At 34.3% G+C, this 69,347-nt stretch overlaps 12 protein-coding genes across 12 annotated transcripts in view; 5 read left to right on the top strand and 7 right to left on the bottom strand.

Annotated features, from left to right (window-relative positions):
• LOC115709837 (disease resistance protein RPV1) overlaps positions 1-5,756 on the bottom strand; it is a 7,161-nt gene extending 1,405 nt beyond the window's left edge. The window contains exons 1-4 of the mRNA XM_030638074.2: positions 5,038-5,756; positions 1,838-2,954; positions 1,127-1,537; positions 1-995 (exon numbers count right to left, since the gene is read on the bottom strand). The exon at positions 1-995 is cut by the window's left edge and continues 619 nt beyond it. Coding sequence (XP_030493934.2) covers positions 1-995; positions 1,127-1,537; positions 1,838-2,954; positions 5,038-5,528 — 3,014 coding nt within the window. The 5' untranslated portion in view covers positions 5,529-5,756. The remainder of the gene's footprint in view (positions 996-1,126; positions 1,538-1,837; positions 2,955-5,037) is intronic.
• An 18,301-nt stretch (positions 5,757-24,057) lies between these two features.
• LOC115711449 (rust resistance kinase Lr10) lies at positions 24,058-31,744 on the top strand. The gene is made up of 4 exons (XM_030639793.2): positions 24,058-24,977; positions 25,096-25,149; positions 25,308-25,337; positions 30,532-31,744. Exons 1-4 carry the CDS (start codon positions 24,128-24,130, stop codon positions 31,662-31,664), a joined length of 2,067 nt encoding a protein of 688 aa, XP_030495653.2. The 5' UTR covers positions 24,058-24,127; the 3' UTR covers positions 31,665-31,744.
• Positions 31,745-36,332: 4,588 nt separating this feature from the next.
• On the bottom strand, positions 36,333-38,001 carry LOC115703597 (uncharacterized). The gene is made up of 3 exons (XM_061111672.1): positions 37,637-38,001; positions 37,461-37,529; positions 36,333-36,918 (listed from the first exon to the last, which is right to left on the bottom strand). Exons 1-3 carry the CDS (start codon positions 37,871-37,873, stop codon positions 36,856-36,858), a joined length of 369 nt encoding a protein of 122 aa, XP_060967655.1. The 5' UTR covers positions 37,874-38,001; the 3' UTR covers positions 36,333-36,855.
• Positions 38,002-38,293: 292 nt separating this feature from the next.
• On the top strand, positions 38,294-39,846 carry LOC133035924 (uncharacterized). Its single transcript, XM_061112367.1, has 2 exons — positions 38,294-38,752; positions 39,214-39,846. The coding sequence occupies exons 1-2, from the start codon at positions 38,726-38,728 to the stop codon at positions 39,844-39,846; spliced, it is 660 nt and encodes a 219-aa protein (XP_060968350.1). The 5' UTR covers positions 38,294-38,725.
• A 200-nt stretch (positions 39,847-40,046) lies between these two features.
• LOC133035925 (uncharacterized) lies at positions 40,047-41,506 on the top strand. Its single transcript, XM_061112368.1, has 4 exons — positions 40,047-40,386; positions 40,504-40,617; positions 40,709-41,072; positions 41,206-41,506. Exons 1-4 carry the CDS (start codon positions 40,047-40,049, stop codon positions 41,504-41,506), a joined length of 1,119 nt encoding a protein of 372 aa, XP_060968351.1.
• Positions 41,507-42,294: 788 nt separating this feature from the next.
• On the bottom strand, positions 42,295-43,058 carry LOC133035630 (uncharacterized). Its single transcript, XM_061111668.1, has 2 exons — positions 42,736-43,058; positions 42,295-42,635 (listed from the first exon to the last, which is right to left on the bottom strand). Exons 1-2 carry the CDS (start codon positions 43,029-43,031, stop codon positions 42,440-42,442), a joined length of 492 nt encoding a protein of 163 aa, XP_060967651.1. The 5' UTR covers positions 43,032-43,058; the 3' UTR covers positions 42,295-42,439.
• A 22-nt stretch (positions 43,059-43,080) lies between these two features.
• LOC133035631 (uncharacterized) lies at positions 43,081-44,197 on the bottom strand. The gene is made up of 2 exons (XM_061111669.1): positions 43,599-44,197; positions 43,081-43,504 (listed from the first exon to the last, which is right to left on the bottom strand). Exons 1-2 carry the CDS (start codon positions 43,895-43,897, stop codon positions 43,363-43,365), a joined length of 441 nt encoding a protein of 146 aa, XP_060967652.1. The 5' UTR covers positions 43,898-44,197; the 3' UTR covers positions 43,081-43,362.
• Positions 44,198-47,691: 3,494 nt separating this feature from the next.
• Positions 47,692-49,162, bottom strand: LOC133035632 (uncharacterized). The gene is made up of 3 exons (XM_061111670.1): positions 48,578-49,162; positions 48,402-48,470; positions 47,692-47,857 (listed from the first exon to the last, which is right to left on the bottom strand). Exons 1-3 carry the CDS (start codon positions 48,812-48,814, stop codon positions 47,795-47,797), a joined length of 369 nt encoding a protein of 122 aa, XP_060967653.1. The 5' UTR covers positions 48,815-49,162; the 3' UTR covers positions 47,692-47,794.
• Positions 49,163-49,274: 112 nt separating this feature from the next.
• On the top strand, positions 49,275-51,983 carry LOC133035926 (uncharacterized). Its single transcript, XM_061112369.1, has 4 exons — positions 49,275-49,691; positions 50,153-50,731; positions 50,769-51,327; positions 51,445-51,983. Exons 1-4 carry the CDS (start codon positions 49,665-49,667, stop codon positions 51,981-51,983), a joined length of 1,704 nt encoding a protein of 567 aa, XP_060968352.1. The 5' UTR covers positions 49,275-49,664.
• Positions 51,984-53,235: 1,252 nt separating this feature from the next.
• On the bottom strand, positions 53,236-55,452 carry LOC133035633 (uncharacterized). Its single transcript, XM_061111671.1, has 4 exons — positions 54,538-55,452; positions 54,311-54,443; positions 53,677-54,167; positions 53,236-53,576 (listed from the first exon to the last, which is right to left on the bottom strand). The coding sequence occupies exons 1-4, from the start codon at positions 54,834-54,836 to the stop codon at positions 53,381-53,383; spliced, it is 1,119 nt and encodes a 372-aa protein (XP_060967654.1). The 5' UTR covers positions 54,837-55,452; the 3' UTR covers positions 53,236-53,380.
• A 2,968-nt stretch (positions 55,453-58,420) lies between these two features.
• On the bottom strand, positions 58,421-59,891 carry LOC133035430 (uncharacterized). Its single transcript, XM_061111292.1, has 3 exons — positions 59,515-59,891; positions 59,339-59,407; positions 58,421-58,794 (listed from the first exon to the last, which is right to left on the bottom strand). The coding sequence occupies exons 1-3, from the start codon at positions 59,749-59,751 to the stop codon at positions 58,732-58,734; spliced, it is 369 nt and encodes a 122-aa protein (XP_060967275.1). The 5' UTR covers positions 59,752-59,891; the 3' UTR covers positions 58,421-58,731.
• Positions 59,892-64,176: 4,285 nt separating this feature from the next.
• On the top strand, positions 64,177-66,222 carry LOC133035634 (uncharacterized). The gene is made up of 2 exons (XM_061111673.1): positions 64,177-65,234; positions 65,329-66,222. The coding sequence occupies exons 1-2, from the start codon at positions 64,479-64,481 to the stop codon at positions 66,001-66,003; spliced, it is 1,431 nt and encodes a 476-aa protein (XP_060967656.1). The 5' UTR covers positions 64,177-64,478; the 3' UTR covers positions 66,004-66,222.
• Positions 66,223-69,347: the final 3,125 nt, after the last annotated feature.

The following is a 69,347-nucleotide window of genomic DNA, read 5'->3' on the forward strand; positions in this document are numbered from 1 at the left end:
TTCCCAATTGAAGCTGGAAGCTTGAGGAGCTCCCTACAATCGGTAAGTCGTATCATTGTAAGGTTGTCCAACTTACCTATTGACTCTGGTAGTTCCTTGATTTTAGCATCAACTATAGTCAAAGTAGTAAGAGACATCATGTTGCCTAAGGATTCTGGTAGTGATCTAAGAGATCTACATTTCCTCAAGATTAACTTCTTTAGTGATTTCATGGCTTCAATTTGATCAGGAAGTTCTTTGATTGATGTCTCTTGTATTTCAAGCTCAACAAGAGAATTTAGTCTTCCTATTGAATTAGGTAATGTACTTAAGAATTGGCCTTTCCCCAATGATAACCGCTTCAAATTTGGTAATGTACCAATACAAATAGGAAGTTCTTTGATTGGACTTGCATAAATTAGAAGCTCTCTTAGCATCTTGAGTTTGCCAATAGAATCAGAAAGTACGGACAACGAATTACACCACATGACACTTAGAATCTCAAGGTTTTCTAAAGATCCAATGGAATCTGGCAATTCATCTATCCCAGATGAATAGAGGGATAAATCTCTCAAAGAACGTAAACATCCTATGCACTGAGGTAATCTTTTTAAATTCCTGCAATGATTCAAGTTGAGCTTTTCAAGTTGAGTTAGGCAGAAGATAGATTCTGGCAGTCTTTCTATTGCAGTCTCATCTACTAGAAGTTCCTTCAATGATTTCAGGCTACTTAAGTCTTCAGGCAATTCTTTCAGTTTTGAGCAACCAGAGAGGATAAGATTTTGAAGCTGCTTTAAGCCCGAGACATCGGTTGGGAGATTAATAAGTTTTGTACAGCCTTTCAAGTTTAGGTGAATCAATGTGCTCATGTTCCCAATATATTCATCAATCTTAGTCAAGCTAACACAATGTTCAAGAATAAGTTTTTCCAACTTCTTATTCTTGGATAAATTGGGAATAGCAACCAAGTTAGAACAACCACTTAGGTTCAATACCCTTACATTGTCAGCCCAAACCTGATAGATAGAAAATTATTAAGGAAAATCTATTAGATGATACATAGAAAATCTATATAGCATTAGAAAATTAAAGGGTGAAAATAAAGGTGAGATAACTGTAACAAAAACATGTAAAGGGAGTTGCATACGTTTTTGGTGTACCATGCCCAAACTGTTTTGATTTTGCTATCTGAAAGGTCAAGAACGGAAAGTCCCAGCGCACAAAATCCAGATGGAAGATTTTTCAAAGGACACTCTTTCCACTGTAGCCATTTCAAACTCACAGGGAATTTAAGCTCTCCCTCAAGGTTAACATAATTTGTTTGGAGTAGTCTAAGATTGACCATTGTTTCAAAGGATTTAGTAAGAATTCTGACTTCTCTCTTCCTTTCAACTTGACATTCTTGGTAGTCTTTATATGTTTCTTTTAAGTAAGTAAATGCATTTAAAAAAGAGGGGTTACTTCGGAAGTTTCTCCACGATATCATTCCACCAGATACATCCTTCACTGTGCTCTTCCTCTCGAAGTCTAAGACAATTCCTTGTGTATGTTTTCTATGCTGTTGTTAAACATGCAAAAGTAATGCATTAGAATTTGGACGTGAAACAAATGCAATGGAATAACCAAAGACTAATATGCAAATAAATTACGTGTAAATTAGAGTACTACAAAGGGACTCCGTGCTGCCGAATACCTCACCACATGATAAGGTGTTTGTGTGTCAAACCATGAAATTCATTATTTATTTCTACATATTTCAATTTAAAAACTGGTAATTACCACTCATAAAGTGTTACCTCATGTACTGTTGAGCGGGACAAATTGCAACAGTGTAAGATAATATTTATCGTAAGTGTACCTTATCATCAAGTAAAACTGTCATGATCTCTTCACGATTCCAAAGTCTACTACGCATGCAAGGATCAAGAAGATTTTCATGCTTAACAATGTGTCGTCCCATGTCTCTAAGCTGGTCATGCACCCACAAAGTATTCTCTGGAGTAATTTTGATGAGTGATTTTGCAGTGAGTTTGGAGATTGCTATGTCAGCATCAAAACCACACCCCTTCAATATGTCAATTGCATAATCTCTATCCATACCCATATTCACAAATAGACAAGAAATATCTAAGAATATACACTTCTCTTCCTCGTCTAGTGCATTGTAACTTATCTTCAAGACACCCTGAATATTGTTAGGAAGAATCTCCTTCAACTTCCTAGCAGCATCACTCCACTCCTTAGTTGTCCTCTTATCAAACAACATAGAACCAATTACTTCCAATGCCAATGGTAAATAGCCAGTTAAAGAAACGATTTGATTAGACAAATCCTCAAAATTATTTCGTGGCTTCTTTCTTCCTTGTGAGTGATAGCTAAAGAGTTCCAATGCCGAAGGCTGATCCAAGACTTTGACCTCATACTCCAAATCCACAACACTTTTTAGCACTGTTGTATCTCTTGTGGTAATTATAATCCGACTCCCATTATAGAACACATCTCTTTTGGAAATTAGAGTTTGCAGGTGCATAATATTATCAACATCATCCAAAACTACAAGAGCCCGCTTCTCATTAAGAAACATTTTGATTGCAGCTTGACCTTCCCTAATGTCACTTACATGAGGATTTTTGCGGCCAGAAAGATCGTCGATGAGCTTGTTTTGTAGAGATATTTGGCCAGCAACATCTGTTGGAACTTCTCTCACATTTGATATGAAACTATGTAAGCTAAAGGCGCCAACAAGTTTATTAAAAAGAGCTTTGGCTAAAGTTGTCTTCCCAATCCCTCCCATACCATGCATTCCCAAAACTCGGACGCCATTGGATTTAACTTGTAAAAGTTTCACGAGTTCTTCAATGCAGGAATCAAGTCCAACAATGTATGGAGCCAAACCCATCGGTGTTTTGCTGATTGCTCGCAATACAACTTCAACTATAGCTTGAATTTTTGGTCCAACTTCTTCTGGTTTCTCACTGTCAATGACAATTAAATAATATAGTGTGCCATGTAGATTAATTACTCTGTACAAAATCAGGGTGATATCATAACATAATTTCATTAGTCTTGATGACGTCCATGAAGTTTTGTTTAAGTGTTTTTTTTTCTTGCAAAAGGTTTCGTTTTAAAATAGATAAAAGCCTTGCAAAATGAAAAGGTCAATCTTCGTTTATACATTACACACTCAATATTAAAAATACTGGATGGAAACAAAATAAAGAGTATTAAAAAACTAAAGAATAATGAGCCAGTACTTTTTATTTTATTGTTTCATTATGGGAAGAGCAATCAAACTCATCAGCACATGCAAAACCCCCCCAAAAAAAAATATAGACAGTAATAATTTAATATTAAATCCCATTACAACTTAAATTTAATAATGTACAATTTTTTTATTAATTTTGTTATAGTCAATTTTCTGTCTTTTTGTGTTGCCTAAGCCTAAGCCTTTACCACAATATTTTGGATAAGTTAATTATACAATTGCTATTTAGATACGTCAGACCTTACTACAAATCTGACGTATCTAAATAGCAATTGTTATAATTTTCTTATCCAAAATACTGTGGTAAAGGCTTAGGCTGATCCTTTGAGTTTGATTTAGTATTGCAACACAAAAAGACAGAAATTGACAGTATAAAGCTTTGATATTTCTTAATTTTATATTTTTTATTAATTAAATAACTACAAAAATGGACAGTATAAAGCTTTGATAAATAATTAAATATATATATTTACTTAATATCTTTAACTTTAGAATTGTTGCATATAAATGCACATTATAACTATTCTCTTTCTTCAAACAATGTCCTAAAGCTAAGCAACAAAAAATCAATAGTATATTTTTATATATATTGATCCATATACTCTAAACCCCTAACTGTGTGAGACTCTTTTGAATTAAATGGATGCATGTATATAGTTATGGTCATTTATATATAATTGTGGTAAAATAAGTTTTGTTTTTTTTTTTAGGAAAAGCATGAATGTATTAACTTAAATTAGCTGTATAGGAGCACTTAGCATCAGTTCAAACACGAACTCCTATCAAATTAGTAATAAACTTAAAAAATCGTTTTTGTCCATACTAATTACAATATGTTCCTTAAAAATGGTATTCCATACTAAGCGTTTTTTAGAAACAAAAATAAAAAGTATCTATAACTAATATTTTTTGAATTTTCTCTCTATAAATAATTCTCATTCTAAAGAGCAAAAAATAAGTAGCCTACTATAATAATTAATACATATACTTATCTAATCAAATTATATTCTAAATGCAACTACTATTCTTATTTTTATTAATTTCTTGAGATTTTGGTTAATATTAGTGTGTTTTAAATTTGATATTTTAATTATTTATTGTTAACATTTAACTTAGTGTTTGTAGTTAAAAAAAAAAAATCAGAAAAGACATATAGTTGAGATAAATTAAATAATTTTTATACAAGTTTGCATGAATGTTTAGTTTGCACAATGGAGCTTTCAAGCCAAAATTCAATCATGCCGTGGTCAATTTTTACAAAGGAATAATTACATAAAACGCTAATTTTTTTAAAATAATTATATATATTTGTTTTATATTTTTATAGTTTTCATAAAAACAATGAGAAAATATAAAAATAACATAAAAATAACATTTAAATAACATCAATAAATAACATGCACATAACAAATAATCAACAACAAATTAATAAGAGTACACCATAAAAAGATATTAATTTTTATAACTAAATTAAAAAAAAAATCGTAAAAAATCGTAAAAATATTTAAAATTTAGTGAAAATGTATTTTTAATTTCTTTTTTTTATTATTATTATTTTTGTGTAATAAGTGAAATTATCCCTTTTCAAAATACTTTGTGAATAGACTGTTTCTGATCATATTCAGTGGTTTAGATTAGACTCGACATGAATAATGGTTGAGCACAAAATAGTGTCAAGCATAGAATAAGATTAAAATTTCATAGAATTTGTTATTTAAATATAATTTATTTTATAGTTAATGATATGTGTATACACAGTTGCACGCACACAAAAGTTATAAGAAAATAATTACCTATTGTCGATAACCCATCCAGAAAGATTTCCCACCTTATCCATGGCTTTCCTCCACCGCTCTACCAATTCGGGTGATCGTTTCTCCTCGTGAAGCTTAAAATCTTTTTCATAAGGTCCGATCTGTTTGCGGACGTCACCAGGAGCGATCTCGCAAAAAACTGGCAGAATCAACTTATTGGGGCAATCGCAAATCTTTGCCAACTCTTCCAAACACCACCGAGAATCGGCATATCTCTTCGATAGTATGACAATGGCGGCGGCAGAGTCATCGATGGCCTCGAGCAAGGACGGAGCGATCTCCTCTCCACGATTCAGGCCATCATCGTCTATGAAGGTTCGAACGCCTTTCTTCTCGAGCGACTCGTAGAGGTATTTTGTGATGTTATTGCGCGTATCTTCACCTCTGAAGCTCAGAAACACGTCCCACCGGAGCCTGAATGATACTCCGACTGACACTGTAGACTGGTCGGAGTATTCTCCGATAGCCATCTAGATCTTCTCTCTCTACTACAGTGTAGTGTGTTGGGGTTTTGGAATTTGTTCTTGTATTCAACTTTACTAGATATTTATTCTGATATTGTTGAGACTGAAGTTACTTTAGTAAATCAAAATAAATAATAATTAAAAGACTTGATGAAGACAGTTGATTAAACTTGGGAAAGTGGTACTACAGAGATTTAATTGCTATTGACTTTATCTACTAGCATGTATAAAAAAAAGAATGAGGTTTAGATTTTCGAGAAAAGAAAGAGTGAGCTTTTACTTGAGCATTTGTCCAAATTATTTTATTTGTAATTAAAGAGTTCTGTCTTCTCCTAGATTCTTTAATTTTGTTAAATAATTTGTGAGTTATTAATAGTCTTTTAGTCTAATCCGAATAATTTATAAGCACAAAGAAAGGTTTAAAGGTTCATTTTATTTAGAGCATTGTTCTTAGAAATAAATGGTTTCTAACATTTTTTTGGAGGTGACATTTTATGATTGTTTAGCCATATTTACTAAGGGTTATTACAGTAAATTATATAGAACTCGATATTTAATTTTATCATAATCATATAGCACTGTCTTTTAACATTTCTCCTTTATTTACTATGTTTATAAGAAAATAGTCACTCATATAACACAATATTTAAATGTTATTTTAGTAAGGATGACGTGGCAAATGTGACGACATGTGGCACAAAATTAAAGGATAATAAATCTCAAAACAGAATAGAAAGTCATCTTCTGTAAAAGATAGATGCCAAACATAATTAAAAGATTAAGAAAACAACCCAACTAAGGGCGAACATTGTCCACGAAGTATAGCACAGACCAAACATAGCAAGAAGTATGTGGCCAAGGACGCATACTCCCGAAGGGGGAGTTGTTATCCTTTTTTTGCCCGTCTTTGGTACCATGCGCCGTAAAGCATTGATGCTATACCAAATGATGAAGGTCCCGAAGGTCATCCCGCATGCTCAGCAACCTTTTGATCTCTTTTATTCAACTTCTTTTAGCTATACAAGTATCTAAGGAAGGCATTACCAAAGTTAACACATAGCAAATGTCGGCAGGTCCCAAGATCAAGTTGCAACATGAGGACAACACGGGGGACCAAGGTTGCTCGTGCTAAGGCCATGACTACCAGGCCGCATAATAAAGTTGTACACTTTGTGAGTATGTCAGATAGGTGTTGCACTTGACAAAAAAAACCTATGATGTCCTATCTTGCTGAAAGCTTAGACACTACTAAAAAAATGGCATTTCTGTTTGTCAAAACGTCATTTGTTTAGAAAACTAACGATATTAAAATTGATTGTCAATTTTAAACTGACGATATTGGACATTATTACTATGTTAAGCATTCACGGGTTATAAATTTAACTGACACTAAAAAGTTGATTAAAAAAAGCCCAGTCCATTGTCATATATATATATGTATTTATAAAACCCTAGCCGCACACACATATCCTTCTCTCATTTAACTCCCTTAGAACGTGTCCTCATGCTCTACCATGACAGGAGAAGCTCTGGCAAAACGAGGTTCAGACGGACCTCCAAACTCTCTCTCTCTCTCTCTCTCTCTCTCTCTCTCTCTCTCTCTCTCTCTCTCTCTCTCTCTCTCTCTCAATTAGCACACTTCTCTCTTTTCACTCCTAATTTAAATCGATCTCTCCCTCTTTTAAATCTACTTTTCTATTTATTGTTTTGAAGGTTCAACTCCGGTAGGCTCTCGGCTCTCGTAGGTGGTCCTAGAAATGTGGAGATTTTTCTTTTATAAATCTATGGTTATTTTTGTGTAGATTTTGAGGTGATCTTTAGTGTATTATTTGATGATTATTTTGATATGTTGTTTCTATATATTGTCGGATATTATTTTTTTCATTTATTTTGATTTGAAATGGTAGTTGTTTCTTTAGGTTCAAATCTGAAATGGTGGAATATTTTTTAATTTTTTTTATTATTTTCTTACCCTTTGAGTGTCAGTTTTAAAGGGACGCCTACTAATAGGTGACCCTATAGAAGCAGCGGCAAAACGACTAGCAACCCTTTATATAAACATCGGTTATAGTACTTGTTAGCCCAAGATATGTTTCCAAGAGGGGCGGGGGGGGGGGGGGGAGGTGAATTGGAAACTTAATCAAATAAAAGCAAGTAATATGGCAAGCAATATATTAAGACAAATAATCAAACTTGTAAAGTAAAGAGTTTAAGGATTAGAAAATCCAAACTCTCGATTTTTACAAGGTTCGGTAGAGCTATGCCACCTACGTCCTTGGTCTTCAAAGCTATGGACCTAGCTTTGAGTTCCAATATCGAGCCAAGTTAACGGGCTTGACTAACCCCTACAACCGGGAAACTTTTACCAAGCTATTTCCAAACCTCTTACAATAGTTTCGCACCCCCGAGGACTATTAACCTCTTTCTCGGATTGTTGTAGTGCCAATCTCCCAATAACCGGGTTGTTTACAATACCGGTGCCAACCTCACCTCAATCACAATATGGAAATGTGTTTGATATTACAAGCAAAATCACTCTAGAAATATGATGATACAATGGAAACCTAGAGTGAAAAGCAAGCACACTCAAGATGAATAAAATCAAATTTTGGCTCAAAGTGTGTGAAAAGTGTTTGTTGGATTTCAAACTTGGAAGCTCATTAATCTCACTTAGATAGGTTAGATATTTGAAATAAATGCTCAATTAACTTGTATTTTTAAGTAGAAATCAAGTTTATATAGAGTTGGGGTGAAAAGTAGCCGTTTATAGCCGTTAGCACGCATTTCGAAACAAATTCTGGAAAAAACGGACTACCTATTTTAAAAAGGGCTACCTATCTGCGAAAAACGAACTACCTATTTTCAATAGGTAGATCGAAAATCAGGCAGGTTCAAAAACTTGCATTTTTCGCCACTAAAATGCGCATAACTCTTTACTCGATTATCCGATTTTAAAAATTCCACTTTTGTTCTCTTAGTTAAACAAAATGTGATTTAGAAATTCAATCAAAAAAAATTTTGAACTATCGTGTGAGAAAACTTGTTGCACAAGTTAGTGAATGGGCCAAAATTTAAATTTATAAAACTTAGTGTGCTATGCAAATCACTTTAACAAGACTAAAGTAAATTTATACCATTTGATTTTGAGTAGTCTTGATGTAGATGAGCATCCTAGCTTGATTTGCATGTTTTTGATCCCATGTTGACTTTTCTCGAGAGTTGACTTTTGACTTTGACTTTGACTTTTGGGTTGACTTTTGAGGACCTCTTTTGAATAGGTTCTTGAATTGTTGATCCCTTGATGAATCTTTTGCTCTTGATATGCTTGTTGAATCCATTTAGGGTTGCTTTCAAAAGTTTGGTAAAAATACCAATTTATCATGAAAGGTTCATTTTCTCTTTTAATTTTGCTACAAAATCAACAAATCATTAGTAACAAATAATAATCAAATATTTGTTAATCATCAAAACAAGGAGATCTAAAAGTTTGAGTTAACAATCTCCCCCTTTTTGATGATATCAAATATTTGATTATGTTGAAAGGGAAATAAAAATTTAAACCATGTATATTGGATTAGCTCCCCCTTAATGTGTGCAAGAAAAAAAAAATTACCTTTTAATTTTACCTTGCATGTTTTTGTAAGCTCCCCCTCAATTTTTTACTTATGATTAAAAGATTAGATACTAAAAAAAATGAGGTTATGCCAAAAAAAAAAATCAACAGATTTTCTCCCCCTTTTGATTCATCAAAAAGGGTGGCAAGGAATTCACAAAATATAGTGAAATAAATAAATAAATAAATAAAGCAACATTACCCATGCATAAAACAAAAAGAAAACCACAACATCCTACAAAATAACATTCAACAAACAACAACAAAAAAAAAATACCATCCAACACAAATTCAAGAGGCATGAAGCCTTTGCACACAACCAAAAACAAAATGAAAAACAAGAGTAAATATGCAAAAAAAAAAATGCAAGAAAACTAGTTTGGTGGAGGGCCAAAACGATCCATGTAAGCCCTCCATTGTGCCATCTCATCTTGAACATTTTCAAATCCTTGGACAATGTCACTCCTCATGGTGTTGATATCATTCCTCAAAGTTTGAAATTGAGTGTCAAGAGATGTGTGAAGTTGAGCAAAAGCCTCCTCAATATTGAATTGAGGCATGGGAGGAGCTTGAGGATGCACTTCTTCTTCATCTTCTTCTTCTTCTTCTTCTTCTTCACTAGCACTAGGAATTGCTTGGCCCCCTCCTTGAGCTTGGGAATCTTGCTTGGTGTAAATCCATCTTTCTTCATCGATATCAAATTTGTAGGACATACCCTTGATAGTGATTTCCCCTAAAATATCGGAATCCTTAAATTCTAGCACTTCGGTTTCATCATTGGTAGGAATGCCTAGAAAAGGAAATAGGTAACTAAGAAGGGCACCAAAGGGTAAGGCCTTTTTTTGTCTAGGCTTAAACACTTCATTGATAGTTCGAATTATAAGATAGCCTAAGTTTATACTCTTACTTTGGACAATGATATGGAAAACGAGAATTTGGTCAAGAGCACTAACGCTATCTTTATGGCCCTTCCTAGGTACTATATTGTTGCAAATAAAGGAGTGGATGAGTTTTCCTTGAAGAGTAAGGTTATGGCGTTTTGGTTTGTTAAGGACATCTTCTCCTACACAAATTATACTAGTAAATGAGGCATGGTTATAGTAGGCATCATTCTTAAGTCTAGGCCTAGAATCAAGTAAAAGACCTTCATTAGGGGCATTTAGGAGTTCATTTAAGGAATCAACGGTGATGGTAAATCTAACTCCTTTAAGGGTTCCCTTAATGCAATAAGGATCACAAGTAATTTCAATGCAAGCAAAGAAAGCCCTCACTAGCCTAGGATAGATATAAGTGTTAATTCCTATCAAAGTTTTCCAACCCATCTCTTCAAAAAGAGTGCTAAAATTAATAAAGTTAAGGGCATTCAAATCACATTTCTTACCAATGAGTATGTCCCTCTTTGAGAAATCCTCTTGAAATTTTTTTGCCCATTTTCCATGGCAGAAGAGTTCATGCCTAGCCTTGCTCCTTAGCTCTTCTTGTTGCATGGAAGTCCTTGTCCTCTTTCCTTGTCTTGATGATGAAGCCATTGAAGATAATTGAATTTGGAGAGAGATAGGATTTTGAAAAGAGAAAAGAGGGATTAGGTTTTGGTAAGAGAAATGTTGATAGAAGAGGGTATGAGGTTGCCAAATAGGGTTAGGAAATCAGAAATTGGATTAGAAAAAGGTTTGGAATGGTTTTATGGAGAGAAAAATCGAGTTTGGAAAGACCAAAAGGCCCATGCCCACGTTTCCTGTAGAAAACGGTAGTCCGTTTTCTCTGGTACTGGGAAAAACGGACTGTCGTTTTCTCAGCACAGTGGGCGAAAAAGGGTCCTAACTCGGGTTTTAAAAATCCGTTTGATGTCAAATCTTTTCTAATATCTCAAATATGATAAAATAAATATGCTCAAACAAGAAAAACTGAAAAATGACGATTTACGGTAAGCTTTTTGAAAATTGCCAAGAAAACTAGAACCTTACCGAAAATGAGTTTTACGCAACGAAATTGAAAAATTCTTTTTCCAGCAGTTTGATAAAGTAAAATGTGAGGTGTACAAGCTTACGGAATCGAAAAATGTTAAAAAATGAGAAAGTTTGGCGAAAAACACTCTTTTAGGCCTAAAAATTTATAAATTCAACAAGTGAGGTGCCAAAAATTTGTTTCATGCTAATTTCAGTCAAGACAAACCTATAGGCACACTAAATACATTCAATTTCACATATTCAAACATATAGATACACAAGAAAATCAAATATGCAAAAATTCACATGTTCACTTGTTTAAAATAAAGTCCAAAGTTCACCAAAAATTCACATTATGACCTATAATCTTGAGTTTTCAACAAGTATAATTCATATAGGTCAAGTATCAAGAAATTTTCTCATCTATGCATATAAATCTTATTAATATCATATTTGGAACGATTATGCATAAATAAGTAAGTAAAGAGATATGATTTTTTTTTTTTATAGCTAGCAAACCTTATATTTCATTTAAGTTGGTCATGCCTAGCTTTCTTCTAATGAAACTAAATCTCTCATCACTAAGAGGCTTGGTGAATATATCCGCTAATTGGAATTCGGTGCTCACAAAATCTAGCAAATATCACCTCTTTGGATATGGTCTCTAAGGAAGTGGTGTCTTATGTCAATATGCTTGGCTCTAGAATGTAATATTGGATTCTTAGAGAGGTTACTGGCACTAGTATTATCACACTTTATGGGTGTACATTCAAAATCAACATCAAAATCCTTAAGAGTTTGTTTCATCCAAAGTATTTGTGCACAACAACTACCCGCGGCTATATACTCGGCTTCGGTTGTTGATAGAGCTATCGAGTTTTGTTTCTTGCTAAACCATGACACTAAGGAATTTCCTAGAAAGTGACATGTTCCACTAGTACTTTTTCTATCCGTCTTACAACCGGCAAAGTCGGCATCTGAGTAGCTAACTATTTCAAAGTTTGAATTCTTGGGGTACCAAAGTCCTAGATTCATTGTGCCTATCAAGTATCTAAATATTCTCTTAACGACACTCAAGTGGGATTCTTTAGGACAAGATTGGTACCTAGCACAAAGACCAACACTAAACAAAATATCCGGTCTACTAGCGGTTAAATATAATAAAGAGCCAATCATACCTCGATACTTGGTGATGTCCACATTCTTACCGCTTTTATCTTTGTCCATCTTTATAGATGTGCTCATGGGGGTATTCATGGACTTTGCATTTGCTAAGTCAAACTTTTGAAGAAGATCCTTGATGTACTTAGTTTGACCTATGAATATGCCATCCTTTTGTTGCTTGATTTGAAGTCCAAGGAAGAAGTTGATTTCTCCCATCATGCTCATCTCAAACTCACTATGCATACACTTAGAAAATTCTTCACAAAGAGCATCATTAGTAGCACCAAATATAATATCATCAACATAAATTTGTACTATAATAATGTCTTTCGATTTTCTTTTTATAAAAAGTGTATTATCCGCTTTACCCATTGAAAAACCATTTGAGATAAGAAAAGTGCTTAATCTTTCATGTCAAGCTCTAGGAGCTTGCTTTAAACCATATAAAGCCTTTTTTAATTTTTAAACATGGTTAGGGTATTTATGATTTTGAAAACCGGGTGGTTGAGAGACATAAACCTCTTCCATAATGTACCCATTTAAGAATGTGCTTTTTACATCCATTTGGTACAAGATAAAATTCTTGTGGCATGCAAAAGCTAGCAACATTCTAATGGACTCAAGTCTTGCTACCGGGACAAAGGTTTCCTCATAATCAATTCCTTCTTCTTGATTGTAACCTTGGGCCACTAATCTAGCCTTGTTACGCACAATGACCCCATGCTCATCTACCTTATTTCTATAGACCCATTTTGTTCCAATTACCGACTGATGTGACGGTCTTGGAACTAACTCCCAAACATTATTTCTTATAAATTGATTTATTTCTTCTTGCATAGCTAGAAGCCAAAATTCATCAACTTCGGTCTCTTTAAAATTCTTTGGTTCAATTTGAGAAATAAAAGCAATGAAATTACACAAGTTTCTAAGGGAGTTTCTAGTAGTGACACCTTGAGAAGGATCACCTAGAATTTGGTCTATAGGATGAGCACTTTTGAATTTCCACTCATGTGGAAGGTTAGAATTCATACCTTGGCTTTCATTTACCTTTTCCACGGGTGGTTCATCTTTGGGAGTTTGTGAAGGAGCATTGGAAGTCTCTCCAATTTCAAGATTTTGAACCTCATCTCCCAAACCTACAACATCATCATCTAAACTTTTGCTTGTAGGCGGGTTAGTCTCATCAAAAGCAACATGAATAGATTCTTCAACAACATTAGTTCTTTTGTTATAAATTCTATAAGCTTTACTATGTGTTGAATACCCTATAAAAATTCCAACATCGGATTTTGCATCAAATTTTCCAAGGTTGTCCTTGGTGTTTAAAATGTAGCATTTGCATCCAAAAACTCTAAAATAGCTAATGTTGGGTTTTCTCCCTTTCCAAAGCTCATAAGGGGTTTTATTCATGTTGGGCCTAATGAAAACACGATTCAAAATATAACAAGAAGTATTGACGGCCTCGGCCCAAAAATATTTTGGTAATGAGATTTCATTTAGCATTGACCTAGCCATTTCTTGAATTGTTCTATTCTTCCTTTTGACAACTCCGTTTTGTTGTGGAGTTCTTGGTGCCGAAAAGTTGTGGTTGAAACCATGTTCATCACAAAACAATTCTAAGGCATCATTGTCAAACTCACCACCATGGTCACTCCTAACGGAGGTAATAAAATATCCTTTTTCATTTTGCACATTTTTACAAAATTTGACAAAGTTTTCCAAAACATCACTTTTAATAGTCAAGAAAATAACCCAAGTAAATCTTGAAAAGTCATCAACAATTACAAATGCATAGTATTTACCACCAAGACTAGCAATTCTAGAAGGACCAAATAAATCAATATGAAGCAATTGCAAAGGTCTAGTAGTTGAAATCTCTTTCTTGGAATGAAAATATGTTTTAATTTGTTTTCCAAATTGGCATGCATCACAAAGTTTATCTTTGACAAAAGGAATAGATGGCAAACCAATAACAAGATCTTTTCTAACCAATTTTGAAATAGAATTCATACTAGCATGTCCTAATCTTCTATGCCACAACCAAGAATTATCATTCATAACGATTAAACATTTATTTTTACTATCAAATGAATCAATATCAATAACATACACATTATCCTTCCTTACTCCAAGGAAAATAACTTCATTGGTTGAAACATTTTCAATGGAGCATTTGGAGGTTTCAAACACAACACGAAAACCTATATCACATAATTGACTAATACTAAGCAAGTTATGTTTAAGATTATCAACAAGAAGCACATTTTTAATACATGGAGAGTATACGTTACCGATATCATCAATACCCAAGATTTTTCCTTTTGAATTGTCTCCAAAAGTGACAAAGCCACTTTCCTTGCTTTTAAAGCTTGAAAATCTTGATGGATCACCGGTCATATGCTTTGAACATCCACTATCCAAGAACCATAAGCTTTGGCTCTTTCTTGTTGATTCCTACAAAAATAAGTTCATTTGTTGGCTTTTGGTACCCATATAACTTTGGGTCCATTCTTGTTAGTTCTAGAACCCTTTGGTACCCATTTAGTCTTGCCTAGATATGCAAATTTTTTCACATGACAATAAGAAATAGTATGACCATCTCGGTTACAATATGTGCATGTAAAGTGAGGTAGACTAGATGATTTCACAAAAAAGTTTCTCAAGAACTTTTATTTTCTACTAGGATCATAACCAATATCACTTTTTGAAAAACCACATGATTGACTTCCTACCATGAGATCATAGCCTTCTTTGCCTCTAGTGAAAGTATATATGTCATTCTTTAGGCTTTTCACATGGGCTTTTAAATCAACAATTTCTTTCTTATGTGAAGCACATGTAGCACATTGAGATTTAGCTAAAAGTTCTTTTTCATTTATTTTCAAAATCTCAATTTCTTTTAAAAGCATATTGGTCTTCTCTCTAAGGGTTTGGTTTTTAACAAGCAATTTACCAAAATCATCAAATAGTTTGTTAAATGAATTAGACAACTCATCATATGACAAATCTAAGTTATCATCATCATTTTCGCTATCAAAATCATTTTGGCTAGAAATACTTACCCCATCATCAAGTGCCATCATGCACATGTTTGCTACTTCATTCTTTCCTTCTTCTTCGGAGTCCTCTTCATCACTATTGAGCCAATCTGCCAACATTGCCCTTCCTTTGTATTTGTTCTTCGTCCTCATTGGGCAATCCATCTTCATATGTCCGAGCTTCTTGCATTCAAAGCAAATTGGTGGATCATCTTTGCTCTTTCTTTCTTTTGAGTCACTCCCTCTTTGTGGCTTCTTCCCTAAGTTCTTTTTGAATTTCATGAACTTTTTGTATTTCTTAGAGAAGAGTGCCAAGTCCTCCATGTCACTACATAAGCTTTCCTCATCTTCTTCACTAATGGCATGGGAGGAGGAAGACTTGAATGCAATAGTCTTCTTTTTCTTCTCAACTTCCTCTTCTTCTTGAGCACTCATGAAAATTTCATGGTTCATGAGTGAGCCAATTAATTCTTCCAAGGGAAGTGTTGAGAGATCCTTGGCTTCTTGAATGGCAACCTCCTTTCCTGGATAAGCCTTGGTGAGACTTCTCAAAATCTTGGTCACCATATCCTTTTGAGTAAGTACCTTGCCAAGAGAATTCAAACCATTAGTAATTGTAGTGAAGCGAGTATACATGTTAGCAATGGTTTCATCTGCTTTCATCTTAAAGTTCTCATATTGAGTGGAATAAACTTGAATTTTAGTTTCCTTCATAGCCCTAGTTCCTTGATGAGTAACTTCAAGCATTTTCCACATATTATAAGTGGTAGAGGCTTGTTCAATATTTTTTAATATGTCTCTATCCAAACCACATATAAGAGCATATTTAGCTTTAGCATTTTTAGAAAGTATTTTCTTATCATTTTCATCATATACCTCATAAGTCTTGATTACTTCAACACCATTTATAACATGTTTGGCAACATAAGGACCACTAGACACAATATGCCACAAATCATAGTCTATAGATTGAAGGTAAGTTTCCATTCTAATTTTCCAATAAGGAAAATCTACTCCATTGAAGTATGGTGCTCTATTTGTGCTAAAACCTTCTAACATGTTATTTTGTGAATTACTTGGAAATGCCATGCTCTAGATTGTGAAATCTAATCAAATAATTTGAGCCCTTGCTCTGATACCAATTGTTAGCCCAAGATATGTTTCCAAGATGGGAGGGGGGTGAATTGGAAATTTAAACTAATTTCGGTAAATTAAAACTTTTGACACAAAATTATGCAATTAGTCACTTAATTAAATAAAAGCAAGTAATTGTTGGAAATTATTTTACAAGGATCTTAGATCTACTCACAAGTATGTTGATTAACACCCTAAATATGAACTTCTAAAACGATTATAAATTAAACACATATAAAGTATGAGAAACCTTACATTGGGTGCAGCGGAATAATATGTTTCCTTCCGTTTAGATCTCTAACTCTTGTATCCTTTCTGTCACAGAGTATTATCAAGATCTGAACCTGGATCTCTTTCTCTCCTTTCTTTAGTGTTGAATCTCCTTCTTGTTGAATGTCTTTCTTCACGATCTTCCTCACTATGATTGAGGTATCACTTCTTGTGTGTGGGCACTACTCTATCACTAAGAGGTTCGAAATTGTTCAAGGAAGAAGAAGAGGGTGAAGGTGGCGGCTAGGTATAGAGAGAGAAGGCTCAGGTTTTTCTGTGAAGGAAATAAGATATGAAGTGTTAAGTGTAAATTTCCTGAAGCCTTCACTATCTATTTATAGCATACCACCTAGGGTTAGGTTTGAATTATTTGGCATTAAAATAATGAAAATATCAGATGATAATGCCTATAAAAGTGGCCGGCCATGGCATTATGGATTTGGGCCTCACTTTTTGCAATTTTGCAGTTTTATCATTTCTGCATCTCATTTTCTCAAAAACGCCAATTTTCAAATTCAACCATTTAAATGCCAATTCTAACTATTTAATAACTATAAATAATTATTAAATAATATTGTCATTTATCATATTTATTAATTGAACCATACAAAGTATCTTAATTAACAAATATGCCCTAAATACTCTTTCTTTACAATTTCGCCCTTACTTAGTGAAAAATTCACAAATAGATATAGTCTAATTTGAGAATTATAATTTATTAATCAAAACCAATTAAATGAGTCTTACCAGTAATATTGTCTCAACTAGTGGGGGGACCATGGGTCTATATAACCGAGCTTCCAATAAGCAGATCAAGAATTTACAACCTAAATTCACTGACTTATTAATTCTTCGTTGAATCCACGCATAGAACTTAGAATTGCACTCTCAGTATATAGAACGCTCTATATGTTCCACCATATAGACACGCCATTAGTTATCCATTGTTATAATCCTAATTTGATCAATGATCCTCTATATGAATGATCTACACTGTAAAGGGATTAGATTACCGTAACACCATATAATGTATTTTATCCTTAAAACACTTAACCACGTATAAATGATATTTCAGCTATGTGAAATGAGTACTCCACCATTTATTTTCGTTTGGTCAAGCTCGAAGGAAATCATCCTTTACTTTCTATTCGCCAGATAGAAGCTATAGATTCCATATTTATGTTAGCGCTCCCACTCAATTGCACTACCGTGTTCCCAAAATGTACGTATCACCCTGACCCAAAAGTAAGCTTAACTAACAAATCAAAGAACACGAATAACACTCTTGAAATTGAGCCTAATCATATCAGGATTTAGATCATTTGATCTAGGATCAACTAGGCGATATTGACTTAAATAGATATTACGGTAAGTTTAATAAATCTATGTCAAAGTTCAATATCGGTCCCTTCCGATGCATACTCCATGCACCTAACCTAAGCTTTACTTTAACCAATGCTCTGGAAAGAACATAGCATTATACCAAATGCAAGTAAACTCTATTGTAGATTATCATATCAGTAAAGCCCTGTGTCTGATAAATCTAGGAATCTTTATTCACATAGTCATGTTTACTTTCCACTGTGTTGACAACACAATAAATATGATCAAGGATGTGAAAAGGGTTTGAAATGAATTTATAAATCAAATAGACAAGCAATTGATAACATGAACCAAAACATACACAAATGAATGAAAAATACTTCTGTTTCTTTATTGATGTTGAATAAAATAGATTACATTGAATTGGAGTTTTATTTAGGGCATAAAACCCAACAGTAATATGGCAAGCAATATATTAAGACAAATAATCAAACTTGTAAAGTAAAGAGTTTAAGGATTAGAAAATGCAAACTCTCGATTTTTACAAGGTTCGGTAGAGCTATGCCACCTACGTCCTTGGTCTTCAAAGCTATGGACCTAGCTTTGAGTTCCAATATCGAGCCAAGTTAACGGGCTTGACTAACCCTTACAACCGAGAAATTTTCACCAAGGTATTTCCAAACCTCTTACAATAGTTTCGCACCCCCGAGGACTATTAACCTCTTTCTCGGATTGTTGTAGTGCCAATCTCCCAATAACCGGGTTGTTTACAATACCGGTGCCAACCTCACCTCAATCACAATATGGAAATGTGTTTGATATTACAAGCGAAATCACTCTAGAAATATGATGATACAATGGAAACCTAGAGTTAAAAGCAAGCACACTCAAGATGAATAAAATCAAATTTTGGCTCAAAGTGTGTGAAAAGTATTTGTTGGATTTCAAACTTGGAAGCTCATTAATCTCACTTAGATAGGTTAGATATTTGAAATAAATGCTCAACCAACTTGTATTTTTGAGTAAAAATCAAGTTTATATAGAGTTAGGGTGAAAAGTAGCCGTTTATAGCCGTTAGCACGCATTTCGAAAAACATTCTAGGAAAACAGACTACCTATTTTAAAACGGACTACCTATCTGCGAAAAACGGACTACCTATTTTCAATAGGTAGGCCGAAAATCAGGCACGTTCAAAAACTTGCATTTTTCGCCACTAAAATGCGCATAACTCTTTACTCGATTATCCGATTTTAAAAATTCCACTTTTGTTCTCTTAGTTAAACAAAATTTGATTTAGAAATTTAATCAAAAAAATTTTGAACTATCGTGTGAGAAAACTTGTTGCACAAGTTAGTGAATGGGCCAAAATTTAAATTTATAAAACTTAGTGTGCTATGCAAATCACTTTAACAAGACTAAAGTAAATTTATACCATTTGATTTTGAGTAGTCTTGATGTAGATGAGGCTCGTAGCTTGATTTGCATGTTTTTGATCCCATGTTGACTTTTCCCGAGAGTTGACTTTTGACTTTGACTTTGACTTTTGGGTTGACTTTTGAGGACCTCTTTTGAATAGGGTCTTGAATTGTTGATCCCTTGATGAATCTTTTGCTCTTGATATGCTTGTTGAATCCATTTAGGGTTGCTTTCAAAAGTTTGGTAAAAATACCAATTTATCATGAAAGGTTTATTTTCTCTTTTAATTTTGCTACAAAATCAACAAATCATTAGTAACAAATAATAATCAAATATTTGTTAATCATCAAAACAAGGAGATCTAAAAGTTTGAGTTAACAGTACTTATTTCTATCATTTTTCAACAGTTGGCATTTCTCATAGCCAATTGTTTCTAGCCGATGCTTATTTTACCTAGTTTTGTGTTGATGGCATAGACCTCGGTTTTAGGACCCAACAATAAAAGTTTACTCGACTGTTTAAAATGATTGATAATTTTCCTTTTTTTTTAGTAGTGATATGTGGTACTTCAAGACCAAATGAAAATAGCGAGATTTCACCTAAAGAATCGAATCTCAACCAACTCCAAGAATTAATGGAACGGTTGAGATATCCCCTCATTCAGTTCAAATTCGATCGAACCCTAGGTCATGCCACCTGAAGAGAGGTGCATAAACCTCTTCCCTATATAAGATGTCATACCTGACCTTGGCAGGGGATCAAAAACTATTTTTTGTAAGTAGAAACTCGACCACTTTTACTCCTTGCATTCAAGAACATTTCTTAATTGCAACTCAAATCAATAAAACACCAAGGGGAGTAGACTATTACTGACACTCGTTGTCAAACTTCCTTGAATATTGGTATCTTTAATTAACATTTATTACAATTTTTGTTTTAATTCTCATTTATTATAACTTCGCATCTGTTGGCTAAAAACCAGACATTAGAGTATAAATAATTCAATAAATTTTGAGAATTTATAGGTGATTCTAATTAACTAAAACGTACATGAGTATAGAAAAAAATAAACTAAAAAGATATTCTAGATACCGAAATAGATAAAAGTTATCAAAATACCTCCTCTTTTAGGCAGTGTCTAATAATTTTTTCCTATTTATGTTATTTATTAAAGTTAGTAAATATTTTGAGAAAATTTAGAAAAATTAATTAATTTCACTTATATATATTATTTTTATGTATTGTGTGTGTATATATATATATATATCCATTGTGAGATTTGTTGAAGCCTTGTTGCTCCTTGTTCTTCTTGCAAAATCTTTGCAAGTGTCTGAACCTTCAGTAACATTTTTGAGTTTCCTTTTCTCTAGACTTCGATTTTGATTGAGAGTAATAGTGTTTATTCTTCAAACTTACTTTCTTAGGTGATCTCCCTCTTTCCAAATACTTTTATTCCTTCTTGGATTCTTTTTCCAATTGTAATTCAAAATCCTTTGACTTAAGTGTGGGAAGAACATCTTCCAATGCAATCACATCTCTGCCATATTTGATGCCAGCCTTGACTTCTAGATATGCGATTGGGAGCAATCTCAATAAAATGATGGTATGACTTTCTTCATCAACTTTATGATTTATATTAGCAAACCCTACAATAATCTCATTAAACCTGTCAATATTATCTTTAAAGAAAGAGAATAAATCATTCTAAAATTATATAGCCTTTCTAACAAATTAATCTTGCTAGTAATTGATGGCTTCATGTAGAATTCTTCAAGCTTGTTCTAAATCCCTTTAGCCGTCCTTTCCTGCGACAAGCTTTCTCCTCACACTATTGGAGAGATACATGATGATCGTGTATTAAGCCATCTCCTTTATTTTTGGTTTTTTTGAACCAGTAATTTCTCATCTCCAAGAACTTTGGAGACTTTCTGGTGCACTAGGATCTCTTTCAAACTTTCTCTCAATAGCGTAAAGTCCCATGTTCTATCGAATTTCTCCAATTTGAATCTCGTCATTGACAACGTTAACTATTTCTTCAAGAATTGTAGCAGAAAGAATCTTGATTTTGCATTCTTGATCGATTACCAAGCTCTAATTTGTAAAGGAATTACGACTAATGTGTAGAATCAAATTAACTAAAACTTAATCAACAAGTAGTTAGCAATGACAAGACTAACAATTCACACTCAATAAATGGAGATTAAAGTAGGGAAGAATAGAGTATTAAAAACCAAAAATGATAAAGTGATAAAACATTAAAATTAACACCAAGATGAAGATATATATTGGTTCAAGTCTTATAGACCAATGTGATCTATGGCTCTACTCCAGTCCTAGAACACCACCAAAATCCTCTTTATTGATTGAGCAAGAATAAGGTACATCACCGTTAAGATCGATTCTCTATTGGACTCTCTCAAAGTATTTATCGCTTATACTCTTATCCAAAAATATTTTTCATTTACAGAAGATTCTTCATACAAAACTCAAACTCAATCTGTCTCTTTTCTCCGTACCTCTCTCTCTACCTATTAATCTTCCTCCTTCTCCTTCTCAATCTCAAAAACTCCTCTTGAAACTCGATCTATTCACCATGCTTGAAATGATAAGTGTTGGTGGTATATATAGGCGTGGGATATGGATCCCAAGGTCGGTGTTGCAAGTGTTAAGTTGTTAAGTTAGTTACGACATAAAAAACTTAACAAATCCTTCATAACAGAATCTCCACGTCAGCTTAAGTTATAATGCTCCTGGATCAAGCGAACACTTTCGGGACTAAGAATTGAAGCACACACTAAAGGGTCTTCCTAGATAGGAGAAGCGACAGCTAGAGTCGACTATTTGGGACTCCCTTCTAGGAGGAAACAACTAGCCTTCCAGAACTCCTTTCTGGAGAAAGACTTGCTTTCCTGAAGACTTTTTTTGAGTGGACATAGACTTCTGAGAACGCCCTTCTAGATGCCAACTAACTTTCCATAACTAGGACACCTTTTGGGGATCTTTTCATTTGGAGAAACTATACCACGATTGTTTTTTACATCACTCACTTGATTATTTAGGGATCCAAGGAGTTTCGAAGAGTTAGGACTTATTGAGGCGACTCTTTGATGGAATATACTTCTCCTAGGGTGTACGTCGATCGGTTTGGTCGATTTACGTTGCATTTTATTCAGCCTAACGTAAAAATTGGGTTACAATAAATCTAAGTGCACGCGCCTAATTAAGAAAAATAAAATTTTAACCTGCCTAATGAATTGGTTGATGTGGTCGGGTTAACCCGCCTATACTGAGCACTAATGTTTATTTTTTTCACATTCAATTGTTATATTTTAGTTCATTGTGATAATGACACAAATACATAAATTGAATTCAAAGTTCAAATCAATCACCATGAAAGAAATATAGTAGTTTGAACTTTCTATTTTTCATAAATATGTATATAAATTATATATAATAGAAACATATATATAAACCTCTTAATCAGGTTGGTCGGGTTAGTTCGGGTTGATTGGGTGGGTTGGTATTATTTTCAATCCGCCCAATATAAAGATTGGGCGGGTTATATTTTCGTCGAGTTTTTTGGTTTGCATTTTCTGTCGGGTTATCTCGGTTTAGTTTGGATGGGTTATTCGGATCGACGATTTACAAAAGTTTATGTACAACCCTACTTCTCCACTTTTCCAGTGAAGTCTTACCTTTCTAACCTTTTATGGTTTTATTTTGAGCATAAAAGGAATCAGATATAATGTTTATGCTCTCAAGAGTTGAAATTCAATAGATAAGTTATAATTATCACATCATATTAAATACATTCTTAGCTTCATTATGCTTCTTGTTTCGATAATAATATATTTTTTTTCTTTCTTTTGTAGATTTGTTGGTGGGACATAAACACTTTTAAAGATTATTTTTTTTTTTTTTGATATTAAAGTTTTATTGTCTAGCTTTCTAGGAGCATCTCTTTCTTTTGTAAGTCACAATATTAATGTTTCGATCCATAGCTTGGTTGCCTTAGTAGCGTTTTGGTTCGGATGAATAAAAATATAGGAATAGGAATAGGAATGGGAATTGAAATATGAATGAAATTGAATAAAATTTAAAATGCATAAAAAAATTAATAAAAAAAATTATTAAATTTTTTCAAATCTTGCATTGGAATGATTTTTCTTTCCATATTAAAATGGAATAGTCATTCCACCAAAATGATGGAAAGAGATATTCCAATGGTTTTAAATGCAACCAAACAAAAAAATAGAATGAAAATTATTTCCTTTTCCTTCCATTCCATTTCATTACCTCCAACCAATTTTTTCTAAATGGAAGAAATCTCTTCACTTTATACCTCTTGAAGTTGTTTTAAAACAATCTAACCACAAAAAAATCTAGTAGTATCTACAATGAGGAGAAGTGTGAAGGCATATAATAGAAGCCACCAATTCCATGTTAGAAAACAAAATCTCTAGTCAAAAAGCAACCAAAATTTCGGAGAAGAATATTAAACAAGTTGATGTCATTCGTAGACTAGTACAAAAATGAAGTCTCTGGAATGTATTATCACCACAAACAAAACAATGTTATAATGTTTACTATCCTAAAGGCATTGACTTTTGTGTCACCTTATTAAATAGAGTTGTTGACTTGATGACTAGCATAACTAGTTAAATACTTCTTGAGATGTTTTAAGAACATTATTTCGTATAATGGAAGCTCGTAATAATCTCACTCTGTTCATCTTGATAATCATAACAACTATATTTCATAAAACCACACTTAGTACAACTACTCCTTGCTTTTCATCTTGTGGAAATATACACAATATAACCTTCCCTTTCCGACTAGATACCGATTCACCCAGCTGTGTATCAACGGGGCTCTACCACTCAAATAAAGCTTTTGTTCTTTCTTGTAAAAACAACCACACTACCATATTGAAAAATAATGGAAGAAGCTATTACCATGTTGAGGCAATCAATTACAACAACTACACAATTAGGCTTGTGGATCCAAATATCCAAAAGGGTAATTGCTCTTCCATCCCAACTACCTATTCATCATCAAATACTCTCCCTTCACCATTTGAATTACAAATTACTTTTCGAAAGGGTGAGAGGTTTTGGTCCACAAATTTTGTAACATATCCAACTTCAGAGCGTGTGTTATTCTTGAGCTGTGAAAACAAAGTGTACAATAATTCTTTATACATAGACACAGCTCCTTGCATAAACACCTCTGATTTGTCTGAAAATCCCAAAACAAGGTTCTTGTACGTTGCTTATGCTAGTGGGTTTAAGTACTCTGATTTGGTCGAGTCTTGCCAAATTTACCAAACTGCCCTCGTATCATCGAAGAAAGATAGGAATTATACGATGATGACTATGTCATACCAAGATGTACACGATGAGTTCAGCTATGGTTTCGAGGCTTCATGGCTCCGAATTCTGCAAAAAAATGTTGAAGAAAATTTTTGCTACATCAGTGAGAGTTACAACAAGGGTTATTGTCTTTATCGTTATTGCAGAGCACTAAAACTGGCACGGAATCTAGTGTGTAGTAAGGACTTCTTTGCTTAAATCACATATAAAAACATATATATATATATATAAATATATATATGTATACTGAAATTAATATGTGACTTTTTAGTAACAATAGATAGTGGATTACGCAGGATTCTGGTTTATATTCGAGAAACGTCTAATGGTGTCAACTGTTCATCTTACTGGTGAGGGTTTCTAATTTCTCTAGAACTCTATTTTGTTTGGAAAGTAATATGTTGCTCATCTATCTTTGAATTTTTCTTCCTGGATGATTTACTCTTCGATCTCGTTGTTTTAATTATTATTAATAATTGTTATTTTGGTTCCCTTGTTTTTGTTGCAGATTTTATTTGTCTACGATGGAGAAACATAGGTAATTTTCTTTTTAATAGTACACATAACCTTCTATTTTTCATTCTAAAAAAAAAATTGACAATACTATTTTTTCTTTGTTAATTAGTAATTTTTTATCCTAAACTTTGACATATACCAAATCATGCCCTTGAATTTTTTTAGCTGTTAAAAATTCTCCCTGAATATTGAAATTGTTAGATTTAAGGACTTTTGTCTAGTTTTATTCAATTTTACTGTTTCAGTGATTGTTTATGTATTAAACTATGCTCCCCAGACTTTGATATCTACCAAATCATGCCCCTCAAACTTTGATATGTACTAAATCATGCCCCTTGAACTTTCATCCATGTTAGAATTTTTTTTACTAAAATTAGACAAAAGTCCTTAAATTTAACAATCTTAATAATTCATGGGGAATTTTTAATGGCAAAAAAATTTCAAGGGGCAGAAGTTAGTACATGTCAAAGTTCAGGAGAAAATATTGCTAATTAGCCTTTTTTTTCTTTACTTCTATGTGCATAGAATAGCATTGCGTACATGTCGCTTTGCAATTAACTAGCGATACTCTTTAAAAGTTATTATATTAAATTATGTTAGACATGTCTTTTAGCATTTTTCAAATTTTAAATGTTAAAAAAGACTGCTGCAATATATACAATTATGTGACTGTTTTGATTAGTACAAGTAATTCATGTAAAAGAAAAAATAAATATTATAAAATTTAAAAATATTATAAAATAATAAAAAATTAAACAAAAAATTAAAATCCTAAATTTAAATTTATTTCTCCCTTTCTTCCTCACCCCCTCTCTCTTTCTTCCTCTTTCTTGCACAGATCTCAGCCCCAGCCTTTGTCAAATATAGGCCCTAGCTTGAGAAATATATTATTTCTTTTTGCTTCTCTTTGATTTTATCTGCCACTACACCTCCTTCTTTTTCATCAAACATATTTAAAATTTATAATTTTACATATGTTATATAATTTTGTTACAATATATAATAACTTATTTATATTTAATTATACATTCTACATAAGATACATAAACACAATTTTAATTTTCTATACATTTATATAAGATAATAAATTTTATGTCTTATATAAATAAATAATAAACATATTGTATTTATAAAATTATATATTAAATTTTAATTAAGACATTATATCAACAACATTATCAAAAACATTATTATAATAAATATATTAGATTAATATTTTATAAAGGCTAATTAGGATTTTTTTTTCACCCCGAACTTTTAATGTACAAAATCATGCCCCCAGAACTTTTTTGGCCGCTAAAAATTCTCTCTGAACTATTGAGATTGTTAGATTTAAGGACTTTTGTATAATTTCATTCAATTTTACTGTTTCAGTGATTATTTATGTACTACACCATGCTCCCCGGACTTCGATATCTACCAAATCATGCCCCTCAAACTTTGATATGTACTAAATCATGTCCCCTGAACTTTCATCCATGTTAGAATTTTTTTACTAAACTTAGACAAAAGTCATTAAATCTAACAATCTCAATAGTTCAGGGGAAATTTTTAACGACAAAAAAAGTTTAGAAGGCATGATTTGGTACTTATCAAAGTTCGGAGGGAAAAAATCTTAATTAGCCTTTTATAAACATTATCAATATAAAAATATAAATATAGTGTTTATATAAAATGTCACATCTAGTTACAATTTCGTGTTTATAAACACATTTCTAAATAACTTATAAAACATAAAATGTTTCTTAAAAAAGAAAAACATAAATATTTTATTTTTAAATTTATTTATGAATTTTTAATAAATAAATTATATTAATTCTATTGAAATATTATCATAATAAACATATTAAATTCATAATAGCAATATAAACAACAATAATAATAATAATCAAATATTTAATAAACATTTATATACGCTGTTTATAAACATAAAAAAAATTTGTAAATATGTTTGTATACATACACTTTTCTAATTTTTTTATTAAATTTTAGTAAATATATTGTATTAATAATATATCAACATACAAATATTGACTTGTGTATTTTTATATATTTAGCTTTATGTACTTTTTTTTAGAAAATTAATTGAAAATAATGAACATGTTAAAATCATAAATATTTATGTTTTTTTCTATTATATATTGTAAATATGATGATTATTTGTAAATATTTATAAAATTGTATAGAATTGTGTAATTATATTTTTTTGCACATTTTTTTATAATATAGTTAATTTTCTTGTATAAAACTGAAAATTGCTCTTAACTTTTTACTATAATGATTTAATTAAGGCACCACACTTTCTAATAAAATTAACATAAAATATTTTTTTTTGAAGACTTATACTTTATTTTATATTTTATTCTTAAAAAACCTATTATTCTAAAAATAAATTTTCATGTTAAAAAATATTTAAAAATATTCATTATTTTGTAAAAAAATTATAAAATACGTAAATTTTATATGAAAAAAAAATTAATAATGTACAAAATGAAAAAAAAAAGTATTTAAAATAAATTTTAAAAAATTAATTAGTTTAATATTTATAATGAATGGGGTGCCTTTATATATTTATAGGGTGAAAATATATTCACTCTTTTTTAAATCTATAACAAAGAAAATAAGTTGAGATTATACTAATAAAAAGAGTATATTGTTCTTGTTAAAAAAAAAAAAGGTTGCATTGTTTAAAAAAACCGAATAGTTCTTTCAAAAATAAAATATGAAAGTGCATTATATAATAATATATAAATAGTAATATTTATTACATTATATAATAATATTTTAATGTCATCTAAATTAATATTAATAAAATATAAAATTGTTATAATAATAGTATTTTACATGTTTTAAATTTGTCAAACATTATTATTAAATAATTTTTTTATAAAAATTATGTATTATTATCTTAAAAATATATATATATATATATATAAAATATAGTCTTGTTAATTACTGTATAATCTTAATTTTTTTAGGTTACAAATTGAATAAGAAAATAACTATAGTAAAGATTATTATGTTCATAAAAAATATTAATTTGTGTTTAAATTTAACAATGTTAAAGGTAGGGGTAAAACAATACTAACTTTGCCATAGGGGCAAACTAATACCATGTCAAAATTGAGGGGGTAAACTAATACTAGTGACAAAAGTTAGGGAGCAAATCCACTAATTGTTTATTACTTCATTATCGAAAAAGTAATTATATCAAGACTTGAACACTTTTTACTATACCACAATACATGAAGCACTCACACTTTTGCGACACTTTATTTTTAGACACACTTTAGGATACTTAGAGCACGTTCACGAGTGCACACACAATGTAGAACACATCTAGCAATTGTGACTTGCTTCCTTCGGTTGCACACACCACAAAGGACCTAAGGTCCATATATATATAGATGGTGTTTGTTGGTGGTGACCAACTAAAAGTTTGTTAGAAATTTCTAGCAATTTCATTGGGCTTTTAGTCTAAAGCTCAATTGTTGTAGAGCACTTATTTTATCTCAATATTATATTTCTATTTCTAGAATGTTGAAAGTAGGGTGTTGACTTTCAACACTCACCCTCAACACCGAGTTTTCATATTTAGTTGTTCTTTAAGTTTCTGAAATCTTATTGTGTTGAGCCTTTTAGTAAATAAGTCTGTTACTTGATCTTACACTTTATTTGGTGCATCTCTAGATCTTCTTGAAGTAATTTTTCTCTTCAAAAATGATAATGCACCTCCACATGCTTCGTTCGTGCATGAAACACTAAATTTTCTGCCAAACAAATAGCAGACTGATTACCACAATGAACAGGCACCACATAATCTGTAAAGTGGTGTATATCCTTCATTAGTTGCATTAACCATGTCCTTTCTTTAGCCATTGTCGCTACTCTATACTCTACTTTTGTGATTGACAATGACATTGTTGGTTGTCTTTTGATATACCAAGATACTACTCTAGATCCAAATTTGAATACATACTTTGTAGTTGATCATCGTATATCATGATCTCAAGCATAATCAACATCACACTTGCCAATGATCTTAACCTCGCCACCTTTTTCTTAGAAAAGAACATAGCTAATGGTATCTTCGACGTACCTCAACATTCATCGAACCGCTTCCAAAAGTGGCTTCTTTGGATGTTGCATATATTCGCTTACTATTTTGACTGCGTAAGAAATATCTAGTCAAGTCAATGTAAGGTAGATTAGACTCCCCATCCATTACCGATACATTGCTCCATATTGCAAGTCCTTCCCAACATAAGCACATAATTTCATCTTAGCTTCCATACGTGTTGAGATGGGCTTATACTCGAGCATTCTAAACCTTCCTCCTTTTTACCAAAGATCTCCCATAAGTCTTGGCAGTGGAGATTTACATTGACCATGTACTGCAATTTTAATTGTTAAGTTTTTTAATTCTACTAATCTCTTGAAGGTCACCCATCATGCAAGCTTTGTAACATTAAACCACACACGATTACTTTAAGAAACTCAACAAAGCATTGATTTAGAATGAACCTGATCCGGCTTTGATACCATTTGCTCCACACTACAACATGTGAAAACGTAATTAATTTATTATCAGAAAAGTAATTATACTAAGCCTTGAATACTCTTTACTATACCACAATACACCAAGTACTCACACTTTTATTTTCATACTAGACACCTTTACAACACTCACACTTTGGGGACACTTTATTTTTAAAAACTCTTTAGAATACTTAGAACACATTCACTACTACACAACACACCTAAGACTTGTGACTTGCTTCCTTTGGATATACACACCATAACAGACCTACGGTCCATAGATATAGATGGTGTTGGTCGGTGGTGACCAACTAAAAGTTTGCTAGAGATTACTGCGCAATTTCTTTAGGCTTTTTTTTTTCTTTCTAAAACCTTATTGCTAGAGAACACTTAATTTATCTCAACAATTTTAGAATGTTCTAAGTATGTGTTGAGTTTCAACAAAAGTCACTATTATAAAACTTTCCACACATATATATATATATATCAAGCCAACAAACACAAGTCACCCACCCTTCATCAAACACAAGTCACCTACCCTTCAAAACCTTCAACTTTTGAGCTCAGGTCCTAGCTATTTGTTATTTTCTATAATGCAAGTACATTTGAATATGATACATTCAATTTTTATATTTGATGATAATTTATTTTCCAATGTCATTTTGGATATCTTGCAGCTCTAATTCTAGCACCAAGAACTATAATTGGACTTTTATTTCTTATTGGTCTTATTATCTATAAATGGAAAAGACGACATTTGTCAATATACAAAGGCATTGAGGAATATCTCCAACGACAAAACAATCTCCTGCCTATAAGATATTCATATTTAGATATTCTAAATATGACAAAATGCTTCAAGATTAAATTAGGTGAAGGAGGATTTAGCTCTGTGTATAAAGGTAAACTTCGCAGTGGTCATTATGTAGCTGTCAAAATGTTAAGTAAATCCAAAACTAGTGGGGAGGACTTTATTAATGAAGTTGCTACAATTGGAAGGATTCATCATGTTAATGTGGTTCGACTAGTTGGTTTTTGTGTTGAAGGTTCAAAGCGTGCTCTAGTATATGAATTTATGCCTAATGGATCTTTAAATAGCCATATTTTTATTGGATGCAAAGAGAGAAATAATTCCATAAGCGATGAGAAAATATTTGATATCTCACTTGGAATTGCTCGCGGTATCGAGTATCTTCACCAAGGATGTGATATGCAAATTTTACATTTCGATATTAAACCTCACAATATTCTTTTGGATGAAAATTTTACTCCCAAGGTTTCAGACTTTGGTCTAGCAAGATTATGTCCTTTAGAGAATAATATAGTCCTAACTGTAGTGAGAGGAACGGTTGGTTATATAGCTCCAGAATTATTCTACAAAAATATAGGAGGAGTCTCTCACAAAGCTGATGTGTATAGTTTTGGAATGTTGTTGATGGAAATGGCTAGTCGAAGGAGAAATTTGAACACACAAATAGATCATTCTAGTCAAATATACTTTCCATTATGGGTGTATGACCATGTAGACAATGTAGGGAGCATTGAATTGGAACACACCATGAATGGGGACAAAGAAGACAAAAAAACAAAAAAGATGCTTATAGTAGCATTATGGTGTATACAAATGAAGCCTTGTGATCGTCCTTCAATAAGCAAAGTCATAGAGATGTTAGAGAGCCATGTTGAGTCTCTAGAAATGCCTCCAAAGCCCTTCTTGTATCCACAAGATTCTTATAATATCGTAGCTGATACTACTAAGAAGACACTAAATACAACATGCTCATCATCGCTTTCATACAACACTAATTAAATTTTAATGGTGATTCAAATAGTTACTTTTTAATTGATGTTGTATTACTTTATTTATCAATCTATATAGTTGTTATTGTACTCAAATGTTATAAAATATCATTTTTCTTATAACTAAAAGGATTTGTATCATAGATTATGTAAAACAATTTGTTTTCTTTTGATTATAAGTCATCAATAATTTATCTTGGATCATTAAGAATTAAAAGTGAAGGATTAGAAAAAGAGACAAATAAATAAATAAATTGAAGGATTATTGTAAAAATGCTAAAATACCAACAAACAAAAGACTATATGTGTTTGTATGAGAAGTGAATCCGCCTACCCAATGGATTTCTTGTCACCCACTCATCTAGAATATAGTGATAAGTCTCTATTTCACTTATAAATATTGTCAATTTATGTGTTAATATACTTAAATTGAATATTTATATTATTAATTAGTGTAATTTTTATGTTTAAGGCTATTTTGAAGAATAATCATTCATTTGGAGTCGTTTGAAAAGGTTTTAACACATTTATGTGGAAAATAGAAGAAGTTCGGGAGCTCGGTTTGACTAAATAGAATGTACTTTTATATTTTGATAGCTTTAAATGCAGAACTGCACTTGGAGCTCCACATAAAAGTTGTAGATCTCGTTCTTAGGTTTTCAAAACATTTTAAATCGTCTAATTCTGAGTTATATTGAAGGAGTTATGAAAAAAATATTGATCTGAGTACATGACACGAATTTCCTAGGAACCTATGCCCAACACTTAAGCACCACTGGGACAGCCAGAGGACGTATGACATCGGTACAAGTTGTGGAAAACAATTTTTTTAATTAGATTTAAATGGATTTTTAGGGTTATATGAATATGGCTTTTAGACTTTATTTTAAGGGAGTTTTTATTGAATTTTTGAGAGAAAACTTATAAAAATGGATGAAGAGGAAGATTACATCATCAATTCTTTATCAATGTAGTTATTTTATTCTCCTATATCTTTATTTTTTAATTATGATTACGATTGTGATTATGATGATTAGTATGCAGTAGTTTCTTTGAGTAATTTGCGGCATAACCTTCTTAAGTGACCAGGTTTTTGTAACTAACCCCCAATTCTAAAATTTTTGGTGGTAAAACTTCCTAAACCCAATTCTGTTAGCACTTAGCCCTTTCCATCTATTTTTGGGTGTTAAGTGCCAAGTTGGAATGTCTACGTGTACACAGTGTACACGTGGCACAGTTTAATTAGTTTTTAATAAATATTTAAAATTAACATAAAAAATTAATTATTTTAAAAATAAAAAATTAAAAAATTTCTTTTTTCTTTTAAAATTAAAAATTTTATTTTAATATTTTTTTTCTTTTTCTTTTCTTTCTCTTTGCATTCAAAAAACCCTGATCCACCATAACCCTAGAATCCCCGAATCCTTCAAATCGCGATCACCATCAGACCCACCAAGACCTAGGAAATCGCCAAAACCCTCTTGATCTCGATCAAAATGACGACGAAGTCGATGACCCAGAAGACCTTCCGGCTCCATCTCCTCGAACGGGCGAGAGCAATCTCATGCCCTCCCTGGCGGCCACTGCCTTAGCTACACCCAACATTACCTCTGTCTATCGTCGCGGTACGAAGCGGAAGAAGATTGTTAATAAGAGAAATCCTAGAAACCCTAGCTGACTCGACTCCCCACCCAACTCCATGCATTGCCAACACCGATCTCCTCAGGGGTAAGATTATACGAGCAATCAACGTTAGCAAAGTCCTTGAGCAGATCAAGCCCAACCGCACTGAGCTTCTCAGCGACGAGGATCGTAGGCTTGGCATCAAGACCAACGGAGACAATCAATACCAGGCGACGAGACTGCTGACGCCACCGGGGGTTGAGCGAGACAGAGAAAGCAGAGGAGAGAGGGAGCTTGGATGAGAAAGGGAAGCGTTTCTTAGAGGGTTGAGTCAAAGGGTTTGAGAAGTTGAGACAGCCATTGGAGGAAGTGGTGGTGACTAGGGTTTCAAGGATGAAGATGGCTGTGCGTGAAGATAGAAGAAGAAGAAGAAGAAGAAAGAAAAAGAAAAGAAAATGAAAGAAAAAAAAATATAAAAATAATTTTGTAATTTTAATTTTTTTTTAATTTTTAGAGAAAAAAGAATTTTTTTTTATTTTGTATTTTTAAAATTATTTTTTTTTATTTTAATTTTAAATACTTATTACGTGGACTAATTAAATTGTGCCACGTGTACAATTTATACATGTAGACATTCCAACCTGGCACTTAACACCCAAAAATAGATGGAAAGGGCTAAGTGCTAACAGAACTTAGGTTTAGGAGATTTTACCACCAAAATTTTAGAATTGGGGGTTAGTTGCAAAAATCTGGCTACTTAAGGAGGTTATGTCGCAAATCACTCTAGTTTCTTTTTAGTTAAGCGTTATTTCAAAACACTAAACCATGAATTCTTAATTGCTATGATGAATGTTGTTCTTTAATTTTTATGATATTAAATTAATTGTTTCTATTTTTCTATTTGAATGATATGATTATTATTTTAATTTTGTTTAGATGATCACTAAATTAAGTTTTTCTTTAATCTATTATCATCTTAAAATTATTATTCACTTAATAGTCTAGGATTCTAAGTATTTGTGATGAATTGTAATTTTTTAATATTGTCAAAAGTATTTTTGAATGTGTTGAATAATAGAACCTAGGTTAAATGATTATATGCTTCATTAATTTTTTACCTAGATCAACTTATCTCCATAGAATTTAATGTTTTATCTAAATTAAATAATTCTATCCTTCATAAATTTATTGCTTAGTTAAAAGATTTAATTACCAAGTGCTTCACCTAGATTAATTGTAATAGGAAGATTGAAAAAATTGACTGCTTGAGCATTTTTTTCGGGATTAATAGCTTAATTGAGAAATTGGAATAACATTCATTATTAATAATTAAGGATGATTGTTGATGGTAGAGATTAGGGCTGAACATCTAGACTCGCATATCCGAAAACCCGACCACCCGCCCCGACCCGTTACCGAACAAAGCCGAAAAATTAAAAACCCGTGTGGTCGGGTCGGGTCTAACCCGAAAATACTCAACACGGGTATCAGGTTCGGGTTTTAAAATAATGCATTTATTTAGTCGGGTTTTAACCCGATACCCGAACAGTACACAATTAAATTTAAAAAATATATTTTTTTATATACATTATGTACAGGAATATAAGTCTCTCTCAGAGCTCATAGAGAGACTAGGAAAAGAAATTAGAAGAAGAAGACTCAGAATAGTAGAAAAGTATTTTTCAACTCGGATTTACGCTCGAGAGTGGGTAAACCGAGTTGGGTTTAGTTGAAATGGCTGCTAAGTTGAAATGAATATATGTGTAGGGTTTGTACATGGATAAGTGTATATATACACAGTAAAATAGAAGTCTATTGGGCCGGTACTGGGCCAAAACAAATAAAGAGTAATTCTAATAACTTCTAGTGGTCTTGGAAGCTATATGATTACTTACCATGTGATACTTGAAAGATGCCTTCGTGGTTGGGGAAGTCGTCAGCCAAAAATATATAAATTTATATTATATTTTTTTGTCTCTGTGTACAGTTTATTTTTTATTTTTATTTTTTAGAGATGGGTGGAGTTATTTATTTTATTTGAAGTTTAAACTATTTAAAAAAATTATAAATTAATTCAATAAAGCTCAAAAATGTTAAAAATAGAAAAAAAGATGGTATTTTTAAAAATCAAGTAGTTTTATTTGTACCCAAAAATGAATCAATCGGATTTGGTCTAAAAACCCGAACCCGACCACATTAAACCCGCCAAATCCGACCAGAAACCCGCCATACCCGACCACCCAAAATTCGGGTTTGGTTACACATTTTAAACACCCGAAACTCGAGACCCGAACCCGACCACCCGAAAACCCGACCCGTGTGCAGCCCTACTAGAGATTAACCTTTAACTATTTCTCAAAATAGTACTCAGTGGGATAGAGCTGTACTTGCTTTTATATGGAGATAATTAGAAGTTTTGAATAAGCAATTAATTAAGGGATTTTTTCTATAATAAATTAAAAAGGGAAGCAATTTACATTTATAACCTAAAAAGGAAAAATAAACATAAATAGAAAACAAAACTTTCTATTTACAAAAATACCGACCGATACAAAAACGGAGGAGAGACCTCCTTCTTCGTGACCCAGCCAAGAAACCCCAAACAACCAAATCTCCACCATTTTTTTTTTTTCAAAAACCAAGGAAATCAGATCTGAACAAGATGTAGATCTCAACGAAAAACTAATCAAAATTCGAAAAATCCATATAAGAAAAAAAAAAAAGTATTCAACCTCCATTACTGTACAAAAAATGCAAAAACAACCTACAATCAAAAACCCAACGAGTTCAAAGGAGAGGAATCGAAGAGAAGGACATTGAGAAATCATTGAAACTCACCCATAATCGAATCAAAGAAAGAATTGAAGGTAATACAATTTCTTCATGAACCTCTTCCTATTTTTTTATTCTACATAATTGAGAATGTGTTATAAATTGAGGAAAATAGGACAAAATTGAAATAATCAGGAAATTTTATAAACCTGAACAAAAAAACAACAACAAATTGCATAAAAAAAATATTAATGCATATAATTAAATGCTACAGGATTTGAATCTGTAAACAGTTGTTTATAAGTTGTTTTCTAGTAAAATAATTGTAGTTTGGGATCTCCAAACAAGAAATGTTGAATTTATCCTTATTAACTAACGTATGCTTCAAAATAGTTGTTTAATAGTTGATTTCACAGATAAAAATATGATGATCGCAGCATATGACAACAACAAAGCACAGGAAGATTTGCAGCAACCTGGAAACAACCCAGGAACAACTTCCAAGCAACAACTATTTGCACACACAATTCAAGATGATACATTTTTTCTAGAGACAGGGACTGTGACATCAGAGACAACCATCCAACAACCAAAAAACAACACAAAAAAAAAAACTACAGGAGTAAATGAATATTTTGACTACGCAAAGCTTGTGACTGCAGAAATGGTACAACAGCTTGAAAACAACTAGGAAGAAGAAAAAGAAGTCGACAACACAAAAATGATTATCATCACTGACAAATGACATGAAACAATAGAAAAGGGAAAAACAGAAATGTACTATAAAAAACACAAAAAAAGACACCTTAGAAGGATTTTTTTTTGGGTAAGTCAAAGTCTTCATACTTTTCTGAGCTCTTAGCATGGACCTGAAAGAGGGAAAACAAAAAAAAAAAATATAAGCAACAAATTTGAACAACTAAATAAATACATTGCAAGTAACAACTAAAATGCAAAACAAAAAATAAGCAACCAGGAAAAAACCAAAAAATAACATTTAAAAAACAACTCCAATATGCTCATCCTAAAAAATGAGCAACTTCAAAGCAATATATTAACAACAATATGCAGAAAATAAAATTAAAATAGTAATTGTCAACTAAGAAATTAAATTAAACAACCTAAAAATAACTGAAAACAAACAGTTAAACAAATGTTCATAACAAGGCCATAAGTTACTGGAAAACTAATAATGCTATAAACTGTTTAATAGCACAAAAAAAAAACCAAAAAACACTAAAGAACAATACAAAAACAACATCAACAAAAAAGACATAAAAGAAATACAAAAAAAAAATGAGACAAAACATAAAATCGTCATTATAAACAGGTAAAACATTGACAAAAAGAAAACAAAGGGTGATTAAAAATTTTAAACTTAAGATAATGAGAAAATTCAAGGTAACAATACCTTGGATTTAACTTTAGGCTTCACTTCCCCATCATGCACTTCATCCTCAAAATCAAAATAAGATATAACCTAAAACAAGAAGGGGGAAAATTTTAAAACACAAAACATCATATGAGAAAACACGACAACCAGAAAAAAACTAAACAAAAATTGAAAAACAACATAACCCAACTTACATCCTTGGCAGATTTCGAAGATTTTGCTCTCTTTGTCTTACGAGACTCAATTTTATTTGGAATAGGTCTTTTCTTAGAACCAGATGGCTCTGCAACATCACTCATTCCTTTCTTCGCAATGCGCTTCAAACTCATCTTAGGATCAACTTTAGATGAATTTGTAGGAGGTTTCTTAGAAATTTTAGAAATTTTTTTAGCTGGGGAAGGTAACTTCGAACTCGACTTAGTGGTGGCCATTTATAGAAGAAGAGAAGACAATATGTGGGAGGAACAACTTACAGAGCTTATGGAAGATAATGGAGATAGTGACATAGATGAGAGGTTTAAAAATCGTGGGTTAGGGCTTTGGACGGGATGATCGTGGGTTGTGGTATTGAAGAACCAAGGAAAGAGAAAATAAAAAAAAAAAAAAAAAAAGAAAAAAAAAAAGAAAGGAGGAGTTATGGAAGTGGTGGAGTGTAAGAAGAGAGAAAACCATGACATAAGCATGGGGATAGGTATATTTGTAATTATGAAACTTTTGAAAATGTAAAATTCAAAAATAAAACTTGTATAAAAGTTTAAATAACCCAGCATTGACAAAAAAGTAAAAAAAGGACAAAAAAAGACACCAAGTGTAAAAATCTCATTAATTAAACAAGCACAACAGAGATTTTTTCTATTATAGACCAAAAATAGATGAAATTTACATTTATGGCCCTAAAAAAGGAAATAAACAAAAGTGGAAACTAAAAAGTTGGTAATTACAAAAATACCGGCTGAGAAAACGGAAACCACCATTCTCAACCATTTTTCTTCGTGACCAGCCGCAACTTCTTCGTGACCCAGCGATCCAACCCCAACAACCCAATCTCAACCATTTTTCTTCCAAATCCAGCAAAATCAAAATCTAAAAAAATGTAGAACTCCTAGGAAACCAGCTGAATCCCGAAAATCCAAAATCAAAAACGAAAAGGGAAAAAAAAAAAACCAGGAAACCTCCATTGATGTACAAAAAAAACTCAAAAACAACAATCATTGAACAAAGAAATCGCGATCAGAGGAGAAGAACCGAGTAGAAGGAGAGCTGGAAATCAAAGAAACTCACCCATGATTGAATCAGAAGGAGAATTGAAGGTAAACAAATTTTTTCATGAACGTGCAAAAAAAATTTTAGTGTAGATGAATAGAAATTTGATATTAATTGATGAAAACCGGAATAAATTGAAAAAATAATGAAATATTGATGAATCTGAGAAAAAAACAACAACGGTTTGCATGAAAATAAACATTAAGGCATATAAATAGTTGCTACAGTGTTTTATTCTGAAACTGTTGTTTACAAGTTGTTTTACAGTGGAATAATAGTTGTTTGGGATCTAGAAACTAGAAAATATGAATCTACTGTTATTAATTGGTGATCAGTTTTGAAATAGTTGTTTGATAGTTGATTTAACCTATATAAATAGTCGGTCAGAAAAAGTGTTAGATGCATAAGTTATTGTTGGAAATAGTTGTTTATTGGTTGTTTTGACAGATTAAAATAGTTGTTTGCAACTACAAAAACTGAACCAAGTAAATAATTTACATTATTTCAGGAAACGGAACCATTACAAATATTGGTGCAGAGCAATGGGCATTGGGATGACAACAGAAACTATGTTGATTATGAATCAAGTGGAGAATTAATTTCGACCAAGTGCACTTTTGAGGAACTAATGAGAATAATGATGGAAGAACTCCAATGCAACCATGAATCAACACAACTACAACTGAAATATCAACTGAAGGAAGGAGGCCAACCACTACAAATCAAGGATGACAAAAGTCTGTTGTTCTACATAAAGCTATTAACGAAGGAGGTTGATTTCACAAGGTACCCATTGTGTGTGAACAAAACCAGTAACACGGCACCACCTAACCAAACAATGGTGTGGAACAATATGATCATGGAATCGTATGAGAACAACGCAAGACAGAAGACTTGCGGCAACACTGAAACAACACGGCAACAACTTCCAAGCAACAACTATCTCAAGCAGACGATGGGATGCGGTGAAGTTGATGCATTTTTCCTAGAAACAGTAACAGTGTCATCAGAATCAACCATACAACAACCAGACAACAACAGAGAAAAAACTACAGCAGTAGATGAAGATTTTGACTTCACCGACTATGCAAAGCTTGTGGCTGCAGAAATGGTACAGCAACTAGAAAACAACCAGGAATAAGAAGAGGAAGTGGACAACACAGAAATGATGATCATCAATGACAAACGACATGAAACAATAGAGAAGGGGCAAATTTACAAGGACAAAGAAACATTGATAAGTACACTATGCTACTTTGCAATCAAGAAGACATTTCAATACAAAGTAGTGAAATCTTGCACAAAAGAATACAACATAGTGTGTTTGGACACAAACTGCAAATGGAGTTTAAAGGCTACAAAAAATGGAAACACAGAAACATTCATAATAAGGAGCTACGAAGAAGAACACACATGTGCGATTACAATAAGATTTGGAGATCAACGACAAGCTACATCAAAGTTGATAGCGGACTTTGTAAAACCAAAATTCTTGAACACGAAAACAAAGTGCAGCCCTGCGTACATAAAGACGAAATGAAAGACAAATACGGAATAAAGATGAATTACATGAAAGCATGGCGTAGTAAAGAGCGAGCACAAACCCAGCTACATGGAAATGCTAAAGAGTCGTACAATCTCTTGCCTAGATACCTGTACATGCTACAGAAAACAAATCCAGGTAAAAAAAAATTTAAAAATTTTACTTTGATAATATTTGTGGAAAAACAGTTGTTTTTGAGTTGTTATTTCGTTGAGTACATGTTGTTTGAAACAATCCTGTTTGATTAAAATTCAGGAACATTAATAGACATAGAGAAAGATGATGATGACAGTTTCAAATATGCATTTGTTGCATTGAATGCTGCTATAAAAGGTTGGCCAAACTGCAAACCAATCATCGTGGTAGACGGTACATTCCTAAAGGCCGCGTATGGAGGCACGTTGCTCACTGCCAACACACAAGATGCAATCTAAAATTTTTCCACTAGCATACTGCATAGTTGATTCTGAGAACGATAAATCGTGGGAGTGGTTCTTAAAAAAAATAAGAGAAGCATTCGGGATTCGAGAATGTCAATGCCTAATATCAGACAGACATGAAAGCATCATCAAAGCAACTAGGAAAGTGTTCCCTGAAATAACACATGGCTACTGCATCTTCCACCTCTTGTCGAACCTCAAAACAAAATTCAAGAAAAATGCAAAGCATTTCAGAGTGCCATTCTTTGCAGCTGCAAAAGCTTACACAGAAATGGAGTTTGAATTCCATATGAGGGAGCTAGACAACTTGGATAAGCGCATAAGACCGTACCTGGAGAAAATTGGCCATGAAAAATGGTCAAGGTATCATTCAGAAAACAACAGGTGAAAACTAATAAGGAGGATAAAATTAATGATATGTTCACCTATTTATAGCGTTGTATTTGCGTTGTTTTTGCGTTGCGTTTGAGTTTTTTTTCCAAAAGTAGAACTATGACAGAAACTGTCCAAATTGTAGGTACTCTACCATGACATCAAACATAGCTGAGGCACTGAACTCAGCAAATTTAGCAGCAAGGGAAACACCAGTGACAACATTAATGGAGTGCTTGAGGGCACAAATGCAAGAGTGGACATACAATAATAGAAAGGAGGCACAAAAATGCACAACAAGGCTGACACCATCATCTGAGAAAAAACTCATAGGGAACTATGTACAGTCATTGCGACTAACAGTAAGTTCAGATTATCGTTCGCATAAAGTAAAATTAAAACAGTTGTGTTTGCATAGTTTTTTGGTTGTTTTAAAGTTGGTTTAAAACTTGCAGGTGAAACCAAAGAAACTTAACCTCGTTTGAGGTGATAGATGAAGACGAGAACAAGAATAGTAAACTTGAAGGAGAAGACGTGCACATGCAATAGATTTCAAAAAGATGAAATGCCATGTAACCATGCGATCGCCGTCATGAAGGACTTGAACATAAACACATACAACTACCGTGCACAATACTACACATCAAAAGCATGGCCTGCAAACATATGAAGAAACAAGATACCCAAGTTGGAAACGTAAGAGAATGGGAACTTCCAGATTTTTGAAGAAATCATAGTGTTGCCTCCAAAGGAGAGAATCAAGTCTGGAAGGCCGAGGAAAAGAAGAATGGCAACAGCTTGGGAAACAAAGAAACAAAACAAGTGTGGCAAGTGTGGACAAAAGGGACATAACAAAAAGACCTGCAGAAGAATTACAGCATAGAAGTGGAAACAACTACACATCAACCAAAAAACAACTATATTAAAACATTTAGAAAACACATACTGCATATTACGATTGGTTGTTACATACATTTTTTTATTGTGATTTTTTATGTGGAGAGATATTGATAATAGGGAATTGGTATTATTATCATTAATATACAAAAGAACATCAAATATTATAGATAACTAATTAAATGAGTGGAAGAAGGTTGAAATTAATAAGAAGGAAAAATAAACTACATAAAGTGATTACAAATGCAATTTAGTTGTTTATCAGATGGTTGTAATAAGGTTGTTAATAGTATGCTGTCATGAGTAAGAGTAAATATAAAGATTAAAAATCCAAAAATATGAACAAATTAAAAACCAATTCCAATTAAGAAAAAAACATGATAGAAACAACAACTTGTCTATGATTATGAACATAATCTGGTAATAGAAAAAACAAAAGCTACATAAAAAAAGTAGTATTTCCAACAACAACCAATAGATAACTAAGACAAATTCTTCTTTGGACCCTTTGGAGGAGCCTCATCTTCACTATCAATAAATTCCACTTCTTTCATGCGAGCATACTTATAGAACAACACAGCAAGCCTATCACGGTGTTTCTCAACATCAAATATGGGAGGAATCGGTTTCATATCAATAAAGTATTCGGCGAACGATGCAACGAAACAACCACAGTCACTGCAAAACAACCAAAAAACAACAGCAGAAAAACTTAGAAAAGGAAAATAACATTACAAATTTTAAAAACATTTGAAAATAAAAAATAAAAACAACTTACTTAGAGGTTTGTTGAGGCAAACCATCAACCTTAACAACTTCGAAAGGGTCTAAACAAATCGGTTTGTTTTCCTTTTTGAACTCATCAAACAAAGCAAAAAAGTGGGGCAACAACACCGCAAATGGCTGACAAGCTTTGATAGCAGCACTATCTTTCATAGCAGTCGACAAGGAGTTGTACATGTACACACGCCTTTCCTCAATATTCAATCGACCAAGAATCCAATGTGATTCAGTCTCCATATGGATGATAAAGAAAACATGATCGCACAAATGCCAAGGGGAACCACATAACATTTTTCTACCTCTTATATAATCAGCAATGGCATGTCAAGTGCGATTATCAAAGAAAGATTTTTTTTCTGTGCAATAAATTTTTCATACAAAGCATGAATGGTTTTGAAGAATAAGCAATCGGTGGTTGTGAACTTAACCTTTGGCTCCTTTGCATACTTTCCTTTTTTACGTAGATAGTAAAAAATGATGTCCAGATGCTGAACAAAAAAAAATGATAAATGTTGGAAAATCAGAAAATGAATTATATTTCAACAACTTAAAAACAACCAACAAACAACATGAATAAAACTATAGACTGAAATTTTTGAAAAAAATCAAAAGAAAAAATAAATTAACTTACGTAATTAGTCAAACATTGGCCAGGATATGCAAGCTTGTGGAACCACATCTTGGTTGCAACATCTTCCACGCCAAAACGAAAAGGGGGAACAATCTTATCCTTACCCTTCAAGTAAACCTTCTCCTTATCATGCCTAACATTTTTAAAAAAAAAAGTGAAACATAAATAGTAAAGTAAAAAACAAAAAATACAAAAAAACAACAAAGGTGCTGAAAATAAACACTTACGGATCTTTCTTCGATCGGCGTCCTTCACCAAGCCACAAGTCAAAATCAATCTCGTCTTTATGTTCTACATCTTCACCAATCTTATCATCGAGAGGACACAACCCAGCCACATACTTAACAACTCCATAACCAGAACCATCTTTAGAACTAGAAATGGAAGAGTCATACTCCATAAACGGAGACGTCAGCGCTATGGGTTTCTTAGATTTCCTCTTGTCAACAAGAGGAGTTTCTTCAACGGGAATTGGGTCATCTTCAAGTTCAATGTTAGAATCAACATTGAGACCTGTTGCACCCATCTAATATATTTTTTCCACAAAAATGAAAGAAAATAGACAGTGTTAAACACAAAAAGTATGAAGAAACTAAAAAACAACCAAAAAAAAAAAAAAATATACCTCAAAACAAACAAGACGACGATCCGTAACCTCAACATTTTCAGAAACTAAAATCTGTTTACAAGGATCACCACCAATTCCATCTGAAGACATCTGTTTATATATGGTATTAAAAAGGAATTAGAGCATGGTTAAAAAATAACAACCTTTACACAACCAAAAAACAACACAAAAGCAACATTACCATAAGCTCAACTGCTTTTACCCGGATGAAACGAGCCTCAACATCTATTTGAGTAGGGCCGTCATTGAAATCAACGAAATTCTTGATACAGAAAATAAAGGAAAAAGAAAATGGAAAAAAGTGAAGTTATTTTTTGTGAAATACTTGAACAACTAAAAAAAAACTACATAACAAAATAAAAACAACAAGTAAAATAATAAGACCAACAATAAATTCCGAACAACAAAATCTACAAACACAGCCATATAAATAACATAATAAATACAAATAAATAGTCTGAAAATAGTTGCAAATTTCTGAAAAATAAAACATAACAAGAGACATAACAATAACATAGAAAGGGAAGCGTTTCTTAGAGGGTTGAGTCAAAGGGTTTGAGAAGTTGAGACAGCCATTGGAGGAAGTGGTGGTGACTAGGGTTTCAAGGATGAAGATGGCTGTGCGTGAAGATAGAAGAAGAAGAAGAAGAAGAAAGAAAAAGAAAAGAAAATGAAAGAAAAAAAAATATAAAAATAATTTTGTAATTTTAATTTTTTTTTAATTTTTAGAGAAAAAAGAATTTTTTTTTTATTTTGTATTTTTAAAATTATTTTTTTTTATTTTAATTTTAAATACTTATTACGTGGACTAATTAAATTGTGCCACGTGTACAATTTATACATGTAGACATTCCAACCTGGCACTTAACACCCAAAAATAGATGGAAAGGGCTAAGTGCTAACAGAACTTAGGTTTAGGAGATTTTACCACCAAAATTTTAGAATTGGGGGTTAGTTGCAAAAATCTGGCTACTTAAGGAGGTTATGTCGCAAATCACTCTAGTTTCTTTTTAGTTAAGCGTTATTTCAAAACACTAAACCATGAATTCTTAATTGCTATGATGAATGTTGTTCTTTAATTTTTATGATATTAAATTAATTGTTTCTATTTTTCTATTTGAATGATATGATTATTATTTTAATTTTGTTTAGATGATCACTAAATTAAGTTTTTCTTTAATCTATTATCATCTTAAAATTATTATTCACTTAATAGTCTAGGATTCTAAGTATTTGTGATGAATTGTAATTTTTTAATATTGTCAAAAGTATTTTTGAATGTGTTGAATAATAGAACCTAGGTTAAATGATTATATGCTTCATTAATTTTTTACCTAGATCAACTTATCTCCATAGAATTTAATGTTTTATCTAAATTAAATAATTCTATCCTTCATAAATTTATTGCTTAGTTAAAAGATTTAATTACCAAGTGCTTCACCTAGATTAATTGTAATAGGAAGATTGAAAAAATTGACTGCTTGAGCATTTTTTTCGGGATTAATAGCTTAATTGAGAAATTGGAATAACATTCATTATTAATAATTAAGGATGATTGTTGATGGTAGAGATTAGGGCTGAACATCTAGACCCGCATATCTGAAAACCCGACCACCCGCCCTGACCCGCTACCGAAAAAAGCCGAAAAATTTAAAACCCGTGTGGTCGGATCGGGTCTAACCCGAAAATACTCAACACAGGTATCGGGTTCGGGTTTTAAAATAATGCATTTATTTAGTCGGGTTTTAACCCGATACCCGAACAATATACAATTAAATTTAAAATATATATTTTTTTATATACATTATGTACATGAATATAAGTCTCTCTCAGAGCTCATGGAGAGACCAAGGGAAGAAATTAGAAGAAGAAGACTCAAAATAGTAGAAAAACATTTTTCAACTCGGATTTACGTTCAAGAGTGGGTAAACCGAGTTGGGTTTAGTTGAAATGGCTGCTAAGTTGAAATGAATATATGTGTAGGGTTTGTACATGGATAAGTGTATATATACACAGTAAAATAGAAGTCTATTGGGCCGGTACTGGGCCAAAACAAATAAAGAGTAATTCTAATAACTTCTAGTGGTCTTGGAAGCTATATGATTACTTACCATGTGATACTTGAAAGATGCCTTCGTGGTTGGGGAAGTCGTCAGCCAAAAATATATAAATTTATATTATATTTTTTTGTCTCTGTGTACAGTTTATTTTTTATTTTTATTTTTTAGAGATGGGTGGAGTTATTTATTTTATTTGAAGTTTAAACTATTTAAAAAAATTATAAATTAATTCAATAAAGCTCAAAAATGTTAAAAATAGAAAAAAAGATGGTATTTTTAAAAATCAAGTAGTTTTATTTGTACCCAAAAATGAATCAATCGGATTTGGTCTAAAAACCCGAACCCGACCACATTAAACCCGCCAAATCCGACCAGAAACCCGCCATACCCGACCACCCAAAATTCGGGTTTGGTTACACATTTTAAACACCCGAAACTCGAGACCCGAACCCGACCACCCGAAAACCCGACCCGTGTGCAGCCCTACTAGAGATTAACCTTTAACTATTTCTCAAAATAGTACTCAGTGGGATAGAGCTGTACTTGCTTTTATATGGAGATAATTAGAAGTTTTGAATAAGCAATTAATTAAGGGATTTTTTCTATAATAAATTAAAAAGGGAAGCAATTTACATTTATAACCTAAAAAGGAAAAATAAACATAAATAGAAAACAAAACTTTCTATTTACAAAAATACCAGCCAGTCACAAAAAACGGAGGAGAGACCTCCTTCTTCGTGACCCAGCCAAGAAACCCCAAACAACCAAATCTCCACCATTTTTTTTTTTCAAAAACCAAGGAAATCAGATCTGAACAAGATGTAGATCTCAACGAAAAACTAATCAAAATTCGAAAAATCCATATAAGAAAAAAAAAAGTATTCAACCTCCATTACTGTACAAAAAATGCAAAAACAACCTACAATCAAAAACCCAACGAGTTCAAAGGAGAGGAATCGAAGAGAAGGACATTGAGAAATCATTGAAACTCACCCATAATCGAATCAAAGAAAGAATTGAAGGTAATACAATTTCTTCATGAACCTCTTCCTATTTTTTTATTCTACATAATTGAGAATGTGTTATAAATTGAGGAAAATAGGACAAAATTGAAATAATCAGGAAATTTTATAAACCTGAACAAAAAAACAACAACAAATTGCATAAAAAAAAATATTAATGCATATAATTAAATGCTATAGGATTTGAATACGTAAAATGATTGTTTATAAGTTGTTTTCTAGTAAAATAATTGTAGTTTGGGATCTCCAAACAAGAAATGTTGAATTTATCCTTATTAACTAACGTATGCTTCAAAATAGTTGTTTAATAGTTGATTTCACAGATAAAAATATGATGATCGCAGCATATGACAACAACAAAGCACAGGAAGATTTGCAGCAACCTGGAAACAACCCAGGAACAACTTCCAAGCAACAACTATTTGCACACACAATTCAAGATGATACATTTTTTCTAGAGACAGGGACTGTGACATCAGAGACAACCATCCAACAACCAAAAAACAACACAAAAAAAAAAAACTACAGGAGTAAATGAATATTTTGACTACGCAAAGCTTGTATTTGCGAAATGGTACAACAGCTTGAAAACAACTAGGAAGAAGAAAAAGAAGTCGACAACACAAAAATGATTATCATCACTGACAAATGACATGAAACAATAGAAAAGGGAAAAACAGAAATGTACTATAAAAAACACAAAAAAAGACACCTTAGAAGGATTTTTTTTTGGGTAAGTCAAAGTCTTCATACTTTTCTGAGCTCTTAGCATGGACCTGAAAGAGGGAAAACAAAAAAAAAAAATATAAGCAACAAATTTGAACAACTAAATAAATACATTGCAAGTAACAACTAAAATGCAAAACAAAAAATAAGCAACCAGGAAAAAACCAAAAAATAACATTTAAAAAACAACTCCAATATGCTCATCCTAAAAAATGAGCAACTTCAAAGCAATATATTAACAACAATATGCAGAAAATAAAATTAAAATAGTAATTGTCAACTAAGAAATTAAATTAAACAACCTAAAAATAACTGAAAACAAACAGTTAAACAAATGTTCATAACAAGGCCATAAGTTACTGGAAAACTAATAATGCTATAAACTGTTTAATAGCACAAAAAAAAAAAACCAAAAAACACTAAAGAACAATACAAAAACAACATCAACAAAAAAGACATAAAAGAAATACAAAAAAAAAATGAGACAAAACATAAAATCGTCATTATAAACAGGTAAAACATTGACAAAAAGAAAACAAAGGGTGATTAAAAATTTTAAACTTAAGATAATGAGAAAATTCAAGGTAACAATACCTTGGATTTAACTTTAGGCTTCACTTCCCCATCATGCACTTCATCCTCAAAATCAAAATAAGATATAACCTAAAACAAGAAGGGGGAAAATTTTAAAACACAAAACATCATATGAGAAAACACGACAACCAGAAAAAAACTAAACAAAAATTGAAAAACAACATAACCCAACTTACATCCTTGGCAGATTTCGAAGATTTTGCTCTCTTTGTCTTACGAGACTCAATTTTATTTGGAATAGGTCTTTTCTTAGAACCAGATGGCTCTGCAACATCACTCATTCCTTTCTTCGCAATGCGCTTCAAACTCATCTTAGGATCAACTTTAGATGAATTTGTAGGAGGTTTCTTAGAAATTTTAGAAATTTTTTTAGCTGGGGAAGGTAACTTCGAACTCGACTTAGTGGTGGCCATTTATAGAAGAAGAGAAGACAATATGTGGGAGGAACAACTTACAGAGCTTATGGAAGATAATGGAGATAGTGACATAGATGAGAGGTTTAAAAATCGTGGGTTAGGGCTTTGGACGGGATGATCGTGGGTTGTGGTATTGAAGAACCAAGGAAAGAGAAACAGAAAATAAAAAAAAAAAAAGAAAAAAAAAGAAAGGAGGAGTTATGGAAGTGGTGGAGTGTAAGAAGAGAGAAAACCATGACATAAGCATGGGGATAGGTATATTTGTAATTATGAAACTTTTGAAAATGTAAAATTGAAAAATAAAACTTGTATAAAAGTTTAAATAACCCAGCATTGACAAAAAAGTAAAAAAAGGACAAAAAAAGACACCAAGTGTAAAAATCTCATTAATTAAACAAGCACAACAGAGATTTTTTCTATTATAGACCAAAAATAGATGAAATTTACATTTATGGCCCTAAAAAAGGAAATAAACAAAAGTGGAAACTAAAAAGTTGGTAATTACAAAAATACCGGCTGAGAAAACGGAAACCACCATTCTCAACCATTTTTCTTCGTGACCAGCCGCAGCTTCTTCGTGACCCAGCGATCCAACCCCAACAACCCAATCTCAACCATTTTTCTTCCAAATCCAGCAAAATCAAAATCTAAAAAAATGTAGAACTCCTAGGAAACCAGCTGAATCCCGAAAATCCAAAATCAAAAACGAAAAGGAAAAAAAAAAAAACCAGGAAACCTCCATTGATGTACAAAAAAAACTCAAAAACAACAATCATTGAACAAAGAAATCGCGATCAGAGGAGAAGAACCGAGTAGAAGGAGAGCTGGAAATCAAAGAAACTCACCCATGATTGAATCAGAAGGAGAATTGAAGGTAAACAAATTTTTTCATGAACGTGCAAAAAAAATTTTAGTGTAGATGAATAGAAATTTGATATTAAATGATGAAAACCGGAATAAATTGAAAAAATAATGAAATATTGATGAATCTGAGAAAAAAACAACAACGGTTTGCATGAAAATAAACATTAAGGCATATAAATAGTTGCTACAGTGTTTTATTCTGAAACTGTTGTTTACAAGTTGTTTTACAGTGGAATAATAGTTGTTTGGGATCTAGAAACTGGAAAATATGAATCTACTGTTATTAATTGGTGATCAGTTTTGAAATAGTTGTTTGATAGTTGATTTAACCTATATAAATAGTCGGTCAGAAAAAGTGTTAGATGCATAAGTTATTGTTGGAAATAGTTGTTTATTGGTTGTTTTGACAGATTAAAATAGTTGTTTGCAACTACAAAAACTGAACCAAGTAAATAATTTACATTATTTCAGGAAACGGAACCATTACAAATATTGGTGCAGAGCAATGGGCATTGGGATGACAACAGAAACTATGTTGATTATGAATCAAGTGGAGAATTAATTTCGACCAAGTGCACTTTTGAGGAACTAATGAGAATAATGATGGAAGAACTCCAATGCAACCATGAATCAACACAACTACAACTGAAATATCAACTGAAGGAAGGAGGCCAACCACTACAAATCAAGGATGACAAAAGTCTGTTGTTCTACATAAAGCTATTAACGAAGGAGGTTGATTTCACAAGGTACCCATTGTGTGTGAACAAAACCAGTAACACGGCACCACCTAACCAAACAATGGTGTGGAACAATATGATCATGGAATCATATGAGAACAACGCAGCACAGGAAGACTTGCAGCAACCTGGAAACAACACGGCAACAACTTCCAAGCAACAACTATCTGCGCAGACGATGGGATCTGGTGAAGTTGATGCATTTTTCCTAGAAACAGTAACAGTGTCATCAGAATCAACCATACAACAACCAGACAACAACAGAGAAAAAACTACAGCAGTAGATGAAGATTTTGACTTCACCGACTATGCAAAGCTTGTGGCTGCAGAAATGGTACAGCAACTAGAAAACAACCGGGGAAGAAGAAGAGGAAGTGGACAACACAGAAATGATGATCATCAATGACAAACGACATGAAACAATAGAGAAGGGGCAAATTTACAAGGACAAAGAAACATTGATAAGTACACTATGCTACTTTGCAATCAAGAAGACATTTCAATACAAAGTAGTGAAATCTTGCACAAAAGAATACAACATAGTGTGTTTGGACACAAACTGCAAATGGAGTTTAAAGGCTACAAAAAATGGAAACACAGAAACATTCATAATAAGGAGCTACGAAGAAGAACACACATGTGCAGTTACAATAAGATTTGGAGATCAACGACAAGCTACATCAAAGTTGATAGCAGACTTTGTAAAACCAAAATTCTTGAACCTGAAAACAAAGTGCAGCCCTGCAGACATAAAGACAGAAATGAAAGACAAATACGGAATAAAGATGAATTACATGAAAGCATGGCGTAGTAAAGAGCGAGCACAAACCCAGCTACATGGAAATGCTAAAGAGTCGTACAATCTCTTGCCTAGATACCTGTACATGCTACAGAAAACAAATCCAGGTAAAAAAAAATTTAAAAATTTTACTTTGATAATATTTGTGGAAAAACAGTTGTTTTTGAGTTGTTATTTCGTTGAGTACATGTTGTTTGAAACAATCCTGTTTGATTAAAATTCAGGAACATTAATAGACATAGAGAAAGATGATGATGACAGTTTCAAATATGCATTTGTTGCATTGAATGCTGCTATAAAAGGTTGGCCAAACTGCAAACCAATCATCGTGGTAGACGGTACATTCCTAAAGGCCGCGTATGGAGGCACGTTGCTCACTGCCAACACACAAGATGCAGAATCTAAAATTTTTCCACTAGCATACTGCATAGTTGATTCTGAGAACGATAAATCGTGGGAGTGGTTCTTAAAAAAAATAAGAGAAGCATTCGGGGTTCGAGAATGTCAATGCCTAATATCAGACAGACATGAAAGCATCATCAAAGCAACTAGGAAAGTGTTCCCTGAAATAACACATGGCTACTGCATCTTCCACCTCTTGTCGAACCTCAAAACAAAATTCAAGAAAAATGCAAAGCATTTCAGAGTGCCATTCTTTGCAGCTGCAAAAGCTTACACAGAAATGGAGTTTGAATTCCATATGAGGGAGCTAGACAACTTGGATAAGCGCATAAGACCGTACACTGGAGAAAATTGGCCATGAAAAATGGTCAAGGTATCATTCAGAAAACAACAGGTGAAAACTAATAAGGAGGATAAAATTAATGATATGTTCACCTATTTATAGCGTTGTATTTGCGTTGTTTTTGCGTTGCGTTTGAGTTTTTTTCCAAAAGTAGAACTATGACGAACTGTCCAAATTGTAGGTACTCTACCATGACATCAAACATAGCTGAGGCACTGAACTCAGCAAATTTAGCGACAAGGGAAACACCGGTGACAACATTAATGGAGTGCTTCGAGGGCACAAATGCAAGAGTGGACATACAATAATAGAAAGGAGGCACAAAAATGCACAACAAGGCCGACACCATCATCTCGAGAAAAACTCATAGGGAACTATGTACAGTCATTGCGACTAACAGTAAGTTCAGATTATCGTTCGCATAAAGTAAAATTAAAACAGTTGTGTTTGCATAGTTTTTTGGTTGTTTTAAAGTTGGTTTAAAACTTGCAGGTGAAACCAGCACAAACCAGAACCTGTTTGAGGTGATAGATGAAGACAGAACAAGAATAGTAAACTTGAAGGAGAAGACGTGCACATGCAATAGATTTCAAAAAGATGAAATGCCATGTAACCATGCAGTCGCCGTCATGAAGGACTTGAACATAAACACATACAACTACTGTGCACAATACTACACATCAAAAGCATGGCTGCAAACATATGAAGAAACAGTATACCCAGTTGGAAACGTAAGAGAATGGGAACTTCCAGATTTTTGAAGAAATCATAGTGTTGCCTCCGAAGGAGAGAATCAAGTACGGAAGGCCAAGGAAAAGAAGAATGGCAAAGGCTTGGGAAACAAAGAAACAAAACAAGTGTGGCAAGTGTGGACAAAAGGGACATAACAAAAAGACCTCGGAAGAATTACAAGATAGAAGTGGAAACAACTACACATCAACCAAAAAACAACTATATTAAAACATTTAGAAAACACATACTGCATATTACGATTGGTTGTTACATACATTTTTTTATTGTGATTTTTTATGTGGAGAGATATTGATAATAGGGAATTGGTATTATTATCATTAATATACAAAAGAACATCAAATATTATAGATAACTAATTAAATGAGTGGAAGAAGGTTGAAATTAATAAGAAGGAAAAATAAACTACATAAAGTGATTACAAATGCAATTTAGTTGTTTATCAGATGGTTGTAATAAGGTTGTTAATAGTATGCTGTCATGAGTAAGAGTAAATATAAAGATTAAAAATCCAAAAATATGAACAAATTAAAAACCAATTCCAATTAAGAAAAAAACATGATAGAAACAACAACTTGTCTATGATTATGAACATAATCTGGTAATAGAAAAAACAAAAGCTACATAAAAAAAAAGTAGTATTTCCAACAACAACCAATAGATAACTAAGACAAATTCTTCTTTGGACCCTTTGGAGGAGCCTCATCTTCACTATCAATAAATTCCACTTCTTTCATGCGAGCATACTTATAGAACAACACAGCAAGCCTATCACGGTGTTTCTCAACATCAAATATGGGAGGAATCGGTTTCATATCAATAAAGTATTCGGCGAACGATGCAACGAAACAACCACAGTCACTGCAAAACAACCAAAAAACAACAGCAGAAAAACTTAGAAAAGGAAAATAACATTACAAATTTTAAAAACATTTGAAAATAAAAAATAAAAACAACTTACTTAGAGGTTTGTTGAGGCAAACCATCAACCTTAACAACTTCGAAAGGGTCTAAACAAATCGGTTTGTTTTCCTTTTTGAACTCATCAAACAAAGCAAAAAAGTGGGGCAACAACACCGCAAATGGCTGACAAGCTTTGATAGCAGCACTATCTTTCATAGCAGTCGACAAGGAGTTGTACATGTACACACGCCTTTCCTCAATATTCAATCGACCAAGAATCCAATGTGATTCAGTCTCCATATGGATGATAAAGAAAACATGATCGCACAAATGCCAAGGGGAACCACATAACATTTTTCTACCTCTTATATAATCAGCAATGGCATGCTGGGCAGTTATCAAAGAAAGATTTTTTTTCTGTGCAATAAATTTTTCATACAAAGCATGAATGGTTTTGAAGAATAAGCAATCGGTGGTTGTGAACTTAACCTTTGGCTCCTTTGCATACTTTCCTTTTTTACGTAGATAGTAAAAAATGATGTCCAGATGCTGAACAAAAAAAAATGATAAATGTTGGAAAATCATAAAATGAATTATATTTCAACAACTTAAAAACAACCAACAAACAACATGAATAAAACTATAGACTGAAATTTTTGAAAAAAATCAAAAGAAAAAATAAATTAACTTACAGAATTAGTCAAACATTGGCCAGGATATGCAAGCTTGTGGAACCACATCTTGGTTGCAACATCTTCCACGCCAAAACGAAAAGGGGGAACAATCTTATCCTTACCCTTCAAGTAAACCTTCTCCTTATCATGCCTAACATTTTTTAAAAAAAAAGTGAAACATAAATAGTAAAGTAAAAAACAAAAAATACAAAAAAACAACAAAGGTGCTGAAAATAAACACTTACGGATCTTTCTTCGATCGGCGTCCTTCACCAAGCCACAAGTCAAAATCAATCTCGTCTTTATGTTCTACATCTTCACCAATCTTATCATCGAGAGGACACAACCCAGCCACATACTTAACAACTCCATAACCAGAACCATCTTTAGAACTAGAAATGGAAGAGTCATACTCCATAAACGGAGACGTCAGCGCTATGGGTTTCTTAGATTTCCTCTTGTCAAAAAGAGGAGTTTCTTCAACGGGAATTGGGTCATCTTCAAGTTCAATGTTAGAATCAACATTGAGACCTGTTGCACCCATCTAATATATTTTTTCCACAAAAATGAAAGAAAATAGACAGTGTTAAACACAAAAAGTATGAAGAAACTAAAAAACAACCAAAAAAAAAAAAAATATACCTCAAAACAAACAAGACGACGATCCGTAACCTCAACATTTTCAGAAACTAAAATCTGTTTACAAGGATCACCACCAATTCCATCTGAAGACATCTGTTTATATATGGTATTAAAAAGGAATTAGAGCATGGTTAAAAAATAACAACCTTTACACAACCAAAAAACAACACAAAAGCAACATTACCATAAGCTCAACTGCTTTTACCCCGGACTGAACAGTAGCCTCAACATCTATTTGAGTAGGGCCGTCATTGAAATCAACGAAATTCTTGATACAGAAAATAAAGGAAAAAGAAAATGGAAAAAAGTGAAGTTATTTTTTGTGAAATACTTGAACAACTAAAAAAAAACTACATAACAAAATAAAAACAACAAGTAAAATAATAAGACCAACAATAAATTCCGAACAACAAAATCTACAAACACAGCCATATAAATAACATAATAAATACAAATAAATAGTCTGAAAATAGTTGCAAATTTCTGAAAAATAAAACATAACAAGAGACATAACAATAACATAGAAAAGGAAGCGTTTCTTAGAGGGTTGAGTCAAAGGGTTTGAGAAGTTGAGACAGCCATTGGAGGAAGTGGTGGTGACTAGGGTTTCAAGGATGAAGATGGCTGTGCGTGAAGATAGAAGAAGAAGAAGAAGAAGAAAGAAAAAGAAAAGAAAATGAAAGAAAAAAAAATATAAAAATAATTTTGTAATTTTAATTTTTTTTTAATTTTTAGAGAAAAAAGAATTTTTTTTTTATTTTGTATTTTTAAAATTATTTTTTTTTATTTTAATTTTAAATACTTATTACGTGGACTAATTAAATTGTGCCACGTGTACAATTTATACATGTAGACATTCCAACCTGGCACTTAACACCCAAAAATAGATGGAAAGGGCTAAGTGCTAACAGAACTTAGGTTTAGGAGATTTTACCACCAAAATTTTAGAATTGGGGGTTAGTTGCAAAAATCTGGCTACTTAAGGAGGTTATGTCGCAAATCACTCTAGTTTCTTTTTAGTTAAGCGTTATTTCAAAACACTAAACCATGAATTCTTAATTGCTATGATGAATGTTGTTCTTTAATTTTTATGATATTAAATTAATTGTATCTATTTTTCTATTTGAATGATATGATTATTATTTTAATTTTGTTTAGATGATCACTAAATTAAGTTTTTCTTTAATCTATTATCATCTTAAAATTATTATTCACTTAATAGTCTAGGATTCTAAGTATTTGTGATGAATTGTAATTTTTTAATATTGTCAAAAGTATTTTTGAATGTGTTGAATAATAGAACCTAGGTTAAATGATTATATGCTTCATTAATTTTTTACCTAGATCAACTTATCTCCATAGAATTTAATGTTTTATCTAAATTAAATAATTCTATCCTTCATAAATTTATTGCTTAGTTAAAAGATTTAATTACCAAGTGCTTCACCTAGATTAATTGTAATAGGAAGATTGAAAAAATTGACTGCTTGAGCATTTTTTTCGGGATTAATAGCTTAATTGAGAAATTGGAATAACATTCATTATTAATAATTAAGGATGATTGTTGATGGTAGAGATTAGGGCTGAACATCTAGACTCGCATATCCGAAAACCCGACCACCCGCCCCGACCCGTTACCGAACAAAGCCGAAAAATTAAAAACCCGTGTGGTCGGGTCGGGTCTAACCCGAAAATACTCAACACGGGTATCAGGTTCGGGTTTTAAAATAATGCATTTATTTAGTCGGGTTTTAACCCGATACCCGAACAGTACACAATTAAATTTAAAAAATATATTTTTTTATATACATTATGTACAGGAATATAAGTCTCTCTCAGAGCTCATAGAGAGACTAGGAAAAGAAATTAGAAGAAGAAGACTCAGAATAGTAGAAAAGTATTTTTCAACTCGGATTTACGCTCGAGAGTGGGTAAACCGAGTTGGGTTTAGTTGAAATGGCTGCTAAGTTGAAATGAATATATGTGTAGGGTTTGTACATGGATAAGTGTATATATACACAGTAAAATAGAAGTCTATTGGGCCGGTACTGGGCCAAAACAAATAAAGAGTAATTCTAATAACTTCTAGTGGTCTTGGAAGCTATATGATTACTTACCATGTGATACTTGAAAGATGCCTTCGTGGTTGGGGAAGTCGTCAGCCAAAAATATATAAATTTATATTATATTTTTTTGTCTCTGTGTACAGTTTATTTTTTATTTTTATTTTTTAGAGATGGGTGGAGTTATTTATTTTATTTGAAGTTTAAACTATTTAAAAAAATTATAAATTAATTCAATAAAGCTCAAAAATGTTAAAAATAGAAAAAAAGATGGTATTTTTAAAAATCAAGTAGTTTTATTTGTACCCAAAAATGAATCAATCGGATTTGGTCTAAAAACCCGAACCCGACCACATTAAACCCGCCAAATCCGACCAGAAACCCGCCATACCCGACCACCCAAAATTCGGGTTTGGTTACACATTTTAAACACCCGAAACTCGAGACCCGAACCCGACCACCCGAAAACCCGACCCGTGTGCAGCCCTACTAGAGATTAACCTTTAACTATTTCTCAAAATAGTACTCAGTGGGATAGAGCTGTACTTGCTTTTATATGGAGATAATTAGAAGTTTTGAATAAGCAATTAATTAAGGGATTTTTTCTATAATAAATTAAAAAGGGAAGCAATTTACATTTATAACCTAAAAAGGAAAAATAAACATAAATAGAAAACAAAACTTTCTATTTACAAAAATACCAGCCAGTCACAAAAAACGGAGGAGAGACCTCCTTCTTCGTGACCCAGCCAAGAAACCCCAAACAACCAAATCTCCACCATTTTTTTTTTTCAAAAACCAAGGAAATCAGATCTGAACAAGATGTAGATCTCAACGAAAAACTAATCAAAATTCGAAAAATCCATATAAGAAAAAAAAAAAGTATTCAACCTCCATTACTGTACAAAAAATGCAAAAACAACCTACAATCAAAAACCCAACGAGTTCAAAGGAGAGGAATCGAAGAGAAGGACATTGAGAAATCATTGAAACTCACCCATAATCGAATCAAAGAAAGAATTGAAGGTAATACAATTTCTTCATGAACCTCTTCCTATTTTTTTATTCTACATAATTGAGAATGTGTTATAAATTGAGGAAAATAGGACAAAATTGAAATAATCAGGAAATTTTATAAACCTGAACAAAAAAACAACAACAAATTGCATAAAAAAAAATATTAATGCATATAATTAAATGCTACAGGATTTGAATCTGTAAACAGTTGTTTATAAGTTGTTTTCTAGTAAAATAATTGTAGTTTGGGATCTCCAAACAAGAAATGTTGAATTTATCCTTATTAACTAACGTATGCTTCAAAATAGTTGTTTAATAGTTGATTTCACAGATAAAAATATGATGATCGCAGCATATGACAACAACAAAGCACAGGAAGATTTGCAGCAACACAAAACAACCCAGGAACAACTTCCAAGCAACAACTATTTGCACACACAATTCAAGATGATACATTTTTTCTAGAGACAGGGACTGTGACATCAGAGACAACCATCCAACAACCAAAAAACAACACAAAAAAAACTACAGGAGTAAATGAATATTTTGACTACGCAAAGCTTGTGGCTGCAGAAATGGTACAACAGCTTGAAAACAACCAGGAAGAAGAAAAAGAAGTCGACAACACAAAAATGATTATCATCACTGACAAATGACATGAAACAATAGAAAAGGGAAAAACAGAAATGTACTATAAAAAACACAAAAAAAGACACCTTAGAAGGATTTTTTTTTGGGTAAGTCAAAGTCTTCATACTTTTCTGAGCTCTTAGCATGGACCTGAAAGAGGGAAAACAAAAAAAAAAAATATAAGCAACAAATTTGAACAACTAAATAAATACATTGCAAGTAACAACTAAAATGCAAAACAAAAAATAAGCAACCAGGAAAAAACCAAAAAATAACATTTAAAAAACAACTCCAATATGCTCATCCTAAAAAATGAGCAACTTCAAAGCAATATATTAACAACAATATGCAGAAAATAAAATTAAAATAGTAATTGTCAACTAAGAAATTAAATTAAACAACCTAAAAATAACTGAAAACAAACAGTTAAACAAATGTTCATAACAAGGCCATAAGTTACTGGAAAACTAATAATGCTATAAACTGTTTAATAGCACAAAAAAAAAAAACCAAAAAACACTAAAGAACAATACAAAAACAACATCAACAAAAAAGACATAAAAGAAATACAAAAAAAAAATGAGACAAAACATAAAATCGTCATTATAAACAGGTAAAACATTGACAAAAAGAAAACAAAGGGTGATTAAAAATTTTAAACTTAAGATAATGAGAAAATTCAAGGTAACAATACCTTGGATTTAACTTTAGGCTTCACTTCCCCATCATGCACTTCATCCTCAAAATCAAAATAAGATATAACCTAAAACAAGAAGGGGGAAAATTTTAAAACACAAAACATCATATGAGAAAACACGACAACCAGAAAAAAACTAAACAAAAATTGAAAAACAACATAACCCAACTTACATCCTTGGCAGATTTCGAAGATTTTGCTCTCTTTGTCTTACGAGACTCAATTTTATTTGGAATAGGTCTTTTCTTAGAACCAGATGGCTCTGCAACATCACTCATTCCTTTCTTCGCAATGCGCTTCAAACTCATCTTAGGATCAACTTTAGATGAATTTGTAGGAGGTTTCTTAGAAATTTTAGAAATTTTTTTAGCTGGGGAAGGTAACTTCGAACTCGACTTAGTGGTGGCCATTTATAGAAGAAGAGAAGACAATATGTGGGAGGAACAACTTACAGAGCTTATGGAAGATAATGGAGATAGTGACATAGATGAGAGGTTTAAAAATCGTGGGTTAGGGCTTTGGACGGGATGATCGTGGGTTGTGGTATTGAAGAACCAAGGAAAGAGAAACAGAAAATAAAAAGAAAAAAAGAAAAAAAAAAGAAAGGAGGAGTTATGGAAGTGGTGGAGTGTAAGAAGAGAGAAAACCATGACATAAGCATGGGGATAGGTATATTTGTAATTATGAAACTTTTGAAAATGTAAAATTGAAAAATAAAACTTGTATAAAAGTTTAAATAACCCAGCATTGACAAAAAAGTAAAAAAAGGACAAAAAAAGACACCAAGTGTAAAAATCTCATTAATTAAACAAGCACAACATGTAATAATATCTGGAAAGTAGGTTAAGATATTTCTATTTTAAAATAAAATATTTAAAAAATATCTTAACTTGAATTTAAATATAGGTTGTTAGAAAATATTTGAAAAATATTTAAAATCTAACAAACCCTAAAATATCTTAAATTCAAATATCTAACTAATTTTCAAATATCTAGTTTATTAAATAATTTAAATTAATTAAATAACTAATAATATAATATAATATATTAATTTAAAAATAAAGATATTTCTAATATTATATTTTAAATCTTATAATTTAATAAATTAAATTTAACAAAATAAACAATTTAAAAATAAGCTTTTTATAGTTAGGATATTATCAACTTTATTTAAAATAAATAAAATAAAATATCCTAATTTGAAAATTTTATGGTGAGAAAACCCTAAAATATCTATTCAAACAAAACTAACCAATTATTCAAAATTGCATGTCATTTTAACAAAAAAATATAAATTTTATCAAGATAAATATCATAATAAGATAAAATATAAAATAATTAACATTTATCTAATCTATAATTTGTTAGACATTTATATGTATAAACTGAAATATATGTATGTATATATAAAAATGCGGAATAAATAAATATATACACTATATAACTTAAGGATCGAAATACCTCCAGCCATTGAATCTTGAGCTTCAAACCCACATAAGCTTTGATATGCAAAGGAAACTAGTTGATGTGGGTAATCGGGCTTCCTCGCTCTCTCAACTCTCTTTAGATGGAATTTGCTGTTATGAACAGAATGAGTGAGGAGCTCCGGGACCGAGACCCTATATTTATAGGTGAGATACTCCATCAGTATCTGTTGACCGAGGTTTTCGGCAACTATTAAAATATGATTATAATGAAGAGCTGTAAGAAAGTGAGATGGAGATTTTTTACGTGGTTGGGGCGTTAATGAGCCTTAGTCCACGAGCCTCTGTTATTAATGGATGTATTTAATACAGATTCTACACTTGAGAGAATGTCTTTCTCTTAAATACAGAGAATGTTCTTGGTGAGTATTTTCTCTTCTTGCTCTTTTGCAAACCAAGATTCTCGACCCCATTAAATGAGCTTTGAGGGGGTATTTATAGTGTTTTGGTGGGGTAATCCCTAGGATTGTTCTTACACATGTATCTGTAAGTATCCATAAAGTTGGGCATTTCCAATGAATATACCATGGATGATGCATGGTCAAATCCCTAGGTGCTGTAGGGCTTTTATGAAGAATGTCCTTTCTGCCTTGTGATTGACGTGACTCTTCGCAGGGTAGCCGTCGCTAGACTTAAATGATCATTACTGTAGCGCTGCTGTTTGGGGGTTGTGCCGTCAGACTTTATTGCGTGTTACAGTCTCAACACGCTTCCTCCCATGCAGCATTAAATGCGACTTGATTGCTCGGGAGAGACCTGACATATCCCGGAGAGCCTTCACACTACACTAGCTTCCTGGAGTACCTTGTACTCCGGGTGCCTCCTCCGGGACCCATGCTAACAGCGCTTCCTTGTGGCGCACAAAGACTTAGTAAATGTTTACAAGTTATCTGATCCACGTGTCCCCTCTCGACTGGTCCACGTATTTTGGGCGAATTCTGGAGCAACATTTACCCCCCAAGCCTTGTTTACTTAGTAAAAATAAACCAAGGCTTGTTCAAGTGTCTCCGGCCGACTCCTCGTTTCCTTAGCTCAAGCCTCGAGCGCGTGGGGGCAAATTAAATGATGTCATTTAATGCAGCGATTTGCTTTTTACAGGAATGTCTCCAGCCGCCTCCTCGGTCTTCTGATACGAACTCGGGGCGCGTGGAGGTGCGTCTGATAATGGCATTAAATGCGGCGATTCGCTTTTGCAGAGGTCGATTCGTTTCACGCCCCATGATTGATGCGGCACATTAATGGTGTCAGACGGATACTCAAACGTTTCCACCGCCTCAATGGTAGATTGATCTGATCCGTTGATTTTCGGGAATTCGAATCGTGCGTCTCCCCCACCGTGCGATTGGTAGGTGACGACGCCTGTTCCTCATGCGTTTTTGCCTATAAAAGCCACCACCTTTCCTTCATTTCGGTTACTTTCCATTCCTTGCCATTTCTGCTCGAATTTTCCAGAGAGAAAATTCCTCAAAGTAGCACGAACTGTCTTAATACTTAGACACTTCATTCAGTTTTCCAGTGTTTGACTTCGCCAGTTCTCCTCAACTTTCACTCAACCACATTCAGTACCCCCAGTTCAACGATCTACTGTAAGTTTCTTGCATCCTTAGATAATAACATGCTTATATTTACTTCGTTCGTTTTCTGGGTTTGTACTTAGAGGCTTTTGGGTGTGTGAGTGTTTAAGTTCTTCGGGTTCTGCTTTATGTTTACTGCGTTAGTTGTAGAATCACCATTATCATGCCCCTGTTGTAGTCATACAGCTTTGTTTGAAGAGTGCCATGTGTTCTTCGTTTAACAGTTGCTTAGGGCATAGGATGGCTTTTCTCTTTTCTTTTTCTTTTTACAAAACCACTTTCTGCGATTTCACTGCACCCGACACTTGTTTAGGGATTCTCTCCAGAGTTTCTCATGTGACACGTGTCCGGAGGGGGCCTCTTTCCAGCGGTTAGGGGACCCCCACTCCCTTTTTCTTGATTTAGGGTTTGGTATGGGACCTAACTGTTGGACTTTTCTTTTTCCCTTTTTGCTTTTCTCAGAACACAAAATGTCTGCTTCTGGCTCAAAATCTTCGAAGAAGAAAGGGAAAGGTATGGCCACGCTGGAAGAGGTTTCTCTAGGACCCGTTGCCCAGGAGGGGTATAAATCCCGTGCAACTGGTTGGGAAGCGGCCGAGCTTCGATCAACCCTGACTTGTCCTCACCAGCTGGAGAACATTATTAATGTGGCTGGGATCAAACCCTCCACCTCAGGGACCTTTCACCGACCTCCTCGTGACTCGGAGACGCCTAATCATAACTATGACGGCTTCGGGGCTTGGAGTCAGACCCATTTGATGACCGGTGCCATGCGCCCGCTCCAAGATTACTTTGTTAATTTTCTTGTATTTGTCGGCCTTGCGCCATACCAACTTATTCCTCAAGCTTACCGCCTGCTCTCAGGCTTATTTATTTTTTACACCGCCCGTGGCTGGGGGTCTCCTAGCCCAGCGGAAATTTTATATTTTTATGAACTTGTATCCGTCCCCAAGAAAGGGGACAAACTTAAGGATGGTTTTTATGGGTTCCGGATCCACCCTGCTAACGAGGGGGTGGTTCCGTATAATAGGCAGACTCACGTTAAGGAGTACCGCCACCGCTTTTTCTTTTCTTCCGGGTTCAGGGCCGTGGACCACCCGGAGCTTCTCACGGAGTGGGTGCGGATCCCACCTTACCAGCGGACGCTTCCCACTCAGGCTTTCCTTCGTAGGGCCCAAGCCTTCGCCTCCTACGACCATGCCGATCTTGACGTCGGGGGCCTAGTCACCACGGAGAATTGCAGAAAGGCCAAACTTATCCTTTCTCATCAATCCGTGGATGACTCCAACCTCTCGCGGGTCATTTGCCCCAATGTGAGGGCGCCGGTTGCGGAGAAGGCCTTCCGGGACGAGCTCATTGCCACGGCAGAGAAGAAGTATCAAGATTATCTCTACCGGAAGGCCCAGGAGAAAGCGTACTCTAAGCCCCAGGCTGCCTCGGGGAGAGGACTTCGCGTGGGGAGTCCGGTGGAGCGAAGGAGCCAAGCCATTGCTGGGAAGTCCGAAGCTAAATTTTTTGACAAGATACTTCAAGAAGAGATTGGGGATCGTTCTGCCAGGCGGCCCCTTCGTATTGAAGATTCTTCCGAGAAGCAAACTTCCCGGCCACAGCCTTCGGCCCCCGAACCAAACTCGGGTGCTCCCGGTGCTAGCACCTCCGGTGCCGGTGGTAAGTCTCCCTTGATAATTCGCTATGTTCCTTCTGTTGATGAATACGCCAGTCATAGGCCCGTAGGGTTCGACGAGCGTCTTCGTAGATTTAAGATGCCGTCGACCCGGTGGGGGGATCATTTGAAGGAGTTTTACTTTTCGAACTTAGGAGATTACCTAGGTCGGTCCCGGATGGGCTCCGGCCCTCCGGAACCTATTCCCTTAGGTCCATCAGCTTACATAACGTCCAGCTGGTTTCGGCCCTCGGACAGTTATCTCGGAGATGACGCCGCCAGCATTAAAGTACAGGACTTTGCTAGGGCCGAATTAGGAAGTTCGGGTAGGAGTAGCTTATTTGCTGTATCTTGTATAAGCGGTTCCTTGCGGACTTCTAACACTTGCTTATTTTTTTTTTGAAACAGATATCTCCATGGATGCCATCCTGGAACAGCTTGCCGGGGTTCATACTCCCGTGGCTCCTCCGGCCTTCACCTCTTCTCCCCCAGCCCCTTCCTTGAAGGTTTCTTCCAGCGCTCCCCCCGACACTATTGACTTAGTGGATGACGAGGAGGTGCTTCCGGGAGAAGGCCAAGGGAAAGGGTGGGACTTCTCGGAGGAAGCCGTTGAGGGCGCAGGAGAGCCTCAAGCCCTTCCGGAGGTAGCAGAGGAGGACGAGGAGGAGCCTGAAGTGGCTCTGATTCGCAAGCGTAAGGGCAAGATGGTTGCCCAGGATGAGCCGAAGAGGCCTCAGAGAGCCGACACTCCTGCCCATGGTCTAGACGGCGGGGTCTCCCCGATGGAGGAAAATCCTGCTCCCCCCCACATCGAGCTTACCCCGATTCCGGGGGACGAGGTGAGGCAGGAGCTTCGCATAGCCAAACACAACTATGCTATGGATGAGTACTCCCGGGGGTATGCCGAAGTGGAGGCCCTTAGGAGGATTCTGCGAGCTGAGGTTGAGGCGAGCATCAACCACCCGGAATACCAGGATCCGTGGAACCTTAATCTGGACCCCTTAACGGACTGGTTCCGTCCCCTCCTAGGGCCTACCTTGGCTCCCTTTGCCGCGGAGATGACCGGCGAGTTCGCTTCTCAGCTTACACGCTGCGCGCCCAAGCGGTTTGCCACTTGTGCTTCCCTGAACTCCATCTTCCAGGTCCAGGACCTCAGCCATTCTCTCACGGTGGTAAGTACTTTGCAATTTTTGCGTTTCCTTTTTGTTGTTTGTATTTTGTTTTCTTCCTTTGAGAAATTTTTCCTTATACTTCGTTACGGTTCAGCTTGCTGCTGAGGCTGGCCGCCTCTCCAGGAACATCATAAATCATGGCTTCACTCTGTCCGACTTTGGGGACATGAATGACGTCAGGAAGGTCCTCCAAGACCTCACAGCGGAGAGGCAGATCTACCAGGAGGCTGCTGAGCGCCAGGAGGCAGCGGCCAAGGCCAAGGAAGAGGAGGCCAAACGGAGGGAGGCTCAGGCGGAGGCCATGATCCGGGACGAGGCTCAGCGGAGAGACAGGATGGAGGCCCAGCATCAGGAGGAACTAAGGGCTCAAACCGGGGCTGCTGAGAAAGCCAGGCGAGATCTCCGGGAGGCCAGGGAGGCTTTGGATGAAATGGTCGCCAAGGTGAGATCTCTAGAGGAGACTCACCAGTCGGACATTGAATCCAAGGCCGCTCTAGCTGCGGAGTTGAAGGAGCTTAGGGATTTCAAAGAACAGTCCACCAAAAAGGCCAAGAGGGCCGAGCTCCTTTCTCCTGTTTCCTGCGCCCGGTGCCCGAAGCGCTTTGATGATGGTGTCTATATGGTTTGGGCCACCAATGATCAAAGTATCAAGCTTACTTTTTATCCCAAACCCGAGGAGATGATTGCCAGATTTCGGGAAAAGAAGAAGAAGCTTGATGCTGCGCTTGAGGCACGGATTGGACCTCGTCTTCCTCCGCGGGCTGACTGAGCTGCCGTATTATTGACCCAGATTCTACCCGTTTCTTTTATAACTCTTTTTTTTTTTGTTTGTACATATTTGCTGCTACCTTAGAACAATTTACATATAGGCGGCAGCTTTCATTTGAAGGGGAGACAATTATATTTTAAGGCCTGTCCCCGGGCCATTTATATGTATATGACCTGCCCTTTGGGCCAGGATATTTTTTATGCGATCTTTATTCGTCACACTTATATATTTTAACCTGTCCTTTGGCTCAGGGTTTTTATACTTATGCTTTTTATTTTTGTGCATACTTTTTGACCTGCCCTTTGGGTCAGGATATTTTACTTAGTTTGTTTTTGTTTGTCCGTGCGGTATACCCTAGTACCCCCCTGAGTGGCATAGAAACTTTGTTTTTAAGGCACTCAGTTTTATTTAATATAGAGGAGGTATACATTTGGACGATACAAACCCTTTGAACAAAATCTAAGTTTAATTCGCTACTGGTAATATTTTCTGAGGTGATCGGCGTTCCAGGCTCTTGGGACGGTGGTTCCGTCCATTCTTTTTAGTTTGTAAGTGCCGGAACCGATTTCGTCCTCGATCTCATATGGTCCTTCCCAATTTGGTCCAAGTACCCCCACTCCGGGTTCTTGGGTGGCTGGAAAAACCCTTCTTAGGACCATATCCCCAATAGCGAATTTTCTGTTTTTAACCTTGGAGTTAAAATACTTGGTCACCTTCTTTTGATAAGCAGCCATCCGTATTTGAGACTCATCCCGGAGTTCTTCGACTTGATCCAAAGCCTCTTGGAGCAGTGCCTGATTGGTGGCCGGATCATAAGTCGTCCTCTTGTGGGATGGGAATAATGTTTCCACCGGGACCATTGCTTCACAACCGTACGCCATTGAGAACGGCGAGTGACCGGTTGTGGTTCTGGGGGTCGTCCGGTAGGCCCACAATACCCTTGGCAATTCTTCAGGGCAGTTATTTTTACAGGCCAGCAGCTTCTTTTTCAAGGTGACCTTTAGGATTTTATTGATCGCTTCCGCCCGGCCGTTTGTTTGAGGCCGGCTACCGCGAGAAGCTTTTTACCACTCCGTGTCGGTTGCAAAAGTCGGTAAATTCCTCGCAATCAAATTGCTTTCCATTGTCCGAGACTATTTTGTGAGGCAAGCCGTATCGACACACTATGTTTTTGATAACAAAGTCCAATGCCTTCTTAGCAGTTATTGTCTTCATAGGCTCAGCCTCTGTCCACTTGGTGAAGTAGTCCACTGCTACTATTGCATACTTTACCCCTCCTTTTCCCGTAGGTAGAGACCCGATGAGATCTATTCCCCAGACCGCGAAGGGCCAGGGGCTGGTCATCAAGGTGATCTCGTTTGGAGGAGCTCTCGGTATGTTCGCGTACCTTTGGCACGAGTCACACTTTTGGACATAGTCTATACAATCTTTTTTCATTGTTGGCCAGAAGTACCCTTGCCTCAATATTTTCTTTGAGAGGCTGGGTCCTCCCGTATGATCTCCACAGAACCCTTCATGGACCTCTAGCATGATTTGTCTAGCTTCAGGGTCCGATACACACCTTAAATAAGGCATGCTGAGTCCTCTCCGGTAGAGAATGTGGTCCATCATTACATAACGATGAGCTTGATACTGAATCTTTCGAGACAGTGCCCTCTCTTGGGGCAACTCACCTGTGGTTATGTACTTTATGATGGGGACCATCCAGCTGGGTTCTTGCCCAACCGTTTGTGTGGTCTCTTTTATTTTGATGCTTGGCGCTGCCAAGCGTTCCACTGGTACTACCCCCAGTTCTTCGATTTCACTGTCCGAGGCTAACTTAGCCAGACAGTCCGCATGAGCATTCTTCTCTCGGGGGATTCTTTCTACTTTGTAGTCCGTGAACTCGTGGAGCAGTTCTCGGACTATTGCTACGTACGCGGCCATTCGTTCGCCGCGAGTTTGGTATTCTCCGGAAACTTGGTTTACGACCAGCTGAGAATCACTGTAGACTTCCACTCTCTTGGCTCCTACAGCTTTAGCCAATTTTAGCCCTGCTATCAGGGCCTCATATTCGGCTTCATTATTCGAAGCTGTGAAGTTGAATCGGAGTGCCGCCTGGAGTCGCAATCCAGTAGGTGATATCATAGCCACTCCGGCTCCTGAACCGTTCTCATTAGAAGCTCCGTCCATAAATACTTTCCAAGTGGGGATTGGTGGTTCCGGTGTATTGGCTGTTGCCTCGGCTTCATTGCATTCGGTGATGAAGTCTGCCAAGGCTTGGCCTTTTATAGAAATCTGGGGCACGTAATGTAAGTCGAACTGACTCAGCTCCATCGCCCACTTGAGGAGTCTTCCGGATGCTTCAGGCTTCTGGAGAACTTGCCGGAGCGGATGATTGGTCAAGATTCTGATCGGATGGGCTTGGAAGTATGGTCTCAACTTCCTTGATGCCATCAGGAGGCAGAATACTAATTTTTCAATGACTGGGTACCTTGTCTCGACCCCTACCATGCGCTTACTAACATAGTACACGGGGTGCTGCATTTTTTCTTCCTCCCGGACCAGTGCAGCGCTGACCGCATGCTCGGAGACGGCCAAGTAAAGGAACAAGTCTTCTCCAAGGACGGGTTTTGATAGGATAGGAGGTTTGGCCATGTGGTCTTTTAACCTTTTGAATGCCTCCTCGCATTCATCCGACCATTCGAACTTTTGGCATTTCTTCAGTATGTTGAAGAAGGGTATGCACTTGTCCGTGGATCGTGAGATAAAGCGGCTCACTGCGGCTACCTTTCCGGTCAAGCTCTGCACGTCCTTATGTTTCTTGGGGGATGGCATGTCCAGGAGAGCTTGGATTTTCTCCGGGTTCGCTTCGATCCCCCTTTGGCTGACTATGAAGCCCAGGAATTTTCCCGACTTGACCCCGAAGGTGCATTTTTTCGGATTGAGCTTCATGCCATATCTCCGGACGACTTCGAAACATTCTTCTAAGTCGCTTGCATGGCTGTTGCATGCTTTGGATTTGACGAGCATGTCGTCTACATATACCTCCATGTTTCGTCCCAGGAGGCTTTTAAACATCCGGTTAACCATTCTTTGATAGGTTGCTCCGGCGTTTTTCAGTCCGAAAGGCATGACTAGGTAACAGTATACCCCCTTATCGGTCCTGAAGCTAGTGCACTCCTGGTCTGCCGTATGCATTTTTATTTGGTTGTACCCAGCATAGGCATCCATGAAAGACCTCAGCTTAAATCCGGACGTGGCGTCTACCATCTGGTCGATCCTGGGCAGCGGAAAGCAGTCCTTTGGGCAGGCTTTGTTTAGATCTGTGAAATCTATACAAACCCGCCAAGTCCCGTTCGGCT

Source organism: Cannabis sativa, chromosome 3 (assembly GCF_029168945.1).
Source record: "Cannabis sativa cultivar Pink pepper isolate KNU-18-1 chromosome 3, ASM2916894v1, whole genome shotgun sequence".
Lineage (NCBI taxonomy): Eukaryota > Viridiplantae > Streptophyta > Magnoliopsida > Rosales > Cannabaceae > Cannabis > Cannabis sativa.

Coding starts and splice junctions, on each gene's coding strand:
- LOC115711449 (XM_030639793.2), top strand. CDS start 24,128: ATGGAAGCTCGTAATAATCTCACTCTGTTCATCTTGATAATCATAACA. Junction 24,978..25,095: donor GGCACGGAATCTAGTGTGTA/GTAAGGACTTCT, acceptor TGGATTACGCAG/GATTCTGGTTTATATTCGAG. Junction 25,150..25,307: donor GTCAACTGTTCATCTTACTG/GTGAGGGTTTCT, acceptor TTTTTGTTGCAG/ATTTTATTTGTCTACGATGG.
- LOC115703597 (XM_061111672.1), bottom strand. CDS start 37,873: ATGGCCACCACTAAGTCGAGTTCGAAGTTACCTTCCCCAGCTAAAAAA. Junction 37,530..37,636: donor CTTCGAAATCTGCCAAGGAT/GTAAGTTGGGTT, acceptor TTCTTGTTTTAG/GTTATATCTTATTTTGATTT. Junction 36,919..37,460: donor AGCCTAAAGTTAAATCCAAG/GTATTGTTACCT, acceptor TCCCTCTTTCAG/GTCCATGCTAAGAGCTCAGA.
- LOC133035924 (XM_061112367.1), top strand. CDS start 38,726: ATGATTGAATCAGAAGGAGAATTGAAG. Junction 38,753..39,213: donor AATCAGAAGGAGAATTGAAG/GTAAACAAATTT, acceptor ACATTATTTCAG/GAAACGGAACCATTACAAAT.
- LOC133035925 (XM_061112368.1), top strand. CDS start 40,047: ATGGAGTTTAAAGGCTACAAAAAATGGAAACACAGAAACATTCATAAT. Junction 40,387..40,503: donor GCTACAGAAAACAAATCCAG/GTAAAAAAAAAT, acceptor ATTAAAATTCAG/GAACATTAATAGACATAGAG. Junction 41,073..41,205: donor TATCATTCAGAAAACAACAG/GTGAAAACTAAT, acceptor TCCAAATTGTAG/GTACTCTACCATGACATCAA.
- LOC133035630 (XM_061111668.1), bottom strand. CDS start 43,031: ATGTTATGTGGTTCCCCTTGGCATTTGTGCGATCATGTTTTCTTTATC. Junction 42,636..42,735: donor TTGCCTCAACAAACCTCTAA/GTAAGTTGTTTT, acceptor GTTGTTTTGCAG/TGACTGTGGTTGTTTCGTTG.
- LOC133035631 (XM_061111669.1), bottom strand. CDS start 43,897: ATGGGTGCAACAGGTCTCAATGTTGATTCTAACATTGAACTTGAAGAT. Junction 43,505..43,598: donor CGCCGATCGAAGAAAGATCC/GTAAGTGTTTAT, acceptor TAAAAATGTTAG/GCATGATAAGGAGAAGGTTT.
- LOC133035632 (XM_061111670.1), bottom strand. CDS start 48,814: ATGGCCACCACTAAGTCGAGTTCGAAGTTACCTTCCCCAGCTAAAAAA. Junction 48,471..48,577: donor CTTCGAAATCTGCCAAGGAT/GTAAGTTGGGTT, acceptor TTCTTGTTTTAG/GTTATATCTTATTTTGATTT. Junction 47,858..48,401: donor AGCCTAAAGTTAAATCCAAG/GTATTGTTACCT, acceptor TCCCTCTTTCAG/GTCCATGCTAAGAGCTCAGA.
- LOC133035926 (XM_061112369.1), top strand. CDS start 49,665: ATGATTGAATCAGAAGGAGAATTGAAG. Junction 49,692..50,152: donor AATCAGAAGGAGAATTGAAG/GTAAACAAATTT, acceptor ACATTATTTCAG/GAAACGGAACCATTACAAAT. Junction 50,732..50,768: donor ATTTTGACTTCACCGACTAT/GCAAAGCTTGTG, acceptor TACAGCAACTAG/AAAACAACCGGGGAAGAAGA.
- LOC133035633 (XM_061111671.1), bottom strand. CDS start 54,836: ATGGGTGCAACAGGTCTCAATGTTGATTCTAACATTGAACTTGAAGAT. Junction 54,444..54,537: donor CGCCGATCGAAGAAAGATCC/GTAAGTGTTTAT, acceptor AAAAAATGTTAG/GCATGATAAGGAGAAGGTTT. Junction 54,168..54,310: donor GCCAATGTTTGACTAATTCT/GTAAGTTAATTT, acceptor TTTTTTGTTCAG/CATCTGGACATCATTTTTTA.
- LOC133035430 (XM_061111292.1), bottom strand. CDS start 59,751: ATGGCCACCACTAAGTCGAGTTCGAAGTTACCTTCCCCAGCTAAAAAA. Junction 59,408..59,514: donor CTTCGAAATCTGCCAAGGAT/GTAAGTTGGGTT, acceptor TTCTTGTTTTAG/GTTATATCTTATTTTGATTT. Junction 58,795..59,338: donor AGCCTAAAGTTAAATCCAAG/GTATTGTTACCT, acceptor TCCCTCTTTCAG/GTCCATGCTAAGAGCTCAGA.
- LOC133035634 (XM_061111673.1), top strand. CDS start 64,479: ATGGATGCCATCCTGGAACAGCTTGCCGGGGTTCATACTCCCGTGGCT. Junction 65,235..65,328: donor TCAGCCATTCTCTCACGGTG/GTAAGTACTTTG, acceptor GTTACGGTTCAG/CTTGCTGCTGAGGCTGGCCG.